This window comes from Eulemur rufifrons, chromosome 8, assembly GCF_041146395.1.
Source record: "Eulemur rufifrons isolate Redbay chromosome 8, OSU_ERuf_1, whole genome shotgun sequence".
NCBI classification, from domain to species: domain Eukaryota; kingdom Metazoa; phylum Chordata; class Mammalia; order Primates; family Lemuridae; genus Eulemur; species Eulemur rufifrons.
Window position 1 is genome coordinate 110,437,382 of NC_090990.1, and position 71,744 is coordinate 110,509,125.

The 71,744-nt window shown below is 46.3% G+C and overlaps 1 protein-coding gene across 2 annotated transcripts; it reads left to right on the forward strand.

The window, feature by feature from the left end:
• The first annotated feature begins 3,997 nt into the window (after positions 1-3,997).
• Positions 3,998-54,930, forward strand: NGF (nerve growth factor). Of its 2 annotated transcripts, none has more exons than XM_069478931.1 (3): positions 3,998-4,008; positions 46,999-47,122; positions 54,037-54,930. In XM_069478931.1, the coding sequence occupies exon 3, from the start codon at positions 54,049-54,051 to the stop codon at positions 54,772-54,774; it is 726 nt and encodes a 241-aa protein (XP_069335032.1). In that variant the 5' UTR covers positions 3,998-4,008; positions 46,999-47,122; positions 54,037-54,048; the 3' UTR covers positions 54,775-54,930. The 2 variants fall into 2 exon arrangements, with proteins under 2 accessions (XP_069335032.1, XP_069335031.1); XM_069478930.1 differs by lacking the exon at positions 3,998-4,008 and adding an exon at positions 40,711-40,748.
• The last annotated feature ends 16,814 nt before the right edge of the window (positions 54,931-71,744 follow it).

Sequence of the window (71,744 nt, forward strand, 5' to 3'; positions counted from 1 at the left end):
AATGTCAGATGCAGAAGGTCATCAGGAGAGGAGACAAGAGGAGACTAGGACTGGCAAAGTCAGCTGAACTTGGCTGAAAGGAGGAGGCATGACGTTTAACAGCAAGAGCTTCACAGGTTTGGGTTCAAATCTCTACTCAGCCATTTGACTGGGCCTGAGACCTGGGAAGTGAATTACCTCTTAGGGCTTCAGCTTTCTTATCTACAAATGGATAGGACCCACTAACAGGGCTCATAAAAGTGCCTTGCCCAGTGCTTGAAGGAAGGCAAGCACTTGATAAATGCTGTTAGGATTATGTTGGTGATGGTGTTATTGCAACCGATGATCTTTGAGAAGAAAAATATCAGTTCAGAAGGGGGAAGGGAAGGGGAGCAGAGGAAGATGGGAATCAGACTGTCGAAAGTTAAGGAAAGCCAAGGAGACGGTGGGTGTAGACAATTTTGCTAAGGAATTTGGTAGTGAAAAGAAGTTGAGAAATCCAGCGGTTGGGCCAGCGGTTTCTTTAAGAGAGAAAAGGCAAATGAATGTTCACAAGCAAAGGGGAGGGAACTGGCAGAGATGAAGAAACCAGAGATATGAGAGAGAGTGAAAGCTGGGAGCGGGTCCTGGGAGCAGGGGCACAGGGCCTGCCCCTGACTCCCTCTGCACCCTGGCCTACCTCTGCTCCTCCACCAGCTTTTTCCCCCCAGAGGCCATGTGGGCCAGTTTTTTCCTCAGCCTCTTTTAGGCAGTGTAGTAGAAAGAAGGCTTGCTTGGAAGTCAAGAAGCTGGAGTTCTGGTGCTGACACTGGCCATTTGTCCTTCCCGAGCCCTTGTTTCCTCATCCATAAATAAGGTGGTTAGATGGATCCCTTCTGTGATTTTGTAACCATGCCATACGCATTATGAAATATTTCCTCTTCTGAAGTTTTTCTTCACTCTAATTAGAAAAAAGAGGAAAAAAAAAATCTTTGAACTGAAGCTATCATTTCATTCAGCAATGGGAACAATATTTCTGTATTTCGCACATAAAACGAGCAGATCCAGCGATTCCACCCTTGCTGGCAGACCGCTGCTGAGCTGCTGGTGTTTTAAATAGCATGTGCACTTTGTCCTGGCCTTCTGGAACGAAGCAAGAGAGAGGCAGGAGGTTTGTGCTAGGCTGAGCTGCTGTTGATGAGGCACTCAATGGCTGCAGGCTTCTGAATCCTCAGAAATAACAACAATTACTATACACGCCACAATCTGTCCTCCAAGTCAGCAAATGCATCAGCTGCTGGTTATTTTGATACCCTGGATAAGAAGCTCTTTCGAGAAAATCTAATGCAGAAAAACATTCTTGTCCTCTGCTTGTCTACACCATTCCTCTGGCCACTGCCCACTCGGCTGTTGTTCATTCCTGTGAATGAAGCTGGTCCAGGCCTTGAGGTCCTTCTCTCAATGACCCAGGAGAAGGACATTTCTGTTTGAGCCCTTCGTGAAAGTGGAAGAGACAAGAGAAACGGCACCTGGCTATGGTCTCTGTGCCAAGACCAGCCTGACCTGGAACCTGCGGGAAACCAATGCAATGTGGACGGGTTGTCTGACAGCCACACATGGCTCTGACCATTGTTGGATTCAACAAACATTTACTGAGTACCTACTATGCAACAGGTCCTATGCTAGAGAGACTGGGATACAATAAACATGGCCAGGCCTAATAATGAAGCCCCCGCTAGAACACAAATCCTCTGAGAGCAGATATCACGGCCTGGCACATGGAAGGCTCTCAGTTAATAATCTTTGGAGTTTTTGTATGTTTGTTGTTTATATGATCTTATTTACTCAAGATCCTTAAAGTCCAGGGACAGAAACAGAGCTAGTTAGGGACAAAAAGGAGCTCTTATTAAACCAACATGTGCCATAAGAATATGATCAACAATTTGGGGGGTAAGGGGGTGGGCATATAAGCAGGCTTATATTCTGCTTACATCATTTTTAAATTTCCTTCATACATACCACATGAAAAAGAACCACAAGTGCCCCAAATCCTTTTGTCCTTTTGGGTGATACCACAAGGACACACACAAAAGCTCTGCATTCACAAACCAAATTCTCTGTTATTCTAAAAATTTTAACTTCATCCCTAAATTCTTGGGCAGCTATTATGTAAGGCTTGGGGCTGGTCCTTTCAAAACAAGTTTACACATGACAAGATTGATGAATGAATTTGTCCCGTTGTCTGGAAATTCTTTTGTTTAATTGACAATGATAAATTTCCTAATAGATTCCCCTGACCATGATGATACTTTTGCCATTCGTGGTGTTCCCGGGCCTCTTGCCTTCACCTCCAAAGGGTGTTCAGACACCAGCCTATATGTGAACCACTCCACTTCCCAGCCTTTGCTGGGAAATAACGAGGTCACACCAGAGCTAAAGCTGACTTCCAATTCTAGGGCTTTTTTCCTACTTCGTCCTTCTCAGGGCACATATACATGGCATGAACTTACTTATGGAGGCAGAGGTGAAAATAGAAGCTGAAACCTCAGACCAATCTGTGTCAAGGGAGTTGGGAGTTGGAAATGCCTGGGCAGGGCTTCATCTTGCTCAAGTGCCCTCCACTGGGGGCAAAGGACCACTGTTTGGGCTTATAACAGGCACGCTGCACCTCACTAAATCCCAGCACCCTGGAGGGTGCCTTTCCACTGAGCTGCACTGGCATGGTGTCACCAGCAATAGGGAGATTCAGTGCCTCCCCTTCCCTCTCTGGTACTCTCCCCACACACGGCCCTGCACGGGGTAGAGGTTCTGCGGGCCTTTGCTAAAGGAAGAAGTGAATACACCTGACAAGCTCAACACAGAAAGGAATAGCGCTGTGAATTTTCAAAGCTCTATGAATCCCCTAGAACATTATTACAATTAAAGACGCACATTTGGTGAAAAATCTGACCTCAAGGGATATTTGTGCCTTGCTAGTGTTTGGCTGGGGTGGGAACAGCCTGGGCAGAGGGGCAGGCGGGAATCAGGCAAGTTCCCCTGTCAGGATCTGCATCCGGGGAACCCAGGAAACCTTGGAGGGCCAGCTGGGAGACCCCACTCCATTTAAGGTCCCCGCGGTGGGTATAGAGCAGAATCTGGGTAGGGCCTGCGGCGGGGCCGAAGGTCTGCTGTTTATGTCAGTTTGGGGTCACCGATCCCTTGCAAAACTGAAAGAAGCTGCAGACTCTCGAGGACCCAGAAAAGAAAGAAAGAAAAGAGCACTGCACACGGACAAGTAGGCCTGCAATCTCGGAGGGGCTCAGGTCCCCAAAGTTCGGGGAATTCGGGGCCTTAAGGTAAGGCCCGGGTCTAAGTCCTGACTGCTGAAGTCCTCCACTCCTGGACTCCGCGCCGGACTCGCCCCTGCCCGGGGGCCTTCTAACAGGTTCTGGCTCTCGGAGCCGCCGCCCTCCCGTGTGTCAGAGGAGCCCGGGCACCTGCATCTGGCGTAGCTCTCCCGGGTGCTCACCTATCCCGGGGTGAGGGGAGGCGTCCCGGAAGAATAGCTCCCTCACACGGCGCAGGGAGCAGCGATGCCCCGGGCACCGAGGGCGACGCAGGGCAGACCCGGGAAGCGCTGGCGGCGGGCAATCGCGGGGGCAGGGCGGGGAGGCGAGGGGAGCTCCGGGCAACTCCGCCCCGCTGCAGCCTGTCGGACCTAGCACCCCGCGCCGGAGCCCTGGGAAATCCGCGTCTGGGCTTGGAGCGCGCGGCCCCTGCGACCCCAAAGGGTTTCCCTTTGACCTCTGGGGGTTTGACTCCTTCCCGGGCCGGCCTGGTCCCCGAGAGCGATCGCTCTCTAGACCCCAGGACCCCCTACGGCAGGGCACCTCAGCCCAGCCAGAGCAGGTGCGGGGCTGGGGGTGGGGAGGGGAGGGTGGGGGGCAGGATTTGGAGCGGGTGTGACTCAGGAGCCCGGGGGGAGGGGCTAAGAATTCAAGAAGCCTGTGTTGGAGCAGCTCGGCGCTCCGGCACGGCAGAGAGCGCTGGGAGCCGGAGGGGAGCGCAGCGGTGAGTCAGGCTACCCTGAGCCGAGCCCCGAGAGGGGCGCAGCGCGGGCGCCGGCGCGGGCACGGGCCGGGGTGGCTGGGCTCCTCGGCACAGTGTGCATAGATCCCGGTCTGGCGAGATCTCCGGGCACCTCCGAGGTTCCGAGGGGCTGAAGTGCAGCCCTGAGAGGAATGTCCCGAGTCGGTGTGGGGGGCGCGGGACCCTCGCGGGCGGGCGAGTCGGAGGGAGCGGCGCTCTCTGTGGTCGTGGAGTTCCCGGTGCCGGGATGGCCCGGAGTCCAGGAGGCAACCCTACCGCCTGCAGAAGCCGCAGGGCCATGCCGGGGACTGGCTCGAGGGCTGGAAGGGGACAGCGCGCAATTGAGGGAGAGTGAATGTGCGTAGAGATGCGCGGGCTGCATGCGCGCCGGGGCCGGAGGAGTGCTGGCTCGCACCGCGGAGGGCGAGTGCACAGCGCGCGGGCTGAGGTTGTCGCCGAATCGGGGAAAGTACTATGCTACCCTCAGGTAAGGGGACGAGCAGGGCAGGGTGCTCTAGACCTAATGCAGGGAATAGAGCCAGGGCTCCTCGGCGCGTCGCAGGAGGGCTGGGAGTCCGGACTGAGGGCCACGGAGGTGGACACACCAAGTCTACGGGCCAAGTGCTGGGGTCCTGCCAGGGTACCAGGGCCCTCCACGGAGCCGCGTTGGGCATTCTCAGGTCGAGGTCGCCAAGGCTAAACCCTGTTATTTGTGTCACTCGCCTCAGCTCCAGCTGTCTGAACCAGGTGTGGAAGAAGTTGGCATGGAAGGTCGAGGCGGGCAGCGCCAGGGTTCAGGCGGTGAGGATCTAGGGAAGGGAGAGAGAGGACTCAGGGGTCAGGGAGCTGCAGCTTTGAGCCAGCATAAACAAGCGGCTTAGCTTAGTTTGATTACAACGCTCCTTCTTAAAAAAAAAAAAAAAAAATCTCTAAGATTCTTATGGAAGATGTTTTCTGCTTGAACTTTCTCTTCTCTTGTGACTTGAGAGATTAAAAAAGAGCGTGCTTGCTAGGCTGGTTTTTCCAAGTTGTTCCAGGCTGGAAGTTGTAACAGTTTGAAGGATAATTTATGGGTGTTTCATGCATTAAAGTGTATTACAGCAAAGTCTTTTGGGTGCTGTGGGTATTAAGGAAAACTTAGTGCACGTTCCCAGATGGAAACCAAAATAGTGCTCTCCTGGGTGTCTCTGCCCCATCTGTCATCTGAGGCCAATGGAAATCCTGGAGAAAAGGCACTTGATTAATTGCCCTGGCTCCATCCCCTGGGCGCACCCACCGCCAGTGCCACTCCCCTCCTCCCTACACAAGCTCGGCCAGCCGCATTCTGCAAATTCAGAAACGGTGGTGGAGGGCCCACCAGCAGCTTCTCTCCAGGGTCTTCAAACTCTTGAAGCTGTCCGTTAAATCTGCTGGAGGGGACTATTTCTTCCTCTCAAAACATTGCAGCAGGGCAGCAACAGTTGGCCCCTGCCAGCCCTTCTTGCCCAGTGTTTACAGTTTCCTACCAAATGTCTGAAATTCTCTCCTTCTGCAGAGTCACAGAAGAAAGGCTATATTAAACCTGACATGTCTCTTTTGTTGAATAATAAGTCATATGTCAACCTGAGCAATCCAAATATCACTTCATGATGGGCAGTGTTACCAGAGGTTCAGAGGGGACTGATGGCTGGGGGTTGAGAGTGGTCTGGGGGCTGAGACTGGCCCAGGTGGCATTGAGTCATAGAAGTAAATGCCCCTCTTGTTGAAGGGGGAGGTGGAGTTCATGTCACATGCTGCCAAACCCCTCCCCAACTCTTTTCCCAACATTTTTATGCAGGTGAAAAAAGGAAGCCTTGAAGGGAAAAATGTTAGGAGGCACCACAAATGGGAAACAAAGATCTCTGGGGCCTGGGGACACACGATTTGGTAGGGAGGTGAGAGTGCCTCAGAAGATTTTATAAACCCTCTTGGTACCACTGCCTCTCCTGGGCAGCCACATCACCCCTGCAGCAGCCCAGGCCCACCAGAGAAGAGAGAACTGCCACTCAGGGCAGTCATGCTAGCGTTGGTGGCCCTTTCCCCACTTTTCACCTTTGTCAAGGAATGAGGTTCCCTCCTCCTATTGCCCACCCCACAGCTCCCTGGCCCTGAGGGCCAGTGGGAGCAGGGGATGAGGCTTCACACTGCCATTCTCTTCCAGGGAGAAATCTGTGCCTTGGCCAGGAAGGGGGCCCCAGCTGCCGGCATCAGCAGGGAGGGTAGGGCAGGGCAGGGCAGGGCTGGAGCCTGAGGGAAGTTTCTCATCATTACTGAGATTAAACTGATGAAAAAAATCAAACAACTTTCCTTTTAATGAATGCTGAGCACTACTGCTGCTCATTTGTGGAGTGCCCTATTGGAGCACCCTGCATTGGAGCCTCAGAGAAACTACAAAGATATGCAGCCACTGCTCTTCTCTTTTGGCATGGAGCAGGGCCAAGGCCAAGGCCCCCAAGCAGACATCAGTGCCAGACTGGAGACCAGGGGCCCAGCCATTGACCTTCTCCCAGTCAGAACTTGTAGGGACTGTAGGGTCCAGGGCAGGCCTTGGAGACTTGCTGGCAGCAAATACTTTCTGCTTTCAGGAGGCAGTGGAAGGTTAGCTAAGGGTTTGCATAAAATCTCTAGATATCTGTGAGCAAACACCCATGTTCCCAGAAGATACTTTTCTTTGACACAGAAAGAGTCATGGTCTCTTTCTTTGACTGGCACCTCTGATCTTGCAAACCATGAGCTCTCAGGCATAGCAGGTCCTGAGAAATCAACTCTGTAGTGGACCAGTTTCTTAGAACGGTGTATTGTGGCATCAGACAAATAAATGAGGATGAAAGACTCCCATCCACTTCCTATGTGACATCACTGCCTGCCAGTGGGGAGACAGTCAAGATCCTAACTCCAAATAGCAGTGAGACCAGAATGACGCTGAAGCTGATGTGCAAATGGAGAAACTGAGGCTTTGGGGTCCTTGGCCTTTCAGTAGGGTGTGCACGAGCATGGAAATGTTGCTATTTGAGCTGAGGGGAATAGACCTTCAGCCACAAAGTTTAGCCATGATCAGAAAAATAAAAACTTACAATAGAGAAGAGTTTCTTGTGGTTGTGATGTTTTCATCACTTCTCTACAGGCTACTTTACATGCTTTCGAGGAGTTTCTATAGACCATTGGCCTCAGACTATGACACAATAGGAATCAGATTAAAATGTTGAGATGATCTCTTGATATTTTTTCGCCTGTATTTTGGGTAAACTTCCTGTGGTAATTTCTAAGTTACGAGAAAAAAGGAAAAGTGCTTTAAGACCTTTAGCAAGTCACTCAGCTTCTCCAGCCTCACTTTCCCAATCCGTAAAGCAAGCATATTGGATTAATATTGTTTCTCAATGGGGCTATCAGTATTTTGGGACTGTTCTTGAATAAATGTGACCAATATGCCCAGTACGGGAAGTTTAGTATCCCTGCCTGACCTAGTAAATTTCAGAAATCATAGTGACAACTAGAAATGCTCCCCCTATGGAGCTAAATCCTCGTATTAAATGATAATGCTGCTCCCAGTTGAGAACTCCCTTGGAAATTATCAATAAGGGGCTTTCTCCCAGGCCCTCTGTTGGGGCGTCTGTGATTGATTATTGAATTGGGCTTCAGAAGCATAGCCCTGGCTTCATCCTCCAAGAACCAGCATACCAGACTCCAGGCTGCCATCAGCAGGAACCTCTGTGCTGTGGCCCCACCAGGCATCATCCTTTGCCTTTTGCAAGTAGAGTGTGACTAAAATTGACCTATAAGAAAAGGAAACCAGGAAGAATGGGGGTGAGAGACAGGTGCTGTTAGAGCAAAGCAGCTTCCTTCTCTGCCATATGCTATTAAAAACACAAGCAGACTGCCTGCCTGGGGAGTCCACAGCTCTGGGAGGAAATCCTCTCTCCTTTACTAAGTGGATCACACTCTGGCACCAGGAGGTCCCTTCCCTGAAGCAGAAGCCTCCCAGTGCTGACAGCACTTAATACAACGTGAATACACGTTGACATCAAATTAGTACAACTGTGCCCAAGCTGTGAGAATAAATGAGAATCGATAATGTGACATTTGATTGAAAAAAATAGGCTAGCAGTGCTATACTGGAGGGATGGTGCTTGTGGCACTGGGTTTTTTCTCAAGTAGAACAGCTCACGTCATCCTCACCTCTGCCCCAAGGTCTCAATGGGGGACAAAAAATAGCATCATTTGTTTATTAATAGTGCAAAAAAAAAAATAAAGTAAAATGAATACTATCTTTGGAGGATATTATAGGAAAATATACTGTCTACTAATGCCCAAGTCATTATAAGTAGGAGAGAAAATGAACTGCAGACCTTGGAGCTGATTCCTAACAAGGCAAAAAAAAAAAAAAAAAAAGAGAGAGAGAGAGAGAGATCCCCAAATAAGATTGGTCTGATGATGGAATCTGTCAGGTGGGACTAGCAACAATGCTTTTTGAATTGCCCAAGAGTTTGGTGAACCTCTTTCACGTGCAGGAAGTCTTTTTATTAGCAGTAGTATTAGTCAGAGTCAGACAGTCAGGATTTTCCTGAAAATTCACCACGAGGCTAAGCAGATTGAGATGTTTTGGCACTGCCTGTGGTGGCTTCTGCAGGTGGAGAGCCCTGCAAGTGGAGGAGTCTGGCTACAAAGTCAGTGGGAAGGAACAACCCAAGTTTCATGCAGAAGCCGTCCCACATCGGGCAGTTACAATCCGCTACGACAGGGCTAGTCTCCCAATAACCACAAAGTATTTGCTGTCTGTACAGACAGGCTGATTTCCCTTTGGCCGTTCCTTCAGTAGCCAGGCTTGGTGGTGTATATCACCTTCCCTCTGCCTGCTGCTCCTAAGTGAGCCTGGGGAGGACTGTCCTGTGTGGTGGAAGCCTCAAGAGCCCAGCCCTTGACCCAGGTTGGGGGTGGGGGGAACTGTCCTGTCTTCAGTTTGTCATCACTGTGGATTTTTCATAAAGTGACTTCCATTTCTCACTTGTTCAGCCTAGTGAAATGCCATCCCATCTTTGGATCTCAGCAGACCTGGCTCAGAGGTCAGCAGACGGAGGTGCCACCTCGTCATTGTGAATGACCATGTGTGGAACCCCCATGATGTGCCCCCAAGAGGGGCAGGCTCCTTTTGGATTGAGGATTACAAGTTCTGAAATTGTAGGAGAAGGAGAAGTGCTGGTTTCTAGCTGCCTGAAGGATGCTAGACTAGCTGAGCAGGGAGGAAGGACATAGCACCCCAGGAGGGCAGAGACACAGGCGGGCGTCCCCTGTACCTGAGTTTCCTTATCTGTAAACAAAGTTAGCAGCAGTGGCTACGCTGTCATCTGGCTGCTGTGCACACTGAGTGGGCTGGCGTAGGTAGAACATCAGCACAGGCCGGCATGAAGCAGGTGCCTGACAAACATGAGTTTCCTTCTTTCATGTTCTCCCCTGATGGGGCTGATCTGAGGGGAGCCCTCCCTTCATGCTCTTTCATTTCAGGTAGGACAACATCATCTTTATATTTTGGCTTTTTTTTTTTTAATGTCTCTGTATATATAAAGCTTTGCTGCATGGGGAGAAGAAATCTTTTTGGTAGCATTGAAGGCTTCTCTAGGAATTGACTCACCTATATTTTGACCTTCTGTAATTAACATTCCCATTTTGATAGAATTTTAATCAAACATTTCGTCTTCTGAATTATCTTCACCTCATAATATCCGGGTAAGAGGAGACTCGTGGATTCTCCTGTAATTTTCTTTCAGGGGCAAACTTTTCAGACTTTTATTTCAGAAATGTTATGCAATGCTCTCTAAATAAGGAATTTCTTAAGAATGGCCATTTTTATTGGCAGCTTTTACTTATGTTTTGGTTCCTTACCCCACATAACAACTCCTTGCTGTCTTCCGGATTTTAAGTTTCTTAGGATAGCTTCACGTCTACAGGAGAAGGACGAAGGAGAAAGTGACTTTTGCTGTGGCAGCAGGGCGTTTGTGCACTCTCAGACCCAGGGCCAGGCTTGAGCAGCTGTTGCTGCATTGGTTTAACCTGTGGCGAAAGGGGAGGACAGTCCCTACCCCACAGGGGAGGTAGGAGCCATGTATCAGGCTACTGGATTGATCTCCTTCTCTCAATTAGCATTTTTACTAACATGATACCTGGGGGACTGGGTACTTTGGAGACGCAAAATACGTGTAAGTCACGATCCTGTCCCAAAGAGCTTGCTCAGGAGTCCAAACTAAAATGGCTTCAGAGGCTCATCAGACAGTATACATGGGGTAAGGCCATAGGTTGGTAAGGACGGTGGAAAACCTGAGAGGATATGCCCCACCCAAAAGGGACAGGCCATCAGTTGTTTTGCAGGATTGTGGGTTTAATGTAGCCAGATCTTACAACTTTTCAAGAAAAGCCAAAACTTTGAAATTGAATGTATAACGTCTTTACTTTCAAAACATCCATACAGACCAGACCAAACCTTCTGCAGTGTTTTTAATCTTATCTAAAGGAACACACTTGGAGTTACTGTGAGCAATATCAAAACCAGAACTAGCTGAAGAAGAACTAATTGTGTGGCCGTAAGACCTCCAAGAAGGGAGAGGTCTTAATGTCAAGGAGACCTCCAGGGAGGCTTCTTAGAGGAGGGGGTGTCCTGTAGGCAGGTAGGATTTTGGAGAAGCGCTGGCACAAAATCAGGTAAAATTGGCTTTGGGTCCAAGTTCCACCTCTTGTTAGCTCTGTGACCACATCACTTAAACCCCGTAAGCCTCAGTTTCTTCATCTGTGAAAGGGAATCGTAATGCTGACCTCAGAGGGCAGCTGTGCAGATGAGAGGAGAGAATGATGGAAAGTCCTAACCACAGAGTCTGGAACACAGCAAATGCCCAGTGAGCCTAACCTCTGCTCCTAACGCTGGGCATGTGGGGTGTAGCCAGCCCAGAGGGCAGTGTGAAGGAAGGGCTGGAGCCAGGAATAGGCAGGGCCCTCACTGAGCTTGTGCACAATTGCTTTTCAGGGACTGGATTTCGATCGCTTTTTCTGCCCCCGGAAAAGAGCACAGAAGGCATAGATTATTTTTCTTCTCTCCTGCCCTCTTCTTGCTTCTCCCCAAGGCCTGTGGCTGCTTGCCCAGTGCCCTCTGTCAGAATCCCACCCTTGAAAAACCAGACCTGGGCCACAGCAGAAAAACAACCCTACTCAGTAAGGAGGAGAAGTGCTCTGGGAGGCTGTATAGACACGCACGGCAAATATTCAAGGAATTCTTAGGAATAAAAAAAAATTCGTAAATCTGGATTTTTGCATGAGGCCATCCCAGGAACATGTTTTCTCAATTAGTGTGCACATTGCTTGGAGTGAAGTCACCCAGTCCGCAGCCTGTCAGTGCTGACTCGCGCTGAGCCACCTGATCGGGACCTCACTTTCCATGACCTAAATCTGATTCAACCAACCCGGCCACTGCCCCCAACTGCTGAAACAACATCATCCCAAAAATCCTAAATCAGGGTGGAGATATACACACTCCCCTGAAAAGCAATCTAATTTCAGATCCTGGTTGTTTTCACCCAAAATTGAGAAAGACAACACTACTCTTGATGGTGGAGGGATGGAGTCCCCACACCCCCTCGCATGTGTCTTTTCCCTTACCAGTTATTGTTAGATGGTGACTGTGCATTGCCCGTTAGAGAAGATGAGTTCTTTAGGCTCTGAAAGCAGAGAAAATAGTTCCTTTTGCAAAAGCATGCATCAGCCGCTTAAAATATTACCAGTCGGTGCCTGAGATCTGTGATTATGTATTCTGGATGGTTTCCTGGACTGACTCTTTTCCAAGCAAACGGCTTTGTCAGATATTTGTAATTTCTGAAATATTTTATTAATGATGTCCCCTCGCTGGAGGGATGGTACAGAGTACACAGTTAGCAGCGTGCCTCAGAAGCAAGATGCTGCCCGGCATCTACCAAGATCAAGCAGGAGGTTAAAAAACATTTCACATCAACTGTCATAGCACAGAGGAAGGAAAATGTTTTTCAAAGTATTGGATGAGGCCCATTTGCAGGTCATGAAATCAATTTGGTGGCACAACTCTCATTAGGGAAAAAAATGAGAATAGAATAAAATTTTAAAAAATCAATATGCATCATGTATAGCAAGGGAAAATGTTCACAAACTTTTTAGTTGTGCTGTATATATGTATATGCACATATATGTGCACACTGGCTCAGGATGGAAGATTTTTTTTTTACTGTGAGTCATAGTCAAAAAAGTTTGAAAGCTGCTGGCATAGATGACAGCATGATTTAGAAAAAGGCCTAGCTCGGAAGCCAGACAAGCTCGGGGTTAAATCCCAGCTCTGTGATTTGTGGTTGTATGATCTTGCATAACTTTAGTTCTGTAAGCATTGGTCTCCCCGTCTGCAAAGTGAGATTAATTTCTCCCTTGTAGAGCTGTTGTGTAGATCAAGTGACGGAGATGTACAAAGTGGCTGGTACTGTGCCTGCCACCAAGGAGGCCCTCAGTAAGTGAGAGCTGCCATCATCATCTGTCTTCTACCCATTCCTCCTCCTTCTCCTCTTCCTCTTTTCCTCTTCCTCCTACTCCCCGTCTCCTCTTCCTTCCCTCCTTCTCCTCCTCTTCTTCCTCTTGCTTCTTGTCTTCTTTGTGACTACTCAATCTCATCAGAACTATGACTCCCTTAAATGTTTTTATCTCTGAGGTTTGCTTTTTCTCTGCAAATCCAGCAAAGAAGCAACAAAAATTATATCCTATATTTGGCCCCACCTTCTACACCATCTTTCTCCCATTTCAGGCTTGGAGAGCCATCTTGCTGTGATTCTGTTCCCCTAGACATAACCATGACAGTAATTGTCCAAGAGGCACAAGACATCCTTCTCCCTGTCCCTGGGCACTGTCGGGGGTATCATGGCCTTGTCACCAGGATAAATGCTTTGGTACGATGACTTTGGAAGTAGCTTCTGTTCCCACAAAATCATAACCTTCCCCCTCAGTATATTTTTGTAAGAACAACAGAGCTAAGATACTATTAAAATGTTGATATTGTCAAAATTCTAAAGAAGTTCCCAGCCAGAGCAGAGAGCCTAACATTTTCTCATGAGCAAGGCTCCAGGCTGCCCCAAGGCAGATGGTTTAAGTTTCTCTCCTGGTAGGAGCAGCTAAAGGTTTTTAATGTGGACACTGCAGATGACACTTTCAGGTAAACCAAACTCTAATCCTAACTCCAGCCTTCAACCCAACCAGCAATCTGTCCCTGACCTCAGACCTTCAGTTCCCAGGGCAGGGCACATGGAAGGGTGACCCCCACCAATATTCTACTTTAGCACCACAAAGGTGACATGTCCCAATTTTCTTGAGAGCCTGGCTAGGGCAGCCTCTGAGGACAGATCAGTGATGACAAACTGCCTGCCTCTTTGTTCACAGGGAAGCTTTGCCTCCCTGCCCCCTTCTGTATTTGCCCTTGTTCCCCTGGGGCTCATTCCAGCTCTCTTCTAGTAAAATGCCCTCCCACTGGGCCCCATTTTCACCACTGGGACTCAAAGAGGATTATTAGTGACATCTCCTCACATGCCGAATTCCTGTTCAGACCAAAGATTTAATGCTCCTTTCCAGGCAGTTAAGACATCTCTATTTGAGGTTATAGGGCAATGGACAAAAGGGGAGAAATGGGACCCGTTCCGCAGATAATTTTCATTTCTCTAAGAGTATCCTCCTTTTCACCACTCATTCCACTATTCCCTGTAAAATTAATGTCAGCAGGCTAGTTGCACATTTTTAATAACATTTATAGCAGAAAAGAGATTTGTGTCACCTCATACCCAGCCCCCACCCCCTAGCAGGTGGATGACATTGAGCCATACACCAGGGAGCTTGAGTGGACTGCAAACAAGCCAGGAAAGAGCTGTTTAAATTCATTGCTGTTGCACCTGTTTTTTTGGGAAAACGCAAATGCTGATTTATTATTTTTGTGCTCAAAGTGGAGGAGAAGGGGGCGTATATTTCCACCCTTTCTGAAACTTCCCATGACAAACAGAATCAATTGTCCTAGATATGACACACCACCAAGAATGTTTCTTATGCATGAAACAAATTGTCTTTCTTTTCACCTGGGTTTAAGAGTGTTGTGTGTGCTTTCACAGGGAAAGTGTGAACACTTGGAAATGTTTTCATTTTCTTTTTTGAAGAGGTCAGACACCAAAGCCTGACTCCAGATTTCATGCCCATGTGTCAGCATCTCTGTATCTTGGAAATGAAAGAAAATATTTTGGGGGTGGGGTTTTTAAGTGCTGTTGTTTTTGAATTTTTCCAAAAAAGAGCAGGAGATGTCAGAAATCAGAGGGCTTAATAAAGCAACAAATATGTTTCAAAGGTTCTTTTTAAAGCATCTTCATGATTAAGCAAAAACAAAGTAATTTTAAGTTGGCACAGTACACAGAATATTCATCTTCCAGTCATTTCAACTTCTTAAATGATTATGGACCTATTACAGAATTCTGCCCAGCAAAACTCGTGCTTAGAAAAATTCCACAAACCTATCCGTAATTTATTTCTTTTATGGATTGAGAAAGGTGTTATGTAAGAAAGAAAAATGGTTAAGTCGTGTATAAATATTTATTTCAATTCAGTAATACTTAAATTTAGGAGATAACGGATTTATTCCTGGATCAGACCCTTACAAGCTGTTTAATTCAGGCAAATCATGGAACCTCTCTGAGGCTCCGTTTCTTAATCTGTAAAGTGAGAATAATCATATTGCCCTGCATAGCTCACAGGGTGTTACGCTGGATATGGATGCAGGGGGAAACACCGTGGCTGTAGATATAAGAGGTGAGATGGGAAAACCTGGACAGGGAATGTGAGACTCCAGGTGCTGGCTCTGCCCTTAGTTGGGTGAGGGACGCTGGCAGCGCCTTGCCCAGCTCCTGCCTGCCCATCCCCAATGCCGTAGCAGACAGGGAGCACTCACGTATGTCTGGGCAGAGACGAGATGTTCCTGCCGTGGTCGGAATGGAGCCCTGTGCCAGGCACTGAGCAGGCCCTGTGAGGCAGGGGCCAAGGGCTCCGTGGAAAACGCACGAATGCGTGTTCAGGCTCTCCAGGGTTCTGGGCCCAGAATGCATGTGATGGAGAGCAAGGAGCTGCAGCGCTCTGCATTTTAGTTTCCTCAGCTGTAAAATGGAACAAATAGCATTTACTTCTTAGTGTAAACATTAACCAAGAGTGACTTCTGCTAAATCACTTGGTTGTCCAAAACGTGGTTACAGAATATTATGATGGTACAGTATCGTCGCCAACGTTGCACACAAATGAGTGACTGAGGAGCTCCCGACTCCGCAGCGGACAGCAGACTGTCCTCAGGAGCACAGTCCAGGACAGATGTAACAGCACTGCCAGGATGCCCTGGGGACAGCTCTCCTAACATCCCTTCTGCCCCACTGGTCCTCCTCCTCTGTCTCCTTTGCTGGCTTCTCCTTCTCCTGACCTCTATAAATAGGGAGTGACCTAGACTCGGTCCAGGATCCTCTTTCTTTTCTAGATCACTCTCTTCCTCGGTGATCTCATCCTCCCCAGGCACCAACTATGATCTACAACTTCTGGATGTCTGTTTCCAATCTGGACCTCTCCCTCGGGCCCTGGGCTCTTATATACTACCCACCTGTCCACTTGGAGATCTAATGGATATCTCTCATTTTTTGACCTCCAAACTACTCTTCTCCGAGTCTTCCCCGTTTTAGATAATGACATAATTATTCCCACAGAATAATCTAGAAATCATCCTTGATTTTACCTTGCCCCTCACCTTTCATATCCAATTCACCAGCAAGCTTATTGGCTTCACCCTCAAAATATATTCTGAATCCAGTCACTTCTCACCATCCACTCCTGCCCCTTTCGCCCGAGCCAGGGTCACCTGCCCCCCCAGACCTCCTCCTGGGTCTCCCCACCTCCACTCTCCTTCCCCTACAGCCTTTTGACCCAACAGCAGCCAGAGTCTTAGTCTACTTTTAAAAATGTAAGTTGTCACATTATTTCCCAGCTCTCAGGCCTCCCATGGCTTTTCATCACACATAAAATGCATCCTCTTGCCAGGGCCTCATTTCAGTGGTTCTTAACTGGGGGTGATTTTTCTCCCATGGGACATTTGGCAATGTCTAGAGACATTGTTGGTTGTCCCAAGGGGCGTGGGGAGTTGGGGGGTCGCTACTGGCATCTAGTGGGAAGAGGCCAGGGATGCAGCTAAACAGCATGCGCAGGACAGTCCCCCACAGCAAAGAATTATCTGGCTCAAAACGTCCACAGTGCTGAGGTGGAGGAACCCAACGTCTCGTATCACTCTTCGCCTTGCGTGCTCTGTGGCACCCACCCTGACCTTCCTGCTATGTCTTCAATGTGCGAACCTTGCTGCTACCTCAGGGCCTTTGCACTTGCTATTTCCTCTACTTGGAACACTCCTACATGGCTAGCTTCTGCTCAACATTTAGGGCTGCTCAGATGTCACCTCTGGGTCACCCTCATCTAAAATATCCATCCCCACCCCACCTACTCCTGCCACTCTATTCCCTCACCCTGCTTTATTTATTTTATATTACTTAATGTTATGATTTTTTTTCTTGTTTTCCTATCTGTCTCCTCCACAAGAATGTACAAACGAGTTCCAGAACTCTGCTGTGTTCGGCAAGTAGTTCATCACGTAGCAGGAGCTCAGTGAGTCTTTGCTGAGTGAGTGATTCAACAAATGAGCGATGAGGATGGCATGGACAGGGCTTACTACAGAGGGTTGGGAAAAGAAGAGGAAAACAGGATCCGGCATGTGGGGAGGGCTTCCAGGAGGAGGCATGCCGTGAGTGGCACTGCAAGATTCCAGAGGCCCCCGACCTCCAGATGAGGTGGCCCTAAAATGGAGAGGGGCTCCCTCGCAAGCATAGGTGTACCTGGTTGGCCCTCTTGTAGGGCAGAGACAGCTGTGGATTTTAATACGTGATGGGATGGGGAATCAAGCTGGAGGGCTCGGGGGTCCAAGCTGAGACTGAAGAGAGGAGTCAGGAGAGAGTGTACAAGAGCAGGACCAAGAAGGAGACATCACAGCTCGGGTCGGCCCAGGTCAGGAGTGGGGCCCAGCGTAGAGGGAAGGGAAGGAACAGCAGACATCAGAGAAGATCTCTGGGTCAGCTCATCCTAGCTGTGGGGGGCTTCTGCCACCAGTTTGCCGGGAGCCAAATGAGGGGACTACGAGTTGGATCTGGGGTGCTGGAAAGGCAGGCAGATGAGGGCTGAAATCAACCCTCTCGTGCAGCCAGGCAGAGACTGAGTCCTGCGTGGCCGTAGCAACCTGTATAGAGCTGGTACCACAGGAGATAACTATAAAAAATGCAGTTCATGGACAGTCTTGATTCCAAATGCTCTGATCCATCATTAAACATTATTCTTGGTGTTTTGCACCCCTTCCATCCATGTGAGCCCCCTGTGCCATCTCAGAATAATGATATCGATGTCCAGTTCTGGAGGGAGCTGGAGTGGGGGCGGGGCAGATCACGCATCACACTTCCAAGGTCCCAGGATTCCAGGCTGTACAGATTCCAGGGTTTGCAGGTCACACACTCTGCCGTGGGAGAGGGATGCCTGGTGGCAGGAACGCAGCTCCAGCCATCCCAACACCTTCTCCGCGAGACAGGGTATGATCAGGGTCTGTGCCCTCAGGGCCACCTCAGGACACTTACTCATAATTCCGGTTCATTTTGCTGCCTGGGTACGTCTGAGGCGATGACCCATGAGATTAGCTGGCCAACACCTCGTTTTATTGGTCTGTTAATGTAGGTTTAAAGTAACACACCTCAGATGTAGACAGCTTACTCCAACCTACCAAAAATATCATTATGAAAATTTACAAGGTCTGAAGAGTGATATAATGGTGATGAAATTCAGATGTGTCGGATTACCCTAATGTTTAATTCAGCCCTGACTCAGTCCGTAGAAATATGGATTTTTCCCGCAGACGTGGTCTCATAGCTGCCTGGGCCCCGTGCGCCCTGCAGGGCTGAGGACGTGAGGTTGCCAGTCGCATCGCCTCGGGAGTCAGGAAACACCCCTGGCGACCATGCCTTCCTGCCTCCTCAGAGAGCCGCTGACACACCACTTTGACTTTTCATTCACAAAACCCGTCTGCCAACTTGTCGTGGAACTCCCCTTCGATCATTAGGTCCCCGTCTTCGTAATAACCGATTTGGTGCTTTCAAACCTCTACTCCATCAAAACATGATCTCTGAACCTTTATTTCTACGAAGAAATACACGCCTGATAAAGGCTCAGACCAGTGCTTATCCCAGGGACAGATGCTTCTAGCAGCTGCCAGATTCTCTGGTTGGAAGGTGATAAACGGCTCACAGGCAATGGATCGACAAAAGACAGGCCTTGGTCCTCGCTTCCCACTAACTGTGTGACTTTGAACAAATTGTATAAACTCCTTCTCAGTTTCCTGAACTGTAAAACCAGCATAATAATCTCTCTCTTGTGAAGTCGAGATTAAAGAAGAGAATATATGTAAACATTTAGCACAGTCCTTGGCACATAAAGGCTGTTCAACGAATGGCAGCTCTCCTCATTATATCATTAAAATCTTGGAAAGTAAAATTTCAGACATCAGTCAATGACTCATGGAAATACTTTGGAGCTTGAGGTCTTTGCAAACTGAGAGGGCGAGAGAGTGGAGTTTAAAATGTGAGGAAATCCCTATACAAGGAATACAGAAGGTTGATGTCACTCATTTGTGGGGTGAGCCTCAGTTAAGCCATCCACGGAATGGGGTAATAGTAATGTTGCTGTGATTATTAAGTATAATAATGTTTATAAAATGGTTAACATAGCTCCAGACATACAAGTGTCAAAAAATTTTTAAAAATTTAAAAAATTTAGTGTTCTTTTTATCACCACTGGTCTTCCCTTTCAAGCTCCTCTATCATCTCTTTATGCTAGCCCGGCTGCTACCTGGACAGGTCCATTCTGGGTTCCCAAGGCACTATTTCGGAATTTAGGCTGGGACAGTGCAGCCCCCGCCCCAAAAGTCTCTTCCTTTCACAGGGCATTGATAGCCACTAAAAATCACTCCCACAGATTTCTGGGGACCACTTATTGCTGGCTCCGGGCACCTTTGTCACATGTAGAGTCAATGTCATGTTATGCACAAACAGGGAACAGGCCCCTTCCTTCTTACCGTGGGCCTGGAGTTGGTCCCACCTGGCTCTCGCCCCTCGTTCCTGGGATGGTCCCGAGAGCAAGGGAGCCATGCCCCCCGACAGGAATTTATTCAGCAGCCGGCACAGGGCAAGGCGCCCAGACTCAGCTTTTGCCACTGGCCCTGCCAGAAAGTGCTGGGCCAGGATAGAAAAGAAATTCCAGAGACAAGGGTTCTCTAGCTTCCCTTGGACTCGGGGAGGAATAAATTGTAGGGTTGTCTCATGTATGATCAAAGCTAACAAAACTTTTTAAAATGTTGTGAGAATATTTCTGCCCATGTTCCTAAGTAAACATATAAAAACGGAGGGACTTTTTGGTCCCATCATAGTAGGACTAACTCTTCCCACAAGGGTGACGTCTATCTTGAAGCTAATTGTGCAGCAAGTATCACTGAGCCTCACTGTGTGCACGGACTGATCTGGGTTTTAGGGGGCTGTAAGAACATTTAAACTGACACCTGCCCACGAGGGGCTTGCCATCTGATTGGCACTCCTTATTTCCATTTTAATTCCAAGGAAGTCTTGAGCCTTTCAGGAAAAAAATCACTGGGGATGAATCTACTAACACAGGGCTGGCTGACAGGCAGATTCTTCCATAGCCCGGTGGCCTTGGACATGAAAAAGAAGTGAAAACATTTCACTATAAGCCTTCTTCTCCCCTATAGCATTCTTCTGCCATCTGCCCTGGCCTTGCCACACACACACACACACCCCCTACAAAAGTGGAGATGTTCTGAGGCAACTGCAGATATTAAAGAACTGCAGTCCCTTTCTGACTCAAAGATCCATAAGGATCATGAGAAATCATGCAGTCCTTTTTTATTTTTTAATAAATGGCAAAAAAGAAGGAAAGAAAATAAAAAAGTTAGTGGATGAAGTACCTTGTCTAAAATCACAGTGTTAGCAGCAGAGCCCAGCTTGTGGCCAAGTTCATTTCTTCCTTTCATTCATTCACCAACTATTTATTAAGCACCAACATTGTGCCAGGAGCTGTGCTTGGCACTGGCGATACAATAGCGGACAAAAACCTGTACCCGGTTCCCTCCCTCCTGATGAGGCTTACATATTAGTCAGGAAGAAAATCAGTGATCAGTAATCACACAAAGAAATGGAAGTTTCTATTCTGATAAGTGTCATGAAGGAGAGAGCCACACACTGGTCGATGGTGTGTCTTAAGGGGTCAGAGAAGGCTTACCTGGAGGAAGGTGTGATTCATTTGAGGTCTGAAAGGTAGGTAGGAGGAGGAGAAGGAGGATGCTCCAAAGACAAGTCTTCCTTCCTCATCCAAGAAAATGTTCCAGACAGTGGTGTGTTGGAGCCAGCTTATACAGGCTCGCACCTGCTCTGTTGTGAACTTCTCTTCCCAACTCCGCGCTCATGAGGTCACGCTGGCAACTTGAAATTGGCCACGGAGGAAGTATTTACACCACAGGAAGCAGCAAAGGCTCCAAATTAGGGCTTCCCCCTTCTCTCCCTTTGGAGAGCCATTTTTACCAGCATTTCACAGGCTGCATATACAGTAGTCCCCCCTTATCCATGATTTTGTTTCTGAGGTTTCAGTTACCTGGGGTCAACCACAGTTCAAAAAAATTAAATAGAAAATTTCAGAAATGAACAATTTATAAGTTTCGAATTGAGCACCATCCTGAGTTTCATGATGAAATCTGACACCATCCTGCACTGTCCAGCCCAGAATATGGTGACTCATCCCTTTGTCTGGTGTATCTACGCTGTCTAGCTACCTACCCATTAGTCACTTAGTAGCCATCTCGCTTATCAGATCAACCATGGCATTATTGCAGAATTTATATTCAAGTGACCCTTATTCTACTTACTAATGGCCCCAAAGCCAAAGAGTAGTGATGCTGGCATATTGTTATAATTGCTCTATTAATATTTTATTATTAGTTGTTGTTAATCTGTTACTGTGCCTAATTTAGAAATTAAATTTTCTCAGAGGAATTCATGTAGAGGAAAAAACATAGTGTATATAGGGTTCGGTACTATCCTCAGTTTTAGGCATCCACTGGGGGTCCCGGATTTTATCTCCTGTGTATAAAGAGGAACTACTCTATTCCGCTTGCTTCCTAGCTGTGGGCAGCACAAACACTGCCCTTCGAGCTGCCAAATACCTGGTCTCACTCCTGCAGAAACTCTACCAAGTGCGTATTCCCAGCAAGGCACTGTCAACAAGTGAATTGGGCCTTGGGGCTGTTTATTTCAGACCCTGGGCCATCTGGCTCCTCCTGGGATCCAGGACATCCCAACAAGTTAATACCAAGCAGCTAAGAAAGAGCCTGTTCTTGTGGTCTTCGCCACCCCCTTGCCATCTAATGATATTTATCAACCACCCCCGCCTGCCCAGCGCTGTGTGAGACACTTGGCCAGGCAGATCTCTGACAAGTCAGGCTTTGACCCCTCAGGAATTCAGGGCCTGGCTGAGGCTGCTAGGCTGACATTGTTCTTCCTTAATGTAAGGAAGAACTCAGGCCGCTCGGGGCACGAGAGCCAGGGCTGAGCGCCCGGCCGAGGGCATGAGGTTAGGAGATGGTAGTGCTGCTGTTTCAGTTTGTTTCTAGGCACAGGCAGCTCTAGGTGAGTGAGGGTTAGAGTTCATGCTGTGTGTGACTTGATCAAGGTCTAGAAACGACTGATTCTACCACACTTGCACCCTCACGATCGCCGCAGTTCTCTGAAGAGATTTGCCAAAAGAAAGGGTGAGTTTTGAGTTCTTATGAAGGTAGTCAGGAAGGAAGAATGAGTGGCCATCCCAGAGGTGGGGGTTTTAAAGTGGCAACATCTTTGTTTTCCCACGTACATGTGTGTTTACATGTGTACACCTGCGTATGAGGACACGTGTGCACGTGTGGCATGTGTGTGTAGTGTGTGTGTCCGCAGTGCCTGCAGAACTGGAGGGCAGCGTGTCTGTGCGGCATGCGGGTGCAGATGAAGCGGTCAGACAGGGCTGTGAGATCGAGAATCTTGAAAGAGAAGGCCAGCCATGGGTTCTGGCTGGGAGAAGAAGTGGGGCATCCTGGAGGGACAGAGTTCCCTTCCCTCTGATCATTTCCCAGCTCTGGGAAGGCAGCAAGTGACTCTCACTCTTGGCCCATGCTGGAAGAGTCACCCCCTGCACGAAGGAAGTGCAGCCATTTACTATCTTGACCTTTAGTGAGATCTGAAAGCTGGATGAGACCTGTAAATCTCTTAGCTAAGAACTCAGTGGGAGCCAGGCAGGAACATGCAGAGCACGGTGTGGGGAGTCCTGGGAAGCCACTCGGCATTACCCTGCCCACAGCCCCACCGTGAGCACCACCTGGGGCGACAGTGAGTCTCCAAGAGGCTCCCACCCGAAAAGCAGCAGTGGAGAGTGACCAGGGTGGCACTGCCAGCTACTAACAGCAAGTCTTGAATTCATTTCTCAGATCAAGCCCCCTGCTTGGGGGTGGAGAGCAGGTGGGTGTGAGCTGAGGGGGAAAGGCTCTCAGGGAGGGGATTGTTGGGGGAGCAGGGACCAGCAGGTGGGCTGCCAGGGAGGTGGGGAGGTGGGATGCAGAAGGGTTGCTATTTGAAGGGTCTGTGCAGAGTACAAAGGAGACAACAAAGAAGAGAGGGTGGCTGGAAATCACAGAACATCTAGGGGAGGAGGTTGGCGCAGGGAGAGCAGCCAGACAGTTGGAAGGCGAGTGGACGTGAAGATGGCCCTTGGCTGCCCTGCAGAGGAGCTTTGTCCCCGCCTGGCCCTCCTTCCTCCTTTGTCCTACACTGAAGGCCTGCTGGCACAGCTCACATGATGCCCCTTCTCCTGACACTGCACTCACCTTCCGCCTGTCTGGCTGCTTCTCTTCTGCCAACCTCTTCCCCTAGATATTCTGCCTTGGAGCCCGGGGTTAGCTAGTGACATTCCTGGAAAGGTGCAGCTATTTGAGGGTCCCGGCCCAGACAGTGGCAGTCAGCGAGAGAGTCTGGAGGGGAAGCCCCGTCCAGTTCTCAGCAGAGGGACTGTGGGCAGAGTCACCACCACGGTCGTGCAGGTTGTGTCCTGTGTAGGGCCTCTAGCCAAGGGCACAAGTGGGGGCTCAGCTCACCTGGCATGGAACTGCACCTGCCCCAGGAAAGGGCACGTTCTTCTAATGCACACAAAGGCTCCGCATGGTCCAGCTACAGCCCCCACCCTGGCAGCCCCTGCAGGCCATGGGAGGGAGGCCCCAAGAGAGAATGGAAAGCCCAGAGAAGGGGAAATAGTGTATACAGTGGGATCTGGGGAAGGAAAGGTGAAGGCCAACATCACTCACTTTACAACCTAGAGCCAGCACAGGGCTATCAGTTTACTCCACTGAACTGCATGTCGTCTAAAGATGAAGGGATGTTTTCCTTATTAACATTGAAATAATTACCTTGTTTATGTTGTTATGCTCATTGTCTAAACATTGTTCAATAAAACATCTTATTGCTGATAATTATCCAAATGTTACAGTAAACATGGGACTCCTGCCAGCATTAGGGATGCATTTCCAGTTACACAGTTTTGAGCACCCAAGTGTTTACTTTGCTGCCACGAAATCATTTGACTGAGGTCTCCTGACTATGGCTCAGTGGTAACTTCTTATCAATCCCAGGTGAAGAGCGCCCTGATAAAGAGCAAATTATTCTCTGTGGTCAGATCCCAAAATACGTGGGTGACACACACAGTGGCATTGTTTCCTTGACTGCGTCTTGTTTTCCATGTGTGGGAGGAATTCCAGACTGGAGAATTCTGCATTCAGACTTCATAGATTTTTATTTTTTCTAATTGAGACAACACAACTAATGATAAAGAACAATACCAGCCTGGCTTCTAAGCTCCAAAAGGCTCTGGGTCAAAACCTGACCTCCATAGGGATTGGAGAGGATCCAACAGCAACTACGGTCTTCTGTCGTCAAGTGGGACCACAGGCTCCATGAGACCAACTTTCCGTTGGCTTCTGGAGCATGGAGACAGAGCAGATGTGCCTGCCTGCTAATGCACTGTAGGATGGAACTGCTCTCCCAGCTTATTGAAATCAGATGTACAGCGCTCAGAGCTGCCCTGCAAACAGATGGGGACTTCGTGCAAGCCCCATCACACTGGAAAGTTACAAGAGCTGTGATTTCATGTCCTCACCACCATGCAAAACTGCATTTTTACCAATTGGGCAAGAGAAAGCCCTTCCCTTCTCCATCCAGATAGGCCCATGTAAAATTAAATACTTCTAGATAGCTAAAGTAGTGTAAAAATTTGAATAAAATAGACAGTTTTGGAAGGATGTGCCCTAAATGTTAACTTTAGTTATCTCTGGGTAGGAGGAATTGCAATTAAAAAAACAATATGGCATATCTGGAATTGTGCATACTTGTTTGAGAAAACTACCTTCAATTCGCAAATGTAATAGTATTCAACTTGTCTTAAAGAAATCCTGAGGCTATTCGGAAATCTTTTTTTAAAAATATGCAGTATCCTTCAAGAAAACTTTATCTTAAAATGCTGGTTAGTAAACTATTTCAATTGCTCTAAATTTTAAAAGTTTAATCTAAATTGTATTGAGTTTCTTTGAGATTTTCTAGGTTAAAATTGTGTAATCTGAGTAAAACATTAAGTTAGAGTGAGTTTGTTGGTTAATTTTTGAGATTTACATAAGCAAATTGTGTGTGTGTGTGTGTGTGTGTGTGTGTGTAGCTTTGGTTTTTTCCTCTGTGAAAAAAATAAACTCTATTCATAGGGCTATCATGAGCATTAAATGAGATCATCCATTTACAGTATTTACCGCAACACCTGACACGTGCAAGATATTTGAGAAATTTTTGCTATCATTAGCTATATATAGATAGATAGATAGATACACACACATATATATGTAAAATGTTTATTTTCTTTTAAAGATGTTGCTAAGATCTGCAAAAAAATAAGTGGGCAAATGAGCAGCTAGCAATTGGTTTATTTTCTGAATTTCCCTGACATAAATGTGAGTGTGGAATATCTAGGGCCCAAATGAAGAAGTCCTCCAGCCTCCGTCGGCTCCTCGATCTCGTCCCAGCTAGCCCTACGGATAATGCTTACTTTGGTGTGTGGACGAGAAGGGAACCTTAGAAATAATCAGTCTGGGTCGTTCTACAGATGATGAAGCTGAGCCCAGATGGGTGGCGACTTACCCAAGGTCGTAGAGCAGCAAAGACAAGACTTGACCCTGAGGCCCTCACCACCTATCTGTCTCTTTTCACTCTGACAGATGGTCTCTCAGTTCCTCTACTGCTTGATGTATAATGACATCAACCCCCCCCACCACCGCCAGTGATTATACTTCTCTGAAATATTGCATTTGCAGCACAGCCCTGGGTGCATGGTAGATACCAGATAAATGGTTTGCTCAATCCTCTGATGTGCCAGGTGCATGCTCAGCAGCATAAGAGGTAGGAAGCTAAACAAGACAGAACCCCTGCCTTCAGGAACCTTCCAGAGACTGACCAGGGAAGGCATAGCAGGGGATAAGGGGGTCTCAGAGAAAAGAGACTTACTTAATTTCATCTACAGAAGAATGAAGGTCAGAAATCAACTCCCATAACAAACCTCAGTGAGCTAGTTCTTCAAGCTACTTACGCCAGACAAGTCCCAATGCTAGATATCTATACATAGATATTTATAGCCCTTGATCTCTCTTTTAAATTCACATTTCCATATCAACAGCCTGCTCAAACTCTCCACTTAAATGTCCAATATAAGGCATCTTAAAGATAGGTATACCAATATCTAGGTAGCTCAAACTTCACATGTCCAAACCCAGATTCTTGATTCTGCCCTTCAATCTTGCTTGCCCTCAGTGTTCTGCATCTCAGCACATCTCACATCTGTCCAGTTGTTTGCCAAGAACCTAGGAGTCATCCTAGGCCCTTCTCCTCCCTCATTCCACATCGCAGTCTATGAGGAAATCCTATTGGCCCTATTCCTCCCACACATCCCATTCCCAGTGTTTTCTCACCTCCCTACGTTGCCAGAGCCCACCCAGACCATCACTACCTCTCACTGGGGTCATTGCAGGAACTGCCTGAAATTCTGGGTTCTACCCCAGTGTGCATGCTCAGCCAGAGTGCTCCTTTACAAATATATCCAGTCATGTCACTTTCCTGCTTAAAGCCCTCTAATGGCTTCCTGTCTCCTTCAGAGTAAAGCCTAGACCTGCCAGGGGCTATAAAGCCATACAAGTGCCACACATCTCTAACCACTCTGTCCCAGCCACAGGGGCATGTTTGCTGCTTTCAGCCAAGGACGCTCCTGCCGCAGGACCTTGAGTCTGGATATCCTCTCTGCCCAGAATGTCCTTCCCACATTTCTGCATAGCTTTCTCCCACACTTCATTCAGGTCTTTTTGTAAACATCACCTCATCAAAGACCTCTCCTGACCAAACTAGCACTCCCCCAGCTTATAACTCCAAAACCCTAATTGTGCCTTATTTTTTCCAGCACTTACCACCAACTGACATTTTGTTGGTTATTTGTTTTTTGTTTTCTATCCACCTCCACTAGAATTTAAGCTCCCTGAGAGAAAGTGTTTTTCCATTCCGTTAACTACTGTATCCCCAGTATCTAGAACAGTGCCTTGCTTGGCACACAGGAGGTGCTCAATATATAGTTGCGAAATCAGTGACTCAACAACATACTTTCATTCTGTGTCTCAGTGTAGCTGTTTGTGTGCTTATCTGTTACCCCACTAGACCAGTCTTATTCACCTCTGTGATTCCTGCAGTTCCAAGCATGGTGCACCTGCACAGAACAGGTGCTCATTACATGTCTTTTGAATTAAATTGAACAACTGCCAAGCATAGCCACAGATTTTGGGAGTTAAATCCAGTTCACATCATCTACAAGAAGTGTTGTGCCCAAAGGGTTTGTTAATGTCTCCGAGAGACAGAACCCATATTTCATGAGAACTTAGGCAGCACCTCTGGGGAGAAGGAGCAGCACAAATAAAGATTTGTGTGATGGAGAAAACAGGGAGGTGTAGTCCCAGGCAGAGCTGTTGGCAGCGACCCTTTGCCAGGCCTGAGCATGTAAAGTCAAGCTCTGGGGAAGGGAACGGAAGGGTTGATTGGATCTGAGCTGCTGAGGTCACAGGGTCTGTCTTGGAGGGAAAGCACATGCCATACGTCTGCCACAGAACCATGTAGACAAACTACGGTGAGTCAGACAAACTAAGATTTTGCTCCTGTCTGATTCTGCTACACTTCCGCAGAACCAGCCTGCTTTGTTCCTTGACTTTGGAATCACGTCCATGTGTTTGAGGTCATGGACTGGGGCCTCTCCACAATGCCATCCTCGGGACCCATACCCTCAGGCCCTGGTGTAGGTGAGGCTATGCTATCATGAGTTCTTGTTAGTAACCATCTCCTTTTGAAGGAATTCAGGTGCAGCAGCCAGAGTTGTACAAAATTCAGGGTTATAAGTGAGGCTAGAATATGCTACAATGTACTAGGAATCATTTTACAAATTTATCTTAAAAATCAAAGCTACTTGCAAATGGATTTTAGCTCTGCCTTCAAATGTTTCTTCAGGCTGAAATGTTTAAATAGAAATAATTCGCAAAATGTGTCACTGTTCGCTTATATTTTCTCCTCATGTCAATAGAGTGTTACTCAACTCCCCAGGTCACCATCAGTTATTTTTAAACTGCTTTGTCTTTTAATAAGGACCCTTTGGCATCTAGAAGACTTGTTTCAGTTGATCAGTAAAACAATTGTACATTTGAAAGATATATTAAACTAAAAAAAGAAAAAGCTTTTAATAAGGTAAAGAAATATGATGGGTATTTTTGCTTTTACCTTTTTAGTCGGTTGGTGCCCATAAGTGATCCTTATCATTGGAAACTATGCCAGAAAATCCTCCAAAATTAAAGCAAGTACAGATTTACAGAAAAACAAACAGCAGCTGTCCCAGATCATCTAGGAGTCTGGGGCCAGCAGTCTGCTGAGAATACATCAAGCCTAGTTGAGCAGTTCAGGGCAAAAGACATTTAAAAAATAAAAGTACAAGCCCATTGGGAATATTAAGAAAAGACTCATCCAAATTTTTAAAAAATGTGCATCCAAGGCTCAAAGCATTACAACAGACCAAAGCAGTACTCTAAACCAGAGCTGCAAAAAGGCCACTTATGAAAGCTACTTAAGTGAAACATGAAAAGTATATAGGTCTTTCCTTCACACAGGATTGGCTTAAAGGGACAGAACTTTCATTTTCGTCTCTCTAGAAAATTCCCAAATCACAATTGTATGGGTTCTATTATACTGGTTTTCAAAGCATTGGTCAATTCAAAAGGCCATTTTCTTTGGGTGGTTTAGATTATTCTTAAGGTGAATTTCTTGGTATACTGATTCAAATATATGTTACAAAATTCTTCAGTAAAAAATGTTTCCATGGTGAAGTAAGTATGACCTCAAGTAAGTGAATCCTTCTTAGAGAGTCCCAGTGCATACTGGCATATGGAAAGCTCTCGAATAAAGAAAGCTGCATCTAACCTAACAGTTCCCAAATGTACTTCACCATGGAACCTTTGTTTTACCAAACCTTTTGACATCCCAGAGGTGGGAAACACTGATTTAGACATTCCTATGACTTCAAGGTCAAGATCAAAGTTCACTTCCTGTTGAGATCATTCGTTCGTGTATTAAGTGGACATTCTTGTCTTCTACAGGCCAGGCTCTACCTAGACACTAAGGCAAATATAAAGAAGAATATGTCTAGATTCCTGCACTCTAGTAGCTATCACTGTAATGGGTGAGATCCCTAAATATCAGCATTTCATGTGATACAGACTTCTCTGAACTCCTTCATTACTGACAGTCTGTGCAACACAATTTAGAACCCAAGTTGTTCACTAAATATTTCCTGTACATTTGTCTTATTTCCTCCCCTATACTGTTTATTACTTAAGGGCAAGGCTCCTGCCTTAAACTTATCTAGTATTCCCTATGGTACCTAGCATAGGATTAGACACATAGTATAGCTCATCCAGTGAACATTGGTTGATTGACTGATTAAAGACTAAACTAGAGGATCCCTTCTCCTTTTCAGTTTTACAGTTCTAAGAGTCCTTCTCAAATATTGGTATAATCTTGTGCCTACAAAATTATAGCGAACCACAAAAGTATTGCATAATTCATTAGTTCTAGTTTTCCAAGAGATGTCTTAATGCCACAAAAGTAACAAAATTAATGCTTGCTGCCCCTCCAAATAGAAAAGCCACAGCAAACTAATTTACCTTCCTCTTATAGGCACAGCTTGTGTTAGAACTTAAAACTTAGTGATTTGACCTTGTAATGGGAGAACAGCCACATTCTGATTTAACATATGGGAATCCTGGAAATCAAGTGAATGTTTAGATATTCATTGCAGAATTTAATACAGATTAGGGTTAGCCACAATTGGTAACACTTGGGGAGTTGTTAATTTTTTGCTGGCAATTTCAGTGTAAACTCCCTTCATAAATTTCAGATTTAAACTTGGCATTGTCATCCCGATTTTATGCACATTTGATTTACATACGCTGAGTGGTTCCTAATTATATGATCAGTAAACAAATGACACCTCCGATACTTTATGTATTTGAAAATTTTTCAGAGTCACAGAAACTTAATTTCTTTTTTTATTTTATTTTATTTATTTTTTGAGGCAGAGTCTCGCTCTGTCACCCTGGTAAGAGTGCCGTGGCATCAGCCTAGCTCACAGCAACCTCAAACTCCTGGGCTCGAGCAATCCTTCTGCCTCAGCCTCCCAAGTAGCTGGGACTACAGGCATGCGCCACCATGCCCGGCTAATTTTTTCTGTATATTTTTAGTTGTCCAGCTAATTTCTTCCTATTTTTTAGTAGAGACGGGGTCTTGCTCTTGCTCAGGCTGGTTTCAAACTCCTGAGCTCAAATGATCCGCCCACCTTGGCCTCCCAGAGTGCTAGGATTACAGGCGTGAGCCACCGCGCCGGGCCAAGAAACTTAATTTCATAAGTGAAAGAGGAAGTGAATATAGTGGGGATAAATTACCCAGGGTTCTACTATGATATGTCAGGGTTTCTCAACCTCTGTACTATTGCCATTTGGGACCAGATGATTCTTTGTTGTGGCAGACAGTTCTATGCATTATAGGAAGTTTGCATCATCCTTAGCCTCTTCTACCCCCTTATGATACCAAAAATGTCTCCAGACATTGCCAAATGTCTCCTGGGCAGGGGTGGAAGTGAGGGGAGTCTCTCCTTGTTGAGAACCGCTAACGATAAAAGAACTCTTGGTGACTAAAGTCAGTCTTAGACTAATGGTAAGTGAATTTTTTGCTTTGTGGATTATCACGTAGTATGTGCTCAGAGAATGAAAATCAATGGGTACTGTGCTTTGGAACAAGATAAATCTGTCCTCTTTCTAGCCTGTGTGGCTTAGGACAAGTTATCCAGCCTCTCAGAGTCTCAGTTCCCTTATTTATACAAGAAAGTGGAAGGCCTATTTCACGTGTGGTCTCACCCACACCCACCCAAAGCCATCAAGTAGGCCTGGTCTCTTACTAAGCAGCACTGACTGAACCACTGCCTAGTGAAAGAGCCCAAGGACAGGCGCCATGGGAGGGGGACACTGACATGAAACGTATCTGGTGTAGTCCCAAACCTGAAGGATTTACAGAAAGGACATGTGGAAGGGATTATGGACCTTATGTTCATTATAAAGGCATTATAACAACATTATGAGCCATTTGGAAGATGGGGGAGAGAGGAAGGAGATCACCCAAAGTTCTAACACTCAATACAACTAGTTTCATTTTATATGTTTACTTCCTACACATGTGATTTCCCTTGGCTGCAATAATTGCATACATATTTTTCTCTAATCTTTTTTTTCTCCCATTTTGCACTAGATCACAAGCATTTCCCATTATTCTTATTATCTTTACAGTTTTCATATTTAATGACTTCATGGAAACTCTTGAAGATTTGCTACAAAGTAACTAATTAACTTTCCCTTTCTTGAAGACCACTTGGCTTCTGATTATGCAATCATAAATCATTTAGTGAGGGGAAAAATCATGAGTATAAACTTTTCTCTCTCAGGAGCATCTTCTTAGGATAAAATCTCAAAAGTGGCCTTCATAGGTAAAAATTATGGACATTTCTACAATTTTAAATATAATATTGTCCAATTATTTTAAAACACATTATTCTGTTTATAAAAGCTATTCATATATAAAGTATAAAGAATAAAACAAAAATCACCCATAATTCTTTAATTCAACCACTGCTACATTTACGGCATTTCCTTCCAGTCTTTTTTCCCTTGTGTCTATCTTTAACAAATGCATCTATCTAAAATTTTGGCTTCCTAAATGTGTGGTTACATAAGGTACGAGCCTGACCTAAGGTGGTCAGATGAGTAATGCTAGTCAGCACAGTAAAGGGGTCTTGTTAGATGCACAGGATGGCACCAGATTGCTTCAGTACACCCAGTGGCCCTCTCCACATCATTTTGCTAAAGATCATCTATCTGCCCTTCCAGCAATAGGACTCTTGAGGTTTCCTATCAAATGGAGCCTCGTTGATCTCATGCAGGGCTGCACTGGGTAAGAGGCCTATCAAATGTAGCCACATTTACCTTTGACAACCCCTTAGGAAGGTCCCATGTTGGAGAACAACGTAGTTCCTCTCACTAAGTCCAACCAGCTAGTTATTCCTCCAGTGTAGGAACTAGTTGCTTTCTTTGGTTGGGGACCAAAGTAGTTGGCTTATAAAGGGACCATATTGTTTTAAAAATACAAATCTTTAACACCAATATCTCAGAGAATGGAAGTTCAGTGGGAACCAAGTCTGACTGAGCAATGGTACGTTCAGGTCTGTACCTCACACACTCATTTGGTGGAATGACACGAGGAATCACCCTTACTGTTTAAATGATTATTCCTTTCCTTTCTTTCTTTCCTTCCTTTCTTCTTTCCTCCCTCCCTTTCTTTCTTCCTTCCCTCCTTCTTCGCTCCCTCCCTCTTTTAATTTTTTTCCAATTGCATGTAATTGAATCTGTACAGTTTAATGCTCTTATAGCAGGAGGCCATGAAGTTATTCATCCTGAATTGAACACCGCTCGTTATGGGGAATTCTTCCACAGCTGACAACCCATTCCTTTAGCTGAATATTTTCAGAAGCCTCATGCTGAGGCAGCACCTCTTCCAGTTCTGCCCATTCATCTCAATTGTGTTGCCTGGAACAACAAAGAGCAGTTCTTCTCCATTCCCTGTGAAAGCTTTGCTGAATTTGTAACATCCCTACTTCATCCAGCCATTTTAGTTATGGGTGGTTTCCAATGCCTCACCTTCCTGGTTTGCCTGTAACACTTGCCACACTGGGAAGAGGAGGACTGTGGGTCTTGGGCAGAGCCTGTAGCTTCCCTCAGCCTGTTCACTGACCAGCTGCACAGCGGTGGCAGGGAAATGGCAGTGGCACAGAGGAAGGGTGGAAGCACATCACTGAGACAGCCTCTCTGTAGCCCCAGCTCCAGCAGCCTGCACCCCAGCTTTATCAACGGCACCTGGTAAAGCAATGATGCAAACTCAATGTGAAATCCAAATATATCATCATCTATCTCTGCTTGGATTTGGTTTGGGGTTTTATTAATGACAGAGGATGTGATTAAACAAAGTTTACACTGTAACTAACTCCAGCTGGATCCAAGCATCAATGGGAAACCCCAATTCCCCTGATGTTGTCCTTTTGTCCTTTCTACTCATGACTTCTTTTCCAAGGCATTTTCTCTGAATCTGATAATGATGAGGTCATACAATCTCATTTATTTTAAGGGCCGATCTGGCACACCCAGCTCAGTGGCCCTGCAATGAAGGACTCTTGTGTTGGAGATGCTGCGAGCCCTGGGATGTGGCCTTGTCCTAACCTATGGGATGAAATCACTGTATCGTTCTGCCAAGGCAATGTTATCATTGGGTTTGGGCTCATATTTGGAATTTCTCCAGCACAAATCATATTCTAATAGACTGTTAATTGAAACATCATCGGGATTATCTTGTAAGGTTACCAGAAGCCGGTTTGATGAAATTTGGGTTCTTTTAGCAGAGTTGTCACTTATTATAAATGGCTATGGTTACCTATTCCTTGGGCTTTTTATCTAGGAAATCCAGGAATCATATCTCACCAGCACATGCTGAGGACTGTACGTGGGCAGTGATTTCTTCCTCCTCGCAGGAGCTGAAGTTGAGGTCATCTTCACAATCTTTTCTCAGTTTCTGTCTCCTTCTCTGGCTCCTCTCTCGGCTACTCTCTCTCTGGCTGCTGTTGCTCCTTTGCCCTTTGGGTCTCCCTCTTCACCCTCCTTTTGCTTTGCCCCCTCCCCTCTGTCATTTTCTTTTCCCTCACCCCCCCCCATTTACTGCCTTTGCTTCCTTTCTCCATCTCCCCTCCTCTCTCAATTGCTTCTTACTATAGCTCCATCATTCTCTTTCTACTTTTTCGGTTTTCCTCTATAATGACATCAGGTTTCCTAAGGTAGGATGGTTTCTCCAGTGCCTGCAGGGTTGGTCTGAGTCCATCTGGTCAGGACTCATCCATTCATGCCACCATACTCAGCAAGCTCCAAGCTGTTGAGAAAAAAGATAGCTGGTCCTTTTCCTGTCCCTGAACTGGGCTCAACCCCAGGATGGCCCTTAATTGGAATCAGCAGATCCAGCACCAGGGCTAGGGCCATCAACACTGCCAGCATTGGTCAGATACCCCATGGTTTCCTGTGGGGACGGGGCCAAGCCACATAATTAATGGCCAGTTCTCACCCTTCTGATGTGTCTGCCAAAAATGTCATTGTTACGCTGGAGTTGACAGCCATTGCTCACTAGTAAAGAGCCTTCTTCTGGTTTGCACCCTCATACTATTCCTGAGAAGATAAAAGAAGACAATGGCTCCCTCTCTCTCTCTCTCTTTTTTTTTTACTTTATTTTTATTTGTTTATTTTTATTCTTTTATTTCAACATATTAAGGTGGTCCAAATGTTTTTGTTATATAATGCAGAAGTCAGGGCTTTTGGTGTGCTCTTCACCAGGATAGTATTCACTGTACCCAATAGGTAGGCTCTATCTCTTTCAAGGAGAGTTTCTAGAGGCAATAGGCTGATGAGCTAGGCTAGAGGACTTCCAGATTTTCACCCCAGTACTTGCAATAAAAACCAACTATCTGCTGTATACATAGCAGCATAATTCCTAATATTAAGCCATCTACTCAATTCATTACGGCAAATAAGAAGAAGGGGCTTTCTCGTCTGGCTAGGTGGCTTGTATGTTTTTCATAGTGTGAGATTTTCATTCTTCTAGGAAAAGGCCATTTTCACCTGCTAACTGTCCGCCTTAAAAAACAAAAAACAAAAACAATTGATGACAACTCAACCTCCTCTTCTTTGCCTTGTGATCTGTTACATGAAGCACTCACTGCTGAGAGCATGAAGCCTAGACAATTGAATCCTGATCGAGCAATTCACATGAATTCTGGAAAATAAAGTCAACAATTCACAAATTGAATCCACTTCTGAATGTACATCCACCAAGGACTCTTGACATTTGATCTCTTTGCATTTCTGTTCAATGTTTATTACTTTCCACTTGTCCCTCAAACCAAAGTCATTGCTTGGTAATTTCTTGTTTTAGAAAGTGACAAACAGAGCACGCAGAGAAAACACTGTATGTTTTGGACTAAAAATGAAATCATTAGGGTAAGTTTCTATTCTTGTCGACTGGAATTTTACTCTGGTTCTGATTAAGCTCAACAAAGATATTATATCCGATGCTTTCCTGTAAATATATGAGATGGTTTGCTATTGCATGTCCATGAATGGAAATATTAACAAACCCTACTTGGCTCCATCAGCCCCTGGCTTGGTCTTCACACCCAAAAAGCCAATCAACAGAGAGTCACATCCTCAGCCCAGAGTGAGTAGTTCCTGTCTTGCCTGTGGTTTTTCTTCACAGTTTCAGAATTAAGAGTAAAGTTTATCCAAAATGTGTAAGAGTAAATGGAATAGCTGCATTCTATTTCTGTGAATTCCTCAGTAAGGAACAACTACACATTGCTAAGCATCTATCTTCCATGTCTGTGTTTCTATCACATTAATGTGTCCTGGAGTATTTCATTGAGGAGGGAGTGTGGTCTGTGGGCTACCTTAACCATGTAAACAAGGAGAGTCTCATGCAGATGAGTAGAGAAGTCAGGGTATTCTACAAACTAGAAAATCGGCATTCTTTTTGGGGGGGGTAGTAATTAGGTATATTTAAGAATAGAAAATATGCAGAATCCCATCTACACATTATTTATATCACAGAAGCAGAAATCAACCCTCCATACAAAACTTAGAGGACAAAACTGTTGTTCCTTTGAATCGGTCAGGTCTGTGAGCAGTGCTGGGCAGGGTAAAGAGGAGTGGACCACAGAGCAAGGGACCTGGGCCCTCGCCTGTCGTGCATCCACTAAGCACAGTGACCTTGTACTTCCCGGCTCTGCTACTGAGGTGCAGTCTCCTTATCTGCAAAATGGAGATATTACTAACCTCAGAAGATTTTTAATGAGTTTTAAAAAGGCAATAAATATATAGAAAGTAATTAGTACAGTGTCTGGCACTTAATACACCACAAATGTTATTTATTATTAGTGGTAGCAGTTGTATTCCTTTCTAACCCATTAGTGAAGTACTTAACATATTTTAACATATTGCATTGTATTATATTTAATTTTACACATAAACTTATATCCTTATCAATACCTCTCCTACAGCTTCACCTGTAGGCCTAAGAGGACTCTTTTGGGGACTTCTGTCCCATCCCTGCCCTTTCTTCCCGCAAGCCCAAACTCAAACTCCCACTTTTTGCATACTCACCCTAGTGACCCAAAAGGAAGAAGCTCTGCACTCAGTCTGAACGAGTGGCTGAGGAAAAAGCACGCTGTCCAGGCCTCCTCCGCAGATGAATGGCTGGCCACTTCTCCCACTAGGGAGGGTCAGGAGAGCCCTACTCCGGGCCCGGCCTTTAACTCTCAGGGAATGCCCGTCTTCCAAGTGGGAGCCCATTCCTGCCATGGGATTGGACTGGTCAGAGGAGCACCGCCTTCTGCACGCTGAGGGGAGGGGTCAGGGAGAATGTTCTCTCCCTACAGAGGCCCATGCACAAAATCCACTTGTCTTCAGAGGTGAAGAAATGGAAAAACCCAAATGGTCTGCAAAAACTGTGTACCTGTCTTTAATAGATTGCATCAGGCAAATGGAAGAAACTCTTTATTTATGAGGACAAGGGTACATAATTCTTTATTTGATTTTAAAATATGTGTGTTATATGTATCTATCTATGTATACATGTACTTATGACTTACAGATATTCTCTTTTGAGATAATTCTAAGATTTATCTAGGCCTAAATTGAAAAATGTTGTCATCAAAATTACTGGAAATATAAAGTTGACAAAAGAAAACTCTCAAGAGAAAGAAAGAAAAAAAAAAAACAGCTCTGGAAGGAGCGCTAGAACATATTATAACGGAATATATGGGAAATCAAGACTACTGATTCACCACTCAACTGGGTTTTATGGACCTAAACAGTTCATTTAACTGCTCTGGAAGAGACTACATGATCTCAAGTCTTGGCTATCTTCTGCCTTTGGTGAGTCTACTGATGGCCTAAGAGGAGGCCTTGGGGAACACTGGCCAAAATTCCATGACTCCAAAACGTTCTTTAATACTTTGAGGTGCTGCTGGTGGTGCTGGTGATGATGGGGGTGCTGGTGGCGATAGAGGTGATAGTGGTGATGGTGGTAATAGTGATGGCAAAATGTTGGAAGTGGTAGTGCTGGCAGTGGTGATGGATGGTGACAGGAGGTAGCGGTGGTGGTGCTGATGGAGGAGGTAGAGGCGGTGGTAGCAGTGGTGGTGGCTGTTGAAGATACTGCTGCCATGCTCTCTGGTTCTGAATAAGAGACGTGACTTACATAGATGCTGTGATAGATTTGAGAAGTGAGCTGGGTGCCGTGGCTCACACCAGTAATCCTAGCACTTTGGGAAGCCAACGTAGTAGGATCGCCTGAGGCCAAGAGTTCAAGGCTAACCTGAGCAAGAGCGAGACGTTGTCTCTACAAAAAATAGAAAAATTAGCCAGGCATAGTGGTGATCGCCTGCAATCCCAGCTACTCGGGAGTCTGGGGCAGAAGGATCGCTCGAGCCCAGAAGTTTGATGTTGCAGTGAGCTATGATGATGTCACTGCACTCTAGCCTGGGCAACAGAGCGAGACCCTGTCTCAAAAAAAAAAAGATTTGAGAAGTGGGCAGAGAGAGGTCTTAGGTCCTAAGACTTAATGGGTACAAATGCAGAGAGAGCATTTGGTGCTGGTCTCTGCCCGTAACCACAGCACGGTCCTTTTGAGGTGGTTCCTCTGTCCGGGACAGTGCAGGCAAAACACACATGCTTAGGCAGATATACACTGTTCTACTGGTTTTGAAATTTCTGGTTTTTTGTTTGTTGAGGTTTTTTCATTTTATTTCCTAAATTTTAATTAATTTTCACTTTTTATCCCCCCCCCCCCAAGTTTGAATCTATACTTTGAGACTATGGAAATCAGGTCTGTGGAAAGAAGGAAAAGTAAAAAGTTAAAAAGAAAGCAGGGCTGAGAGTCCTAGACACGGTTGTGTGGACATAACCTGGGGAGACGGCAAAGGGGAAAGCCCTGCTTACACAAACCAGACCAAGCGCTGGGTCAGGCAGAGCTTAAAAACAACTGAGGCCAATGCACAACTACACTGGATGGGTAAGTGGCCCTGGGACAAAAGGTGACAGCTGGGGCCACCAGGCAAGCACCCACCTTCCTGCGGACAAAAGGTGACTCTCTTTAGACCAAACAAGGCAGAATGAGTCCCTGGAAGGCCTTTGAGGTGCAGCTCCCTTCACAGACGGAGGCTTGGTGCCAGGAACTCGGCTGATTCACAAAGAAAGGAGTGAAATGCTAACAAATGGTTTTCATTATCATCGCACAGTCTCCACCCTCATTCTGTATGTGTGTGCTCTGCTTTTTTCTTTCTTTTTTTCATCTTTTCATGAGTTGTAACTAAACAATGAGGTGACTGCTGTCCCAGTGGATTGCACAATATAACCAGAGGCTGGGTTGGAACAGAGCCTTCTCCAAGGAAATTCTGGACAGGAAAAATAAGCAACTGGAAATAAGGATGGGGTTGTTTTGCACAACACCTGTGCACAGTTTTTAGCGCTTATATTGAAGGCAGAGTGAGGGTTTACTTAGTATCTTAGTTCCGCAGCAGCGCACCTGTCCAGCAACCAATATGGCACCCTCCTTCTTAAATAAAATGCCACGTTGCCAACGTGAAAGGGAGGCTTGCCCAGTTATCCAGGAATGTGAATTGGGACCACTTGTTATTTCCCGGTATAATGTGAAATAATGATTTACTTTGGTTGAATAAACTGGCGCAGCTGTGTGAAGAGTTTTCAATCCTGTTCAATAAACATTCATTAAGTGCCTACTCTGGGATAGCCCCGTGGATAGAAATACACCTAAGACCTCAAGAAGTTAATCCAGCAGATGCCTAAACTTGTCCCAGATTTCTGGATAACCAAGCATAAATTTGATCACGAGGGGGATATCCTCCATGTTGTGTGCTCCTTGTGATTCACTTTTCCTGTAAGGCAGCAATTACCCTAAGCAAAGATGCTATTAACTTTGCAGCGTGTGGCAAGTTTTAGTGAAAGCTAAAGATCACTGCGCCCTGCCGAACACAGTCAAGAGCTGGAGCAGCTTCCTTCCTCTGACTGCGACATGGCTGAAGAAAATGGATCATTTCAAAAACAAATGTTTCAGTTCGTTACTCAGCATCTTTGTTGGCAAATGATTGCAGATAATCGTCCCGCAGCTGCAGACTGAGTGTTCTCCAATTGCTCAGGTCCACTGAGCATGCGCATGGCCAGCCATTCCAATCACGACTGGGACACAAAGCGATGATTCCTTCCTGCCAAAGAAGGCCAGATGGGGGCATGGGCTGGACACGAGACATCACTTCCTCTTCTGCACCCCGCTCTGCCAGTAACTAGCTGCCTGATTTTGGCCAAATGTCTTCAGTGATATTAATAAGAATAGCTTAATATTTATGTAGCACCAATTAGGTGTCAGGCACTGGGCTAAATGCTTATTCTATTTAATCTTCTCAATAACCTAATGTGGGGGGTGTAATTATTCTGATTTTTGAGAGGAGCTGCTGAGGCACAGAGAGGTTAAGTCTCTTGCTAAAGGACACACAGCTGATCAGTGGGAGCGCTGAGACACAACCAGCCCCAGGCTTCAGGGCCTCAGTTGGTCTATCTGTCAGAAAAAGCAGCTGGACTGCGGAGTCACTAGTGGCCCTTTACAGCTCTAACAGTGTATAATTATGTAAAATAACATAATTATAAAGATTCTGAAATAAATTAGTTCCTATATCGCTGAATCTTAGACATGCAAATGTCCCTCTTTAGAAGCAAGAGGGTGAGTGGCTGGTTTCTTTGTGTGTGTGTGTGTGTGTGTGTGTGTGTGTGTGTGTGGTTACTGAGTGGGGAAAACTGCCCTCATCTCTGGAATTTCTAATTACCCACAATGTTCTGGGTCTCTGGAGACAGATGCATTCTGTGTATCTCTCGTTAGCTCTGGGGTAAATTTCCCCAGTGCAGAGTTTTTCCTTTGTTCATGTTATGGTCAAATAAACCCTAAAAGGAGAAATACTAGAAGATTGGGAATATTCTGAAACATAATTATATGAGAATCAAGTGATTTTAGAAGGGACAGCAGGTTTTCATCTCCCCTGACTTTTCCTCCTGAGATAATTAAAGAGCTAGATGAAACTCCTTAACATAAACTCAAAACTGTCCCTCGAATAGCCCCTCATTCTAGTTACCCACCCCGATGGCATTCCAACATTCCCCCCTCAGTCGTATACGTTACTGCATGGTGGGAGCCCGTTTGGGACTAGTTTAGTTAAAGCCATACGCAGGAAGTAGCTAAAACAGCACAAAGTCCCCTGACAAATACACACATGGAAATAAATTCTTCACTTCCAGCTCTTATCTTAGCCTCGGGTTACCTGGGATCTGTATGTACTGCATGCCCGGGCAAAGCTGGGCTGAGTTATCTCTTTCATGCCTTGAGTCAGATTTTCTGGGTGTGAAGTCAGCAGACAAGCCAGGAAATGTCAGCACAGAAGAGCAAGGGAGCTCCCAATGCAGTGGCAGCTGTCAATCCAGAGTGGTGTGGAATGGGAGGGCACCTGATATGTCCTCGGGAGTCCGTTTTCCCCTTGATGTGTTTGGTGCTGGCTACTTGTGATCCATGTTTTCTTGGATGCAGGTTGGTTGTGGTGCAACGATTTTTGCAGTGACACTGATATCCAGCTGCTCAAACAGAAATGGCCTCATCTCATGGACACTTTAATGAGTAAGGGTGGCATTTTACTGGAATCCTTACAATCAAGTCCCATGATTCATTCCTGATCCCTCCTTAATTGAATCCCTCCTGCCTTTTTCAAAGCCCCGGAATCCTGTGTGTCTGTTAAGCCAGTATTTTTTCTGATCTTTTTCAGGGCTGTGGATCCTACCTTGTCTTAATTTCTGAAGTTACATCTGAATTGCATTATGGACTTATGCGTTGTAACATTTCTTGACCTATTGCTTGGAAAACATACCACACACTGAGAGGAAAAGGCTAGCTCAAGAAGAGCTGAGGACATTTAATCCTATAAAACAAATAGAATAAGGGCTTGGATCTGAGTTAACATTCACTGGCACCGTTTTGTTTTCATTCATGTATTCAATCCTAGGTGGTCATTCAAGGTCTATAGTGGGCTGCAGACCTCAATAGGTGCTGTCATTATCAAATGTAAACTTTGATTCCAACCAGCTTGAGAGACCCCTTTGTCCCCTGCTATCTGCTATTAGTCCCACGTATGGGAACAACAGACCAGGAAAAGGCCAAAAGCATAGTTGAAATAGGGTTTTTTTTTTTTCATGGTCTAAGTATCAGCCAGTTGGAACCAAGGAGATGTTTTCTTAGGGTTGCAGAAAAGTTTGAAAAACTATTGGATTGTTTTTGGCACTCAAATGTAGATTATAGATATATTATTAGTATTACTAAGCTGATGGGCTATACTACAAGAACTGTTATTTAGTAGTACATTCCTGCAAAAATATTCTGCCCTCAACTCTGTAATGGAAGGCTGCTGTGTGTTTAGATGTCTTATCTTCTACCACATTAATGCCATTGTCATTACCCATACTTTGAAAACCTCCCTGTGGTGTGGGCTACTACACAGCTCACGCATTACTCCAGTCAGGTAAACACCATACAGACTGTGGCCAGCCACACACAACAGATGGCCACTCACATTCACAGCAAACGCTCTGATTCTGAAGTTCAAGGTCAGCCAACCACAATGGCTTCTTTCTCCAGCTGCCTGATTCTCTGGGGAAATGCTAGAAAGGGTTTTGTAATTTACCCCAGAATCTCCCAAAGAGCCATAGGTCCATTTCTCTTTTAGGAAAATGTGGCAGGGCACTTTAGAATTGTCAGCATCGAAACTTTCAGGCAAAAAGAATAGCAATTTTGCTGAACTTTAATGTCTTCCTAAGTCATTGGTGCCAGATGCACTATTTTCCTATTGGATATGCCAAAACCACTAAATAGTTAAAACACATCAAATTATGTGATGGCCAAAATTCATTCCCCCCCACCCCTGCCCCAAAGAGCTCCTAGTCAGCAAACCTCACAGTCATATTCCACACTAGAAAATATTTCAAATTCCTTTTCCCTTTGTGTACAGGCTCAGGGTAAGAACTAATAGGAGAGAATTAATGGGAATGGTTTCAGCAAGGAAAATCACAGCAATAGCACCGGCAATTACTATTATACTCTCATCAACATGTTCTTAATCCCCGATGTTTCCTAGTGAATTTTCCCACTCACAGAACTCTGTCGGGTGGGAACTAGGAGAAGGGGGTTGCAGCTGCCTGGCATCTTTGATGCAGTGCAGGCTGCCCTTAGGACTAGCCATTGCTTTGGAGCACAGGGGAGGAGTGGTCCAAGAGGTCATTTTGTTCAAGCATCCCCAAATCTTTGGTATTCAAAATTTCAGCAAATAGTCCTTGGACTATTTAATATAGGCCGACCATAGCTCCAACACCAAAGAACATTTTAAGTGGCATGGAAGAAGCAAAAAAAAAAAAAAACAAAAAAAAAAACCTTCCAATTCACAAATATCAATTGTATCTAGACAATTCAGTGGGATGGGCAGGAAAGAAAGGGCTAACATTCCCTAGAGACTCTTCCAACTATATTCCCCTACTTTCTTATGGCTTATAATGTGACCACACCTGCATTTCATATTTTCTGAAATACATTAATTTCTTGATCATTTTTCTAAATTACTAGCTCATCAAAGTCAATGCCAAGTTTCCCATTCATCTTGCACAGCAGTGGCTCTCAGCCCTGGCTTTATGTTGGGATCACCTAGGGAATTTTACAAAATCCTGATGCCCAGGCAGAATCTCTGGAGGTGAGACACAGGCAGCAGGAGTTTGGAAAGCTGCCCAGGAGATTCCAATGTGTGGCCAAGGTTGAGAGCCTCTGCTGTAGAGGATTTGGGGTGGGGGAGGGGCAGCAGAAAGTAGGTTCTAGGGATGTAGAGAGAATCTTCCACAACGTTCGAGCATGGAGAGCTTAAGGGGATGCTGATTGACAGAGTTAGCAGGTTTTAATAGCTGCAACTAATGCTCATCCCTCCATGATAAACTACCAGCAGAGGCACAGTTTCCTTAAACTATGTTTTGAATGGATTTTGAACAATTTGCCATTAATCAAAGTTTTTTGGCTGAAATGGGCCAAAATAGCATTGATTACCCTCAGGAGTCTTCAGAAGAGCCTTCTGTCCCCTTAGCTATAGCAGACTCAGGGTTGGTTGGGCAGTGGTCCTGGGGTGATGGATCCTGGGAGTGTGCTCTAGAAGGGGGAAGGAGCCTGGAACATAACTTTGACTGTCACATGGAAAGTCACAGTCAAGCAGGCAGTCCACAGCAGTAGACTGACTCTGGGTTGGCACTCTCTCTTCATTGGATCCCTCACCCCGTGGGGTGGTTGGAGTTGGAAGAAGGCCAGGGTAGAACCCCTAAAGCAATTTTTCATAACCTTAAGTGAACATCAGAATCACCTGTAGGGCTTGTTAAACCACATATTCTTCTGTCTCACTCCCAGAGTTTCCCATTCAATAGGTCTATGGTGGAGACCAAGAATTTGCATTTCTAGCAAGTTCCAAGATACTACTACAATACTACCATGGACCACCCTTTGAGAATTAGTGCCTTAAAGCCTGAAACCCAGGACATGTCGGGGTCTAGAATCAGTACACTAGACTTTAATAGGATTCTTTTTTTGCCCCGTAAGAAGGAATAGAGTGTGGTCCTGAAATGAGCTGGGATTTATTTGCATGCATTTATCAAAAGTGTGAGAGCCCTCTGATTTCTGCTTAAGTGATTACCCCATGGGAACAGGTAGGGTTTTAAAAATAGATATGTGTTTGGGTTGTTTGTCCCTAATGTCTTTGCATTAGAAATAAGTAATATTTAAATTGGATTTAATTTTAGAGCCCCAACCTTCACTAGCATGAGAATAAAAACAATGATAACAATACCTATGAAAATCATTTAGTGTTTCAGTATTGCAGACAGAGAATTTCTTACTCAAGTAGCAAACTACCCACACCAAGACTGAATAAGAGAAGGCCAGATGCACAGGGGATGCTGGACAGGTCTTGTATATAGCAATTAAGCATCTACATGAGACTGGCAGGAGACCCCGGCATGCACCAAGGTGACTTGGGCCAGAAGTTTCAGATAATGGGCCAGGAAACCTGTTGTGGTTGGTTTACAGTTGGATCCCTTATGAAGGCAGGTCTGCCTAGGTATTGTGAGACTTTTTATTTAGATCAAACTTCTCTCTTCTTCTAATCATCTAAATTGGAGACCATCCTAGCTTGTAGTAAAATATCCAGAATATTTTCAGGGAGAGTCCCTGTTACTTCTCCAATTGTTTTACAAAGTAAAAGCAAAGGCTTTTTGTGTCCTATAGGAAGCAATCAAGTGAGTTCTGCAAGTTGATCAGCACCTACTGCTATATGAGACCCATTGCATACTACTTTTACCCTCCCCAACACCTCTTCCTGAGCCATGTTGGACCACTAGCCAGTTTTTGAACCCTGGGGCTCTGTAATGCCTTTCCTTATCTTCTTCCTAATGAGTTCCTATTCCTTCTTAAGAACCCAGCTCAGATGTTACCTCCTCTATGAACATGTCTCTGACTAGTCTGGCCAGATAAAACCAATTCCTCCTTCCACTATGTTTCCATATCATGTCAAATATACATCATACGTATCACATTGTACTTGAAATGCTTGTCCGTGTGCTTGCCTTTCCTCACCTCTAGGTTAGAGCTCTAGGACATTAAATATTAGGTCTTATTCTTCTTTGTATCCCTAGCACCTAACACAGTGGCTGGCACAGGATCTGCAAGTTTAAGTGTTTAATTAATGACATGAATGAATCTCAATTGTTGGGTAGGGGAAAGCATTACTTAAGCATCCAGTAGGGATTCAGGCTGGAAAACATTCACTATCAGAGACTCTCAGATGACCAGAGCCAGAGGGACCTTAGCTATCATCTGTGCCCACTCCTCATCCTATAGAGGAGAAAGTTCAGAGATGCTTAAAGGTGCCAAGTGACTTACCCAAGAATCTGAGTGAATTGGATCAGGATTCAGGTCTGTGGGTTCCAGCCTTGCGACCCATCAGGTTTAGCAAACCCCAGATGAAGGGTCTGTGGACTAGATGAGATCATCTTTCCCATGAGTAATGGAACCAAATAATGCCCACCTCCTCCCCTGGGGGACATGCCATCGTCCCTCTCCTGTGCTAAATCCAACCATGGAGAGCATGAACATGTCCTTCGACATAGAATATAACCTCTTTAAGAGTGTTTGAGTAAGTTTTCATCTCTAAGCCTCAACTTAAATTGAGTATTAGAAGGTTTTTCTGGTACTTTCTGAAGCAAAAAATATTTTAAGTAGGGTAGGGAAGGAAGAGGAATGGAGACACCCAGTCCTTAATTGCATGATTTCCAGTAGCATGAAGGCCACTCCAGAGGCCTTTTCTACTTCCCTGTTCTCCAGCTCCTCTTCGTTACTGGGGTTTGGGGAGCCATGGTGGCTTCTCTGATATTTGCGTCCATAGCACAAGATGAGAGAGGGCTGAAGGAAGAGAAGTGGTGGGGGGTCCCCACTGGAAAAAGACATCATGGGGAGAGGATTGTTATAGTTGGAAAGAGAATACAGACAGGAAAGATAAAGGTGCCATTGTAGAACTTTTTGAGGGAGCACCACACCCTACAACAAATTCTGCAATAGACATAGTATAGTTCATTCATTCGTTCATAAAATACACCATGTCGTGCTTCCTGCTTAAAGCCCTCTACTCCCTTCCTGTTGCCCTGAGAGTACAACCATAGCTCCTTGCTATGTCTCTGCAGACCTGCCTCTTTCTCACTCTCCAGCTCACATCCTAGGCCTCTTCCCTTCATGCTCAGCCCCTTTGACTTGTTTCTATCTCAGGGCCTTTGCACTTATTGTTCCTTCTGCCTGGAATGTTCTCTCCCTCATTCCTTCTCATCCTTCAGATCTTAACTTGAAGGCCACCTCCTCAGAGAAGTTCTCACTGAGCATCCTGTCTACAGTGGCCCCTCGATGCACCCTGCAGTTGCCTCTCTCATCAGACCCTGTTATTTCCTTCATGGCATTCAAAGAATCTGAAGATACCTTGTTGACTTACACAAGACTACAAGCTACATGAGCATAGAGACCTTGTTTGTCCTATTCATTTCTGTGTCCCCAGCACCAAGAAAAGTGCTTGGCATATAGTAGGTGCTCAGGAAATAATGTTGAATGCACCTACATATATCAGGTTTATAGAAGTGAGGAGAGAATAGAAGCCTTCCATTACTTCTAGAAACTACAATCTAAAATTGAATAGAATTTTTTTCTCATTGTATCAGCTCCATAGCTTTCAGTTCTAAAATTTGACTTTCAGCATGGTGCTCTGAGATTCATGGCCCCGTTTGTAAAAGCTCTATGTTATCTGTCTGGTAGCCAGGTTGTCTTATTTGTCACCATTGTTCATCTGCATTTTCATCAAAGCACCAACTTGCTCTGAATTGTTAGGACTTTTGCTTCTGTGTAATTTATCTTAGGCGGATTTACAGTTGGGTCTATATCTGCATGTGTAATGTACAGAATAATTTCCATTTTGATATTAGATGAGGGATCTGCTAGAGTAGGACTTTGGTGTGGGTCAGGAAACACCTACACTAGGTACAAGATTGGCCACGGACTGTGTCCAGGCTGAAACCAAGAGCTTTGGCACAAGAGTGAGAGGCAGGTACCACCTCAGGTCCATGCAAGGTCAGGCCCCTGGCAATTTCAGTGGCAAGATTCCAGCTCCTTCCTGGGCCCTGATGCTGGTAAAATCCCAGGACTTGGAAATAAAATTTGTCCTGTTGGCATATTCCTCCCTGCTGCCTAGATCACAGGTATCATTCTGCTGGAGAATGTGGTGAAGTACCCATCTAACGCCAGCTCTCCTCCTCCACAGAGTTTTGGCCCGTGGTCGTGCAGTCCAAGGGGCTAGATGGCATGCTGGACCCAAGCTCAGCTCAGCGTCCGGACCCAATAACAGCTTTTCCAAGGGAGCAGCTTTCTATCCTGGCCACGCTGAGGTAAGCACCTGAAGGACACCTGGCTCTCCAAGGTTCCTAGCTCTGGAACTGCCAGAAGCAGGGGCTTCAAGTGCTAGGACCATCTAGCCCCCGAAAGAGGAGGGGGAGTCAGATCCAACCGGGGGCCAGCGGTGGGCCTGCAGTAACTCTTAGCAATGCAGCAAATGTGGCCCTCCTAGCCTACCGGGAGAGAAGTCCCTCATGCCCTCAGGCTGGCCCATGGCTTCCAAGGACACATCAAGAGTCTGGGCTGCATCAAGCATCTAAAGTATCAGAACACAAGGCCTTGAAGAGATGGCATCAGTCAGACCCTCCACACAACTCTCCGGTCTGTCTGAGCAGGTGGACCTTCTGCTTGTGCGATGGAAGGTCCACAGTCAGTCTTTGCGCCCTTGGCCAGTGGCATGGAGGAGTGGGAAGAGTTCCAGATCTGGACACAGGCAGGCCTGGCTCTGAGTTGCACTTCCACCTGGTGTGTGCTTGTCATCAAGTTACATAATCTTAGTGCTCCTGTGTTTCATCTGTAAAATGAGATAACAAAGCCTGCCTCCTAGGTTGCTGTGATGGCTAGACAATTATACCCAATAAATAATAATGATTATAGCTATTATCTCACCTCATTCACTTTCAGATATGTCTCTAAGGGTTCAGACCAGTAGATCTGGTTCCCATTCGTGCAGCCAGCACGCCTGTCCTAGAGGAAAGGAGCCCAGGAGCTCCCACACCTGCATGTGCTAGTGCCTTCTAGCTGCACATGTCTATCACGGGCATTTTAGGTGCTTTTAGATCAAGTCTACATGATTCCCAGAAATCTGATGAACTAGGTATGAAAACAATTAAATATCTCAATGTTCCCTAATATCTGCATTTGTGGCATCAGGAAGGCAAAACTTATAATCTGTTGAATGGAATTTTTGTGTTGATGTTGGGGGATGAGCAGATGCACCCCAGGACCTATCAGCTGCAGCATGTGTGTGGCCTCAGGCCTCTTTCCTCTAAAAGGTGCTGAGGCCAAGCAATAGGCCAAGCACCCACAGGCTGACCCTGCCCTTCCCTAACTGTGTCACCCCAAGTCACTTAGCCTCCCCCAGGCTCAGGTGTGTCCTCTACAAGGTTAAAGAAGTGGGCTAGATGAGTGGGTCTCAAAATGTGGTTGCCAGACCAGCAGTGTCAGCATCCCCTCGAACTGGTTAGAGATGTAGATTCTCAATGCCCACTCTACCCCCAGACCTACAGAATCAGAAATTCTGCATCTGGGCCCAGCAGTCTATAGTTTAACAAACTTTCCAGGTGATTCTGATGCCCTGAAGTTCGAGAAGCTCTGGACTTTAATCTCTGATGTCCCTTCCAGGCCATGCCTCCTCCCAATAAACCCTGTCTAGGAGATGCCAACAGAGGCTCTGGAGTTTATTCTGTCAATGCCTATTCAGACCAGGATGCCTCCCAGGTACCCAGCTGGGGAATTGAGGAAAAACAGAATTCCTCTGACACTACACGCAGCCTCCAACAACCCAGAGTGTCTGAGTCCTTACAACTGGAGATAGCAAACAGTTAACATTGAGAGTGAAGGCCAAGTGTAAAACAAGAAATGACCCTTGACCTACGCTCAGAATGGGGCACATGAGAGGGAGGAGGAGGAGGCTGGATTTCCTTGGCCACAAGAATTTCCTCTCTTGCCAACAGTTAGTGACCTGGTTCACTGATCCAGTCTTGAGCCCAAGAATCACTAGCTGCTCTTGGCACATTTCTCTCTGAGGCAGGAATTCTCTTACTCCCTTCCACAACACACCTCCCCAGGCACGCTTGCCAGTCTCCCAGCGCCATCATATTTGCCACAGGTGCTTAGCTCTGCCCAGCAGCTTCATCACCTATTCAGGCGAGGTCAGAATCTGTGAAGATCATTTACCTGGTGCAGGAAATTTTTCTTATTACTGGAGTGTGTGAACTACTGGAAATCCACAGAATATACCACTGGCCCAAGAAGGGGCAAGATTGCTGGGCAGCCTACCCGTAGCTGGTTGGAAAGGCATCCCTACTGGCCTCCCCCTCTTAGCCAGGATCTTCATTCTGGGTAGGAGCAGGACAAACAAAGCATTCGCACAGCAAATGGAACATGTCCCTTCATGTGAGCCCCTGACTGCGTCCTCCCAGCTGATCATTCAGCCTGCAGAGCTCTGCCCAGTGAAGCCACACAAGGGCTGTCATCTGCTCAGGAGAAAGGCTCCAAAGGTTGTTTTTAAAAATAAATAAATAGATCTCCTCCCTGGGCTGACATCAACCAAAAAGAGAATGTTCTTTTCTAAACTGTGCATTGTATTACTAGAATAGAAAATACACTAGTTTTTTTTTTTGTTTTTTTCTTTCATTTACTGATGTTTTCTTAAAAAGAGACTTTTTAAACATTTTTTAAAGGTTATAGGAACATGCTATCATGAGTAAATCAAATATTATTTTTTTAAAAAATCTTTTAATCTTGGCCGGGTGTGGTGACTCACGCCTGTAATCCTAGCACTCTGGGAGGCCGAGGAGGGTGGATCGCTCGAGGTCAGGAGTTCGAGACCAGCCTGAGCAAGAGCGAGACCCCGTCTCTACTAAAAATAGAAAAAAATTATATGGACAACTAAAATATATATAGAAAAAATTAGCCGGGCACGGTGGTGCGTGCCTGTAGTCCCAGCTACTTGGGAGGCTGAGGTAGAAGGATCGCTTGAGCCCAGGAGTTTGAGGTTGCTGGGAGCTAGGCTGACGCCATGGCACTCACTCTAGCCTGGGCAACAAAGTGAGACTCTGTCTCAAAAAAAAAAAAAAAACTTTTAATCTAGAACTCAAATGAGATATATTTGAGAGATTTTCAAGTAGTAATGAAATAATCTGTCCATGATGCAAATCTCCATTGTAGTTAAATGTCACCAGGCACCACTTGGTATCTTGACAGTGAGTTGAGAAACAGCATTTAGACTTCAAGAACTTTGTGAAGTTAATTCAGCAGAGTCAGCAGCTGCTAGGCAGAGTAGGAAACTTTGTAATTGCTTAAAATCAAAGAATGTCAGAGTTGGAAGATACCTACCTTAAACATCATCGCTCAGATGGAGAAATTAAGGAACACAGAAGGCAGGAGACTTGTGTACATGCTCACTGGTTCTTAGAGTGGGGCTACCTAGGAGTGCTAGGTCACGTGGAGGCAACAAAGATGAGTATGATGCTTTGCTGCCTATGGGGGGTTTGCCCTCTAGGAGGGAGGATAAGAGGAGAACACAACTGCTGTAAGACGGCATAAAGGAAAGGCTTTAAGAGATGGAGAAGGGAGAAGGTTTGTCTTGTTGGAATTAGAAAAAGCTCCCCACTAGAGGTGGCATGGAAGCTGTTGAAGGACAACAGGAAGGATTCTGCTGGCAGAGGTGGAGAGCAGGAAGGCACAAGGAGGGTAGGGAACAGACCAGTCGGGAAGAGTCTGAGCAGGGCAATGGTGGGCAAGCACAGAGCAGGAACTGCCCCCAGGAGTTCTGTGTGCCAGGAATGCAGACTATGTGAAGGGAGCAGAAGGAGGCAGGGCCCCTGTGCCAGGCTGAGCAGGCCCTACTGGCTCACTAGACGAGGGGCTCAGCACCAGCTCCTTTGAGCAGAGTGATGTGATCAGAGCACGGCTTTAAGAAGCCAAATGGGGCAGCCAGGGATAGGAGGCAGTGGAAGAGTAGATGAGGGTCCAGGACATCAGGTGGGAGCCTGTTTGCATGACCTGAACCAGGGGCCCAGAGGTGGAATTTTAATAGAAAGGAAAATACAGTTTCAAAAGAATGCAGCCAAAGCAGAACCAAAAGAGCTGGATGGAGGGCAGGGAGGAAGGAACAAAGTCCAGGAATGAGCAGAAGTTGGGAGCCGGTGGATGAAGGAATAATGGTTCCAGTAATGGCAAAAGGAAGCTGCAGCGAAGCACGTTGAGGAGGATGGGGAGAGAGGATCAAAGGCAATGGTAGCTGTGAGACTGCTTTGTAAATCACCACGTGGTCCAAAGTGAGGCTGCTGCCGAATACAGAGGAGGGAGAAAGGAGAAGATGAACCTAATGAGGATCATGAGTATGAAGAGATTTGTTCTGGATGTCTTGAATTTAAAACACCAACATCCATGGAGAGTTGCTCTCAGGAGTTTGGAGGTTCAGAACTGGCTTCAAAAGATCAGGTGAGCTAGGGATCCAGCTTCGGGCATTAGCTGCACAGAGATTTCAGTGGACTCCTTAGAAGAGAATGAACCCACCAAAGGAGAGACTATAGGATGGAGTGGGAATCTCTGCTAATGAGGAATAGGGAGAGTATGTCCCCTTATTTCCATGAAAACCCTAAGTTTTGGTCAATTACTTTCATTTCCCTACCCAAATTTTAACAAGTGTTACTAATTTCTAACAAGGGATGAATTTCAGTTTTATTTCTTCTCCTTTAATCTACCCGATGAAAGATAATGTGTACTGAGAAGAAGAAAGAAATGAAACAAGAAAAGGAGCAAAAGCAAAGGGCTTGAATGTGCTGCCAACTGAATATTCAGTTCTGGAAGAGTTGGCAGGGCATTTATCTGCAAGACCCTTAGCCAACAGAACTGGTGATAGTCAAAAGCCCAGATATGCCCCTGCCTCCTCTGCAGGGTCAGCTGGAGATTGGAGCAAATAGAAATATTCTTCAAAGTAACCAAAGAGAAAAGAATTTGGTGGTTTCCTTCTTGGTATCTTACCAAAGAGCTGCCCATTTCCAGCTGAATAAAAGCACAGTATCGAGGAGAAGAATGCATTGCTTTAAAACAGATTGGAAAAGCAGTGTGTAGCCATATGCACAAAGTCCAAAAGAAACCATGCACCATGGTGGAAAAAGGCAGGCAGCACGCTTCTCTGGCCACTCCCATTCACTCCATTCATTCTTCTTATATTTTTTGAGTACCTACTATATATGCTAGACACTGCCCACGGCCCTGTAAATACTGAAATGCAAACCACACAGCTTCTAAAGCACTCTCAGGGAGACAGGCATGTGTAGATGACTATCCACAGCACTAGGAGAGGTGAGAGGGTTGTGCACAAACTGCCCTGGAAGACGAGGGAGAGCATGCTGAGGGTAGAGTAACCAGAGACACAGGGAAGGAGACACACTCTGCCCTCCAGGACCTTACAGTTGGTGGGGGGAGAAGGGGGACAATACTAATGGCTCTGAGTCTGAGAGAGGTAAAACCAGCAGTAGAACTGGAAAAATACAAAGTCCTTGACCACAGGAAGATAGAAATAACTCCTAATTAACACATTTTGTGAGCACCCACTTAATCCTAACAACTCTGGGAAGTAGCATTTATTGCCCGCCTTGTATCAAGAAAACTAAGGCTCAGCAAAACTAAGTGGCTTCCTTCTGCTCACAAGTACTTGAGTAGGAATCCAAACAAGGTTTTCTAACCCCAGAGCCAATGTAGAGTTCTTTACACTTTAGATTTAGTAGGAGAGAACACACATACACACTCGCAAATTTGTTATTCTGAAGTTCAGAATGGAAAGAGATCACTTTTGATTGGAGTGATCTGAGGCGGCTTCAAGGAGCAGGTGGTGTATGTGCCAGGCTGGAAAAGTGGATAGAGAGCAGAAAGACCTGAGAATGGGAGAAAGGAGAGAACTGGAAGTTTGGAGAACATTATATAGGATGCCTCTAATCCTACCCAGAAGGTCTAGGGAAGCTTCACAAAGGCGGTGACATTTGCTATACATCTGTAGGTGTGCAGAGAAGCTCACTGGGTGAAGAGCAGTAGCAGAACTAATTCCACGATTGCCTGACTGAGGGAGTGGTGGGGGCACTGTGGGAGTCACTTGTGGGGTCACTGCAGCACAGTGTGGAGCCCTCATGGGGACAAGTAGATTCATACCATTTGCCCTATACTCTATTAGGAACATACTCCAGAAATAATGAAAAGAAAAGATGTTTAAGAATGAAAGAGAAAGGAAGGCAGAAAGGGAAGATCCATGGAAGGGCAGATGGCTTAGTAAAGGTCAACTTTGGGTTCTATTTCTGGTCCAGTTTTTATCTGTGACTTTAATGTTTTAGTGGTCAGTTAATTTTCTGTGAATCAGCTTCCTTGTATGTGAAAGAAAGATGATATATCCTAACCTAACTCACAGACTAATGAGAAGATAGAAGTGAGCACATTTGAAAATGTAAAAACATGGCACCAAGGGGAATCATTATGCTGAATGATGCAGCATAGTGGGGGCTGAATAGATTCATGGACTAAGGTGGTCCCAGAGCCACAAGTTTTAGGCCAAACATGATGCTTTGCAGATGCAAAACAAGGATTCTGAGTCACCAGATCTTAGAGTGACCCAGGGTCCGAAGGGGGCGTACCCAGTGTCGAGGCTTCGAGATGTGTCCCCAGCTGCTCTTCCTAGAGCCTTTTCAGGGGATTTAAAGTTTGGCAGGACCAGCACCATCACTTCAAGGCAGGAGTACTGCAGAGGGGTGTCGAACTCTTCCCACCTGCCTCCCCGGAACACACACGCACGCACACCACCTCCCTCAGCTGCCTCAAGCTGGCAGTCACAGAACTCAGAGCATCTTTCCAAGTTCATACCAAGCTACTGGGCAGAATTTCAGGGGCCCTGTCCCTTCCTGGAAAAGCTCACCCTATAGATGGGGTGACCAAATACCCAGACTGTCTGAGTCAGCCCTGGTTGACACCTGTTGTCCCAGTATGAGTATTGCCAGCACCCCCTTCACTCTCAAAAGTCGCTCCAGTTTGAATGATAAATTCTAGGGTCTTCTTACTCTAGGGTACCCATAGACTACCAGGTGAAACCTTGTGATTTTCTTGGAGGTCAACGCTGAGGGACGCAGAAACTGCGTTTTGAAAACACATAGTACTCCGTGGAATAATCCTCATTTCTTTCTCATTCCAGGTGCATAGCGTAATGTCCATGTTGTTCTACACTCTGATTACAGCGCTTTTGATCGGCATACAGGCAGAACCCTACACAGAGAGCAATGTCCCAGCAGGACACGCCATCCCCCAAGCCCACTGGACTAAACTTCAGCATTCCCTCGACACAGCTCTCCGCAGAGCCCGCAGCACGCCTGCGGGGGCGATAGCGGCACGGGTGGCAGGGCAGAACCGCAACATCACCGTGGACCCCAGCCTTTTTAAGAAGCGGCGACTCCGGTCACCCCGTGTGCTGTTTAGCACCCAGCCCCCACCCGAAGCCGCGGACACCCAGGATCTGGACTTGGAGGTCGGTGGTGCTGCCCGCTTCAACAGGACTCACAGGAGCAAGCGGTCAACCACCCACCCCGTCTTCCACAAGGGGGAGTTCTCCGTGTGCGACAGCGTCAGTGTGTGGGTTGGGGATAAGACTACCGCCACGGACATCAAGGGCAAGGAGGTGATGGTGTTGGGAGAGGTGAACATTAACAACAGTGTATTCAAACAGTACTTTTTTGAGACCAAGTGCCGGGACCCCACTCCCGTTGACAGCGGGTGCCGGGGCATTGACTCCAAGCATTGGAACTCGTACTGCACCACGACCCACACCTTCGTCAAGGCGCTGACCATGGACGGCAAGCAGGCGGCCTGGCGCTTCATCAGAATCGACACGGCCTGCGTGTGTGTGCTCAGCAGGAAGGCTGTGAGAAGAACCTGACCTGCCCACACGCCCCCTCCGCACCTGCCCCCTCCACACTCTCCTGGGCCCCTCCCTACCTCAACCTGTAAATTATTTTAAATTATAAGGACTGCATGGTAATTTATAGTTTATACAGTTTTAAAAAAATCATTATTTATTAAATTTTTGGAATCATCCTGTGTGCAAGTACTGAAGTCATTTTCCTCAGTGAGACCATCAGCGGGTCTTGGGAAGATGCAGGGTGAATTGTCCGCAGCCAGCCCTGGCTCCCTCTAGGGGCTCCCTGTAACCCCATCCCACCCCGCCAGCAGTTCAGGGAAGACTGACTGGTTTCAGGTATTAGCCTAAGCCAGCATGATTGGGAAGGGAGGGCTGCCGGACTGCGACTGTGTCCTGCCTTCCACAGCCGAAGCTACCTAATCCTTGGATTACACGCCCCACGGCGGGATCCATGAGCCTGATTGCTTCACCTGGGGAAGTTAGTGGAGCTTCATCAGATCACCGCTAGGCCCAGGGCTGTCCCCGGCCACAGAGAGGCCCAGGCTTGGTCCTGCAGGGACTCACTGTACAGGCAGGAGGAGGCTTGCACCAAAGACCTGTGAGGCTGCCTATTTTTAGGGGGAGATCTGCTGTCTGGAAAAGTTGTAACAGAATAATCTCATGAGGCTGTCACGGTAGATCTGATTTCATGTTAAGATTGCCTTAGTACTAATGGCTGCCCCTCAGTTTATCCCTCAGTGGCTTCCTGCAGAAAGACTTCATTACCCCAAGAAAACATTAGGGCCTCCAACACTCTTGCCACCCACTAACAGCCACAGCAGGGACTTCCAGTGGCCCCAGCGTTGGCCCAACAGCCAGGGAAGGCAGAGACCTGTTGGGAAAGAGCTTCTGACAACTTTATGATTCTGAATTGGTTGATTTCCACAGTGACCAAAGGCCGTGGGACCTGTAGAGAAGAGGTGGGGGAGAAAGACTAAGGCGAAGGGAGTGAGACCAACAAAATAAACCGGGAAGATGCGGCCCAGCCGGGAGCGGGCAGTGGCTTTCTGTTCCCCCCTAAGAGGGGAGAGGAAACAGGGCACAGAGAGAAGACCAGAGGGGAGGGGGGAAGGGGAGGGGAAGCACAGCAGGAGGAGGCATCCCCCTGCCTCCAACTAAGGCAACATCCCGGGCAGTGTTTGTGGGATTTTTAAATGACTGTATCAAGAGCATCTTAGAGAGAGGCGAAGGTAACAGAGAGACCGCAGGGTTCAGCCTGGAGCAGGGCTCCACCCAGCCTCACACTGCCACCTTCCCCTGCAACTTGCATTTGGTATTTTCCCTGAAACCACAGTTTTTTCCCCCCAGACAGAGCACTTACATTTGACACAGAAATTTTACTCTCCCATCCATCCCTTCTCCCCCCGAGGATGAAATGCCTACTCTGGTTTTCAAGAGAACAGGACCAAATTGTCCATCCAACAAAAAAGCAAATGGTCGTATTCATTCCCTCTGTAAGGCTCGCTGTCTGCCCCACCCCCACCCCATCCAAATAGGGCAAATTAGAAACGTAGGGAGCTTTGGCACGAGAGCCATTTGATCAGGGTAAAAGCATGATGAAATGTGCCCTGTTTTTTCTATCAAAGCTACTGCAATTGGAATAAAGATTTACGTTCAAGAAATACCAACCAGAACATTCTGTGCTGAGATAGTTGGTGAGATAAAGGCCTGGGGAGGGAGCCCTCCCACTGACCTGGGTTTGTGGCTTTTCACTGGGCTCCCACGGCAATGACCTCGGTCATTCTGGGCCCCCTATAAACAGTTCCGGGGGGGGGTAGGCTTCCTCTTAGGGCTGGACAGGCCTGCAGGTCCTGGATTTGGGGAGAGAGGAGTGGAGAGGGAGGCATGCAGGAGGCTCCCACTGGAAGGGTTTGTTTGTGAGCAGCTACAAGAGCAAAGAGAGTCTTGGAGAGCTGCTCCCAGCACTGCCAGATACTTAGGACATCGAAAAAACATCTTTGGCTCCCATGGGCTGCCTAGAGGGAAGACCCTCCGAGGGAGGAGGGAAGATGCTCTGAGGGAGGACGCAGGCCAAGAGCTCCTCATTTCCTTCTCCCCGTAGGTAAGAGGAGGGCCTCCCCATCCCAGGAACACCGCCCACCTTCCCAAAGGCAAAATCCGCTCTAGGCCGAAACTCTGGAGCCCAGCGTGGGAGACAATGTTTTCACTCAACACGAGGGGATATCAGTTTGGCCCAACAGCCTTGGAGCCGTCCAAAAACAACCCGAGCGCAGTGGTTTCCGCAGCTTGGGCTCTGCTCCCACTCTGGGGGGAGCTCCGTCCGGCTTTCAGACCCACCCGGCTGCCCCGAGAGGCCGCCCAGGGTCACCAGGGCCCAGACACTCAAGCACGCTGAGAAAACAGCTCCCAACCGCCCACTGCGCTCTGCCGAGCAGCGGCAGCTGCACGTCCAGCAAACTTTTCCTTCAAGCGCCTCGCTGAGATTTTTCTGCCCGGGTTCCCCATAAGCCCAGAGGGTGAGAGCAGGTCCCTCTCCCCTGGGTGACTTCCTCCACACGCCAAAGAAAACTAGCGCGCACCCCGGCAGGTCCTCCACCCCACACGGCCCTCCTGGCAAGGCTCAGGCCGCCTCGCAGGAGGCAGAGCTCCTGGCTCTGGGTGAGGAGAGCGACAGGGTGCCTGACTCTAGTTTTCATTTCCCAGTCTGTCCCTCTGACCGCTCCTGCCCCCACCCAGACTGCCAGCCTCCCCTGGACCTGCTCTCCCTGTTAGTGGAAAACCCGGGGATGGATTTCCAGCAACAACCAACAGCTACTTCTATTCCCGTGGGAAACGGGAGTGTTCCTCCTGAAAGCCTCACCACTGTCGCCTCACTCAGCACAAGATGCATCCTGAGAGGAGGATCCGCTCAAACCCTGGAGTAGAGGACAGGAAGGCAGGGCCTGTCCCCCCTGGGCGGCGTGTTCTTTGCTCCCTGGAGAAGACACAGTGAGGCAGGAGAACCAGCCCTGGGTGGAGTGCGCACCGTCAAGAACACGGCCTGGACTCAGCACTGACCTCTGAGTCTTTCTTCCACTCCGAGTGAAGCAGTGGGAGGCACCGGCGTTCAGAGCCAAGGTCATTGGTCACCTTTGGTGCTGAGGAAGCAGCCCGGCGTGACAATACGAACTCTGGGCTCCGTGTCAGCAGGGCTGGTTCTGGCCCCAGCTCCCCCATTTCTATCTGTGAAACCTTGGCAAGATACAGCTCCTCTTTGAGCTCAGTTCTTGCAGCTGCGACATGAAAATAATCATTCCTATATCTCAGAGTTGTGAGCATGAAGCAAAACCATGTATTTTGAAAACAGTCATGTGCCATGCAAGTGTGAGGTAGAATAATTGATTGCAAACTGAACAACTCTGTGTTGATCATAGGAGAGAATCGGCTATGTTGGTGCTCACTAAATATTTTCTTACTGGCTGATGTGAAGATCAGGTGAGGAAAATCCTCTGGTCAGTGGACATCATGGAATAGATGTGGCAGGTCCAGCCCCAGGAGGGGAAGAGCAAGAACAGCAGCTCTTCAGCTTCAGATCTGGCCTAAATCCGGGCTCAGGAAGGCCACCTGGGTTCTAGAAGTTCTAGTGCAGCAGTTAAGAGCACAAGCTTTGGAATCAGACAAACGAGGCACTTCTGCTAAGGCTGAGTGACTTTAAGCAGGCCGCTTAACTTCTATGACAACTGATACGTGGAAACTCTGACAATTTCTTCATCTGTGCATGGGAATAATAATAATGCTTTCTCAGAGGGCTGAGAGAAAATTAAGTGAGATGTGTACATTAATATACACAGTGCCTAGCACTTAAGGGGTGTGTAATAAACTTCAGCTTTGAAAAGCAGATTGAAAAACCCTGAGAAACCCTGAAAGAATGTTAGAATGGGATGGAACAGCTTTCCAGAATTTGAGAAGGTTCATGAACAGATAGTTTTATAGATGCATCACAGGTCCAGCTGTGACGAACAGTGCTACTCGTGACTATTAGCATTTATTAAGAGCCTGCTGTGTGCCAGGCACGCTGCTAGGCACTTTATGTGGATTAACTCTGGGTAAGCTCCGGGGTTCTGACACTAAAGACTGCTTTACGCAAGTGGCCGGGAAGGCCATGCTTCCTGTTCATGTGTGCTCTGCCAGAGAATCGCTCCACAGTTCCCTGGGATGTGTTTACTCCTCCAGCCCTTGGCAAGTTTATAAGCCATTGGCTTGGAGAGTTTCCACGTGCCAAGCACGTGGGATCTGTTTTGCTCTAATTCACTTGAGTCTGCAATTGAAAAGCTCTGCCCTTCCCGAAGTTCACCTGGGTGTGTGCAGATGGCTCAGGGGGCCCAGGGCCAAAGTAAGTTGGGCAGAACTTCCCACACACAGCAGCAGCCCGGGGAGAATCCCTCCAACCCAGGGCTGCTCCTTAAAGTCAAGGATGTGTCACATCTGTCTGGACCTGGACCCTGTCTCGCAATCAATGCCTTAGGGCAGGTGAGATAGAACTCAGTTTTCACCTTTTTTTCCATCACCACTGTCCTCTCCCCTGTTCCCTACCCCCTGCCCCCACCTGTGTCAGCAGTAAATGTGTTAATGGTCTGAGTTGAAGACAAGGTCCTTCCTGAGGTGTGGGAAGTCTCTGAGCAGCTTCCAGAGGTCGGTGTTATAGTGAAGAGTGAAATTGGACTGTCAGGGTCAAAGCCTGGCCTCACCACCAGCTTAGCCAAGCGACGATGGACAAATTACTTAAGACTTATCTCTCTGCACTCAAGTTTTCTTATATATAAAATGTGGATGATAATAATAGAACCTACTTTGTTGTATTGTAAAGCATTTGGCCCAGTGTTTGGCATATAGTAAATTATTGTATATAAACCATATGTAAATATACAGTATATGTATATATACAAGCGATATGTATGCACAGATATACACACAATATACAAAGATAGCATGTCTGTGTGTGTGTGTGAGAGAGAGAGAGAATAACCCCTGAGAGCTAAGAGGCTGCCATGAAGTGGACATTCTACACTCACGTGCACTCACATATTGACTTAAAAACACAGAGCAACACACAAACCCATCCAATAAACATTCTAAGCGATAGCTACAGTAGTAAGAAGCAATCAGATGGGAAGAGTAAGCCAGAAAAGACTTCCTGAAGAACACAACGTTGAACGGTGTTTGGAAAAAGAAGTTGAGTGAAATTATTGTCCTGTGCTGGGACTTATTCCAGAATTACAAACAAGGCAAAATCCAACCAAGAGGCTGCCCAGTCCTGGGTGGGAGAGAGAGAAGAGATGTCTCTCTTCTCTCACCTGGTTGTGAGCTACAGTTGGCAAAGGAATTAGCTTCTCCTGCAATTACAGACCTTGGGAAAATTCAGAGAATAGCTATGTGAAATCCTGTAGGAAGACACGAAGTCCCCGTATGGTTTCCACAGAATCTCGTCTCTGTTCAGACCAAATACCAAAGAGCTGGTCAAATATCTTCCTGAAGACGAGGCCTCCTCCAGCCACATCATCTGGTTTCCTTGATCCTCAAAATAAGAAGGGAAAAAAGGCTCTCAGAGTAGGTGCCATGTGCCCCTGGCTCCGGGGGCGGACTTGGGTGGGAGGCCAGCTCGGCGCCTTGGCTAACGTTTGGTGCCACAGCTAAGTGCAGTCTCCAGCTTGGCGGCCTCTCCCCCTTTATCTCGCCCCCACCATTCCTTTCACTTTGACATAATGAAAGTGCAACTTGCACACTGTCTCGAGATTGCATATGATAATTGGAAACATGTGTCTGAGCTGGCATCCCTTCAAAGGGCTTTGGAGCTCTGACTCGGGCTGTCTTCTGATTGCAATAGCAATCCCCCGAGCTGGCTCTCCAGCCCACATTCCGTCAGCTGCACCTTAGTGTTAACTCTTGCCAGGAGAGGGCTGCTGCAGCAGAGCTCATTCCTGGGGCTCTGCAGAGGCTGGCAGTAACGGTTCCCGGAACGCACGGCAAGGCTCTGGGCTTGGCATCTGGGCACCGACTTTTCAGACAATAACAGCGAGAATCAGCAGGTCCATTTTCCTTTCTGCAGAAATGGCACGTTGATGGGTTGGCATTCAGGCAGGAACCTGGGTCTTTGGGACATTGCCTGGACTCTCAAGGGCTGTGATGCTGGGATCCTCGCTGATCCAGCAGGGTGCTTTTTTTTGCTGCAGTAAATACCAAAATGTCATTATCTCACCAGAAGGCTCCTTAGGGAAATGCAGAATCAATAGTGACTCTGCACTATAATCACACCAAGCTGTGTGAGTGACGACAGAAGCTGAAGGGCCCTATTCAGTTCAGCAGGACTGACTACACACCTGTGATGTGCAAGGTGCCATGCTAGGCCTGGAGTAGGAAGAGGGGTAAGATGGGCCCCCATCCGCCAGGCCCTCATATCCTAGTTGGAGGCTGAATAGAAGATTTGGGTCTTTCAGCTTTCAGCCTGGATATACCCATATACTATACACCCACAGCCACAGCCCAGGGAGGTAGCCTCAAATACCCGCTGATGTGAGCAGAAATCACCCTCCCCTACACATAGATACCTTGGCCTCCACCTGCTTGTTCCCGCCCTGCTCTCACTCCTTTCTTACCCCTACTGAGTTCCAAACTCTCAGCTGCCCCAGCGCCCCTAGCCCCTGCTCCTGCCTTGGGTTCTCTACAGAAGTCCTGAAGATCTGATTCGGTAGGTGAAGGATGGTGGACCGAGATCCTAACAAATCCCAGGGGTACCTACAGTGCCGCTCTGGGGACCACACTTTGAACAGCAAGGTCCTACACCACATATGCCTCCCATGGTCCAGACCTCAGTTCTCACTTAGGAACTTTGACAAGGCTCATCTCTTTGGTTCTCAGAGTCCAAGTTGACCTCAGGTAAAGCAGTCCTGGCTCTAACTCCACCACTGGGAATCCAACCTCTGCTAAAGCTCCCAGGCCCGTGTCCCACAAGGTCAGCCCTGTTGTCCTCCCTTGATGAGGAGAAGTCAGAAAGGGGCCCATCTGATTAATAGCACACTGGGAAGAATGTGATGTGTGTGACACCCAAGTCCCAAGGAGGTAGGAACACATCCCAAAAGGGAGCTGGGGGTAGAGGTAGGTGGGGAAGACGGTGTGGGTTTGGCTTTGGAGATGTATTTGGCAGAGAGGCAGAAAGGGAGCCAGGCACCTGACACACAGCACCAGGCTTGGTCCTACTTGCAGAAAAAGAAGACCTGGTGACAAGCAAAGCACCACAATGGAGGGCCAGATGCAGAGTCTGTTCCTCTCAAAGTAAATCTGAGCAAGCTTCCTCTCTTCTCTTTCTCTCAGTTTCTTCTTCTTGATAACAAGCAAGGAAAAGTCACCCTCCTCAGTGTCAGGCCTTTTGGACTGTCCTAAAACTTCCCAGAGGGGCTGTTTTTACTGCACCAGGGACAGTTTACATAACACTTACATCAGCAATGGCTGTAAAAATGAAAAATGTCACAGTTCAATGTATAAAACAAGTAGTTCCCATCAGTCTCAGGGTTTGTCTTCCCTCAGCTTTCAGTAGATGAATTCCATCACCAAACCATGTCAGTAGTCACTGGAAGCCCTCACAAACCCCAAAGTAGGCCTCTGGATGGCCATATGTGGAGTTTCCACCTCAGGCTCTTCCCCGAAAAGGGCAATATACAGTTTACTTACAGTTTGTCATATTGGAAGAATGTCATTTAAAAATAACAACCAGTTCATTCTATTCCTTCTCTCTTTAGTTGGCTCCTTTCTCGGTCCGTAACAGTTACTGCTGTAATCACAATCTCTCTTTCATCCACTAAATAAAAATGTCACTGTTTTGGGTAAAAGATTGTGAACACAATAAAAATGAGGCCAATGATTGCCCCAAGAGAAGCTTTGCTGGAAAAAGTATTGCAAAGAATTCAAACCACCTAAAGTTTATCAGAACAGATGGCCAGTAAGTTCTCTGAATTAATAGTTGCTCAAGGCAATAAAATCAAAGTAAATGTTGGCTGTGTGTGCCAGAAATCATATATTCAGATAACCCCGTGAATCTCTTTGGTTTATATCTAGATACCTGGTGCCACAGACCTGCAGCCTCAGGTGGTAAATATAAATTTATCTGTAGAAGCTATGTTGTTGCAGGTTTGAAGTTTTGTATGGTTTTTTTTTTTTATATTTTTATTTTACAACATGATTCTACACAGAGCAAGAGCCAGAAGACCAAAATTTGGGCAAAACTCCCCCTAAATCAGTCTTGCTCACTTACTGCAGCAGCCTCTGTTCAGCACAGGCAGGGACTCCAGATGGGAAAGCTATCAGTTGGCTGCTGGTTTTCTTCTTCTGGGCTTACCTTTCACTTGGGTCGTTTTCCTGATTTTTCTTCACATGTTCCGGGAAGCTGCCCCTCCTGTTAGACAAGACTTCTCCAGTGAGCAATGAGATTCATGGCTGGGGAAAGTGATGATAAGACAGAGGTCTATGAGCAAGAGGGCCCAACATACATCAAAGGGTTTGGATGACTCGTGCTAACAGCAACCAAAATCTCTTCATTGAGAGATTTATTTTACATGGACTTTAATCATGGCTTTCTTGGGTTGTGGTTTGTGTGTATTTAGTGAGTCACAGAGGTTTTTTAGAAGGGAAAACCTTTTCAGTTTTTTTACTCATTATAAAAGCCTTTGCCCCATGTAAAGCCATGCCATAAAGACACAATTAAAATGGAATACACAGATTCCTGTAGAATGAGAGGAGAGTGTCAGAAAAAGAAGACAATATTTAAATCAGAATGCTAGCTGTGCCACTGAGTGAAGGAGGCCCAGCCTGGTGACATATGCAGAACACCTGGACGATGGGGTAGATCTGAGTGCTGTTTTCTTTTAACAAAGACACTGTGCCTAGGTCAGGTGGCAAGTAGTGGCAGGTCCAGGAGGGCACACGGAGCACCACTGCCCTCAACACACATACAAGCTACATATTTACATATTTATTTCTGCCCTATACATCTGCCCCTTATTCACTGGGAGAGGAGTGGGAGCCTTATTCCATTAGCCTATATTGGCCCAAATACTAATTCACCTGTTTTTTTTGTTTGTTTGTTTGTTTATAAACTTATATTTTGGTGGGAGAGAGGTCAGTATAGCAGAGACATTAGGAAAATAGGGTATGAAAGCAGAATTCCTGGGTTCAAATCCTGGCTTAATAGCTATGTGACCTTGAGCAAGTTATCTAAGCTTTGTTTCTTTATCTGTAAAATGGAGATGATCCTTTACAATAGGATCCAATATCATCTCTGTAAAAGTGCTCAGCATATTGTTCCTTGTCAATATTACCTTTTACTCACATAGAATTAAACTCCATGGCTTCATTTTGTTAGGATGACCAAGAAGGATCAGAGATCTGAGATTGTCAGGGAAGAAAAGGTAACCCACAAATCAGTTCTTACCCCAAGAAGTTCTCGAGAAGTAGCAAAGAAGACGAGAAGGTGAAGTGGTAAGATAAAAGACCACCTGGTCCACGTTGGACAGCCCAGATGTTGTAAAGTCTCCTTATGTTGAACATTTCCACCCATTCACTCAAATGCTGGCCCTAGGAAGTATTCTCTGGAACAACACATGGAGTTGGCCCACATCCTTTTCTATATGAAAAATCTTTGAAAATAGCTATTATGCCCCCCACCTAAGTCTTTTATTTCCCAGGCTAGACATTCCCCAGTCCTTCGATCATCCCTGTATGATGGGGTTTCCAAGCCCCTTACTATACTGGTCAGCCCTTTCTGGACACACTCTAATTTGTCCATGTTCCTCTTAAAATGTGGTGTCCAGAAGGAAACACAATACTGTAGATGTGGACTGGCCATCACCAATTACAATGGGACTATTAACTCTTTTGATCCTCAGAGCATATTTCTATTAATGGAGCCTAAAATTAAGCAAACTTTTTCAGCAACCACAGCACACTAGGTTTTCATTTTGAGTTTATGGCAAATTATAACCCTTTGGGGTTTTTTGTTTGTTTTTTTTTTGTTTTCTTACTACTGTATTATTAAACCAGGACTCTTCCATCTTGCATTTTTGCCAGTCATTATTTAGCTTAAACACAAAAGTCTGACTAACTAAAAAGTGATACTTAAGGTCTTTGAGTCTAGCACAGTGCCTGGCTCACTGATGTGTTAGCTGTATCTTCTACCAACTACCTCCCCCCATAGTGAGAGCTTAAGGAATAAAGACACCAATAATGTGCTAGGCAAAAGCTTACTCTTTACTCCTAATCATAGCAGTAGCCCCCAAACCCTTATGATGCCTCCCATCCTGGCAACCTAGAGTAGAGCACTGCCGTAGAACTTTTATGAGTTCATTCAAATAAGCCTATCTGATGGCAAACTCAACAGGGAAGAAAAAGGAAAGAACAAAACTCAAACTGTGCAAAACGGGGAGTGAATAAAAGAGTGTTTGCTCTGTTCAGCTCCATTTACAATTGCCTTTTCTTTCCCGCTAAGTGCTCTACCACTTCTATTGCGGTCATCTTCTGAGAGGAGGGGGAATCCTTGGGCTCCCCCTAGAGGTTAGAGTGTGGGACTGATAAGAGACGTTCAATAATGAATGATCACTGACCTCGTGTCTTTCTGAATCTTGATCCAGTAATCAACATATTGATTGATCCTCTCAACTATCAGAGAAGTGTGCATTTAGGAAAGATCAGGTCAAACTGGAGCTTTTAAAAGAAGCACCAATGTAAGTGACCTTCGTTCAGGGAAGTCACTGCAAACCCACTTTGTCTGAATACTTTACTTCCTTACACCTTGTTTGCTTGTTCCTAAAAGCTTTGGACAGCAGGCAGCCTCCGATAGACTTTCAGACTTTGCATTTGCTTAACTTGGGCTTTAGATTTCTTATTAATTTATTCTTTCATCAAAACCAAGGGCTGTGCAGAAGCTGGGAATACAATGAAGAGAAAAATCAGACATGGGAATTATAGTCTAATGAAGGAGAAAAATAACACACAAATAAGTGAAACACTACAAATAGAAGTATGTGAGTCCCTGAGTCACAATAGAGAGCTTTGACCTAGTTGGCAGGAGAAAGTGATGTATGAGTGAGGAATGAGTCCAATCAACTAGGTAAGGACGGAAGTGAAAGAGTTTCCAAGCAGAGACAATGGTCTTCTGCAAAAAACCCGGTGGATAAGCCCAACAAGTATCTGAAGCTGAAAAGATGCTAGCATGGCTAGAACAGAAGACAGAGAGGAAGCTCAAAGGAAGATGAGGCTATGGAAGAGAGTTGCTTGTCTTGTCACCAAGACCTGCCTCTAGATTAAGCCTGATCCATAAAAAGGGCTTTTTGAGCTTGACTATCAAAGAATTTTTTAGAGATGGCATCTTGCTGTGTTGCCCAGTCTGGTCTCAAACTGCTGGGTTCAAGTGATCCTCCCACCTCAGCCTCCTGAGTAGCTGGGACTACCTACAGGCACATGCTACTGTACCTGGATTTTAGCTTTTTTTAATTGTCAAATCACATCACCATTCAGCAATACTCTTTATTTGTTCAATGTGTTTTCTTGTTGGTAAGAAATACCAACTGGTAACCATGCAACCTGAAACCTATTTTCTTCCATTTCATGATTACTGAACACCAGCCACAAATTTGTAACCAAGCAGTAGCATCCTCTACCTTTATTGTTCATTCACTTAATCACCCATTCTTTCAACAAACACCTATTAAGTTCCTACTATGTACTAGACACTGCAGATAAATATATTCATGAAACAGAGTATTTGCCCTCTGGGGCTCACAGACAAGTGGAAAAACCATCCTTGACACAACTGATGAGTAATGAATAGATGGGAATGTGATAAATGGTAACATGAGGTGAGAGAAAGCTCAGCTCTGCGTGCATATGGAGGCAAGGAAGGCCTTCAGAGGAGGGTGTTTGAGCTGAGACTTGGAGGAGGAGTGGGAGCACACCACCAGTGCGGGAGGAAGTGCCAGGCAGAGGAGACAGCATGTGCAAAGTCATAGAGACAGAGGAAAACAGAGAGTAGTGAGTAACTGAAAGCAGGTAGCTTGGACAGAGGTGGAGAGAGATGAGGCTGGAAGAGCAGGTAGGTGTTGCTCATGACAGGCTTTGAACTCTGTTCTCTAGAATTTAGATTTTATCCCCTAGGCAAATGGTAAGCCTTTGAGGCTCCAGTTTGCATTTTAGAAAGATCACTCAGGCAGCCATGTGGAGGATAACTTGTAATCATGAAAACCTGAAGAGAATTTTAACTCAAGTTGACATCAATAACTGGTTGGTCCATCTATATTTGGCAGTATCCACAGGACATTACCTTGATTTGTTTGACAGAAATTCTAAACCTTAATGACAATTATAGAATCCCTGGAAAGATGACTAGAGTTGGCTCAGTTTTTCCTTAAGTGTGTTCTACAAAATGCTAGTTCTATGGGGTGTTAGTGGGTACTAAGAAGGTGGAGGGGTGGAGAAATGTCTGCCAATTATATTCTAGGAAATTATACTTTAGGGTATTATCCTTAGGAAGTAAATTTGCCTTACAGGTAACACAAAGGAGATAAAGCAAAGAAAGTGCTTCCATGTTTCTTCAAAAAGCATCAGAGAAGATGTATACAGGTAACTACAGACACAGACAAAGCCACTTGCCTCTCTTTCTGTGATGGCTTTCCTCGGACCAGTGCTAAAATGGGCTGATATTGGTACTCTCTGAGCACACAACTTCTTACGGTAGTTTTAACTTCAGCTGGGCAACAGAGAAAAATTAATTTCTAATTTGATAATTGATCGTGCAGCCAACTAACCCTCTCCCCTAAAGAAAGGGTCAGGCTGTGTAGGCGGTGCTAGCCAGGTTGATCAAGGTAAGGAGGAGGTTCAAGTGCCCAGGACAAATCAGAAGGAGGAGAGACGAGAAACAGAGAAGAGTGGACAGATCCAGGACTCGAGTGCAAAACAATGACTATGGGAAACTGCTTACGTATCAAGATAAAGATGCTGAATCTGACATTAGGCCTGGGCCTGCAAAGACCAGTAGGAGATGAGATCATAATTAATGCAGAGACAGAGTAGAAGTTGGGAACAAGACGTGAGTGGAACAAGAAGGGCTAAGCCTTTTTCCATGGACAGAGATGGGTAACTCGGAGCATCTTATGAGAAGTGGCTGTGTGATATAAGACGCATTAAAGGCACAGCACCTGTGTAGGCAAGGTCATACCCTTGGACTATAAGTAAATGGGCAGGAACCATTTGAGTCATCTTAGTTACTGCAGCATCCAATACAGAACTTGGCACAATAGTTATGATTTGCTGAACAAAAGGATGAATAAATTCACTAAATTAAACTTTCCTCCACATCACCCATTTATCCTGACCTCTGTGTTCCAAAGGAAGTTCTACTTAGACACAAAGTTTTCTTTGTAGAACGATCCTCTGAGTCCTTATCCCAACAGAAATATATGAAGACCTTTTGTCCATTTAGATGGTGACTTCCAACCTCATTAGAGAAATGATACCAGCTGGCAAAGCTAGTTCCTGGTAGAATACCAAAAGTGACACATGCTGCTGTGGTCCAGATGTTTGTATCCCCTTAAAATTCACATGTTGAACTCTTAACCCCCAAGGTGATTATATTAGGAGGTGGAGCCTCTGGAAGATGATTAGCTCATGGGGCCCCTCATGAATGGAATTATTGCCCTTATATAAAAGGCCCAAGAGCGCTGCCTTGCTCTTTCCACCACTCGAAAGCACAGCAAAAGGCATCGTCTATGAGGAAGCCGGCCCTCACCAGACATCAAATCTGCCAGAACCTTGATCTTGGACTTCCCAGTGTCCTGAACTGTGAGAAATAAATTTCTGTTGTTTATACGCCAGCCAATTTAAGGTATTTTTGTTATAGTAGTCCCATCAGACTAAGACAGTTGCTAACCTCTCCTCTCCTTTTTTCTACTGTATTCCAACACTAGGCTAGACAACTAGGAAGCTGAGCAAGCAGGAAACATTAGCCCATAGGATGACTTCCCAAAGAGAGACCTTGGGAAATTTTTAATGATACTACTAACTTAGGCTTATTGATCTATAATTTTGTTAGGAAGTCTAAACAACAGAAATAAGTTATATTGTGCTATTCTGTTACTTTTGTTTTTTCCCCGGCTTCTATAACCATAAAATGTGGGCATGATTATCTTCTCATATAAAGGGAAGCACTCCAAGTGCCAAGGAGCAGAGTTGTATGACCGCCGGCATTTTGCCTGTGGTTCCAGAGCATAAGAACTCTAATAGTGCCCACTTCCTACAGAGCACAGGAGGACATTTCAGAGTGATTTCCACAGTGCTGTCTCCCCAGGGTTTGGGAACACAGGGAGGATGGAGGCAGGGGCTCCATGTATTTGCAGGAAGATGAAAAAGCTAGAAACCAGGATGGTTGGCATGGAAGGTAAAAGCAAGTTGATTCTGTTATACAAATATGTGAAAGTACTTAATGACCTTGAACTGTACACCTAACAAATGGTTAAAATGGTAGTTTCTGTTACATATATTTTGCCACAATCGTTGTTTTAAATGGGCAAATAGAATGGGATGAGGGGAGAAGCAACTTGATTCTTTACAACCTGCATGGAGGGAGGTGAGCAATGGCACAGTTGATCCAAAAACATCCTTATTTGGTTTTGAATGGAAACTTAGGAGCCGGTGTGTATGACTGATAATGTTCCTAGGTGTGTTCACCTTTTCCTCGGGCACACACCATCTGCCACGCTGCAGTGCACTGAGCATCATGGAAAGAGGACGGTGAGTAGTGCTGGCCACACACGATCTAACTGCGCCTCCACTGGGTGGAAAGGCCGGGCTGTCTGCGCACCGCCCACAGGGCTGATCCTTAGCTGGGCGTATCGGTCCATGCTCCTGCCCTCGCCCACAGCATGTGTGAGGGGTCTGGCCAGGGCTGTCCCGGAACACAGTGATAGGCAGAGACTTCCGCGTGCCCACACCCAAGGTCTTGTCCTCAGCTCACACCCAAGGTCTTGTCCTCAGCTCTCGTAGTCTCTGCCTCAGAAGGGCTGTCCAAGAAACCCTCAGTTCAGGGGCACTCGCTGTTCTGCTCAAAGACAAACAGTGACAAAAGTGTCAACACTTAGCGTCTGGAGAGTAATTTACAAGGATACACTTGCAAAATTCTCCAGCTTCAGATGGTGGCGTCATTTGCTGCCTAATGTCCTCAGTTCAACATTAGTCATAGGACAATCTCAAGTCTGGCCGGGAAGAAAGCTTTTCAGGCTCTATCGCTTCCCTAAAAGGGGTCTCCCTTCCAATTTAAGGAACATTAATCAGATACGGACCACACAGACAAATTACATAAGACCCCGATATCAAGGCACTGCCAGCCCTCTAACCTTATGCCTGCAGGTTGTGGCCTCCCCTAGAGATGACTGGATCCCGGTCAATCCCTTGGCAAGTATTCAAGGCATTATGCTTACTCATCCCTGGTTTCTATCAGCATGGGAACCCTCTGATCCCATTGTATCCGCAGGAAACCACATTCCATTGTATTTTCTCCCTCTGGCTTTAGCAAAAACTAACACTTCCTGAGGACGCTACTCCCGTCTCAGTTTGGGGTATAACAAAAATACCATAGACTGGGTAATTTATAAACAACAGAAATTTATTGCTCACAGTTCTAGAGGCTGGGAATCCAAGATCAAGTCGCCAGCAGATTCAAAGGCTTGCTCTCTGCATCACAGATGGCACCTTCTCGTGGTGTCCTCACATGGTGGAAGGGGCAAACAAACTCCCTCAGGCCTCTTTTATAAGGGCACTAATTCCATTCATGGACTAATCACCCTCAAGGCCCCACCTCTTAATATAATACCACCACATTGGGGATTGGTTTCAACATGTGCATTCTGAGGGCACACAAACATTCAGACCATTGCATCCCCTGCCGCCCACTGCAGGGTTTCCATTCTTCCATTCCCCATCTACCCCAGGCTAAGGCAGGTGGGCAGAGAGGGGGTGGCAGCAGGCTCCCATCGCTGTATCTAAGCCACGGGAGTCCTCCCCCCATGACAGTCTCCCCTCTGTCACACCTGGCCACAGGGCCTCAGCCCTCCTCACGGCCACCAACTATACACATCCAAGGTAGTGAACAGAATTTAAGTAACCTTAAGAAATGTCTCAGAATCATCAAGTCCTGCCAGTTTAAGCTTCTGATTTTCTCAGGTCTGCTCTCTCTCTGTGTCGGCCCTGCAGTGGCTTCCTCACTGATGTCTCTGTGTCCAGCCCTGCTGCCTTCATACCCGCCCCTCCCCCACCCAGATTATACTACTTAAAACCCAAATATTCCTGTAATACTGCCCGACTGATTGTGACCTCATAGATACAGCTACTGTGTATTGAGGGCTTACATTGTGCCAGCCCCTAGGCCAAGTGTTCAACATGTTACTTTTATTGTCCCCATTTTACAGAAGAGAAAACCATAGGCAAAAGATTCTTAGTCAAGGTCACATAGCCAATAAGTGTCTCAGATGAAATTCAAAGACATACTAAATGTCCAACTCCAGAGCCTACGTGCTCGACCAGTTGGCTCTGGAGTTGGACATTTAGTCCAACTGGCCATTTGGACACGAGTGCTAACCGTTACTTGCAGGTCTCTGCTCCCCCCAGTACACTGCCTTGCCCCTGCGAGTTAAGAGCGGCAGTCTTAGCTGCTTTGGTCAATCAGAAGTGGGTGGAAGTGGTGTCGATCACATTCTGGCGGAAGCATTTAAGCACCTGTGTAATTGTCCATGTGCTCCTCCCCTGCTGTAGTGAGCCCCAGAGTTTTGTGTTCAGATGACAAAATCATACCACAATGGAGCCCTTGTCAGCCTGCGTCCCAAGAGGCCAGGTTGAGTCAAGTTCTCCATCAACCCACAGGATTGAAGCATAAACAAGAAATAAACCTTGAAAGAAGGGGGCGGAGCAAGATGGAT

Bases quoted from the DNA above. Each gene is read 5' to 3' on its own strand.
- NGF (XM_069478930.1), top strand. From the start codon at position 40,720: ATGGCCTCATCTCATGGACACTTTAATGA. The intron at 40,749-46,998 runs GTAAGGGTGGCA...CCTCCTCCACAG, and splicing joins TCTCATGGACACTTTAATGA to AGTTTTGGCCCGTGGTCGTG. The intron at 47,123-54,036 runs GTAAGCACCTGA...TTCTCATTCCAG, and splicing joins TCTATCCTGGCCACGCTGAG to GTGCATAGCGTAATGTCCAT.